General features: G+C 40.7%; 1 protein-coding gene and 1 long non-coding RNA gene across 3 annotated transcripts; one reads left to right on the top strand and one right to left on the bottom strand.

The window, feature by feature from the left end:
- Window positions 1-543: 543 nt before the first annotated feature.
- On the bottom strand, window positions 544-35,486 carry Cwh43 (cell wall biogenesis 43 C-terminal homolog). 2 transcript variants are annotated; one of them, XM_048364420.1, is made up of 16 exons: window positions 35,133-35,486; window positions 33,394-33,585; window positions 28,662-28,782; window positions 28,033-28,187; window positions 23,697-23,898; window positions 22,266-22,354; window positions 18,639-18,896; window positions 15,234-15,359; window positions 14,523-14,602; window positions 12,219-12,324; window positions 9,747-9,882; window positions 8,674-8,823; window positions 6,339-6,483; window positions 3,241-3,302; window positions 2,353-2,508; window positions 544-633 (listed from the first exon to the last, which is right to left on the bottom strand). In XM_048364420.1, exons 1-16 carry the CDS (start codon window positions 35,173-35,175, stop codon window positions 555-557), a joined length of 2,100 nt encoding a protein of 699 aa, XP_048220377.1. In that variant the 5' UTR covers window positions 35,176-35,486; the 3' UTR covers window positions 544-554. The 2 variants fall into 2 exon arrangements, 1 of the variants encoding a protein (XP_048220377.1); XR_007213565.1 differs by lacking the exons at window positions 3,241-3,302; window positions 8,674-8,823; window positions 9,747-9,882; ... (8 more) ...; window positions 33,394-33,585; window positions 35,133-35,486 and adding an exon at window positions 7,853-8,576.
- LOC125364748 lies at window positions 13,495-21,734 on the top strand. The gene is made up of 3 exons (XR_007213566.1): window positions 13,495-14,305; window positions 17,977-17,991; window positions 21,724-21,734. It is a non-coding gene; the product is annotated as an uncharacterized LOC125364748 (long non-coding RNA).
- Window positions 35,487-60,948: the final 25,462 nt, after the last annotated feature.

Raw genomic sequence — 60,948 nt, 5'->3', positions numbered from 1 at the left:
ATCTAGTACTGGTTACTGATTATTGGAGTCCATAGAGGTGGCATGCACAACCGTGGAGTGATATAGGCATGGGAGAAAAGATGGATGAATGTATCACATCAGGGAAGGGAGGGGGTGGTACAGCTACTAATGCTTGAAGTCACTAATAGCTACAGAGTCATGTTATTCTTCTAACAATTAGACTAAGTCTGTAAGTATTTTTGGCCTGCTTTATCCCAAAAAGGATTTAAGGCTGCTTTATTTTTTGAAGTAGCCTTTCAGTTGCTCATAGGTCAATTTCCTGTTTCAAAGAATTTAAAAGATAAGTCATTTTAAAATTATTTTATCTAATAGTAAACTTCTTTTACATGACTGCACATTCTATTTCTTAAGTGATTTGGACAAATGCTTTTGTTAGGCAAGATAGTTTATAAATTGTTGGAGTTTCCTACTGCATAGTATTGTGCTTTTTAAAAACAGGTTGTTTGTGTCTTCCCGCTTTTATTAATCTCTTCTTTTGACTGTATAGAATGTTTTCTTATATTTTCAGTCAATGACGTCTTGTTTTAAATAGTTCATAAAAAATACTTGGGAGTATTCATGTGGAAATGATGATTATTTTCATAATTGTGTCCTTCTTTATAGGATCCAAATCTAAGAAAGAAATGTGACATGTAAAACCATTTCAGAAAGATATCCTCCTATATAAAATTTCAGACATAATTTATTATAATTTTACTTAGCCATATATTATAAAACCCAGATTGATGTAATCAACTTATAAAATCACAAAGAAATAAATGATTCATGCATATGTAAAAGCATACTAAAATCTTAAGATGGTGGAACAAGACTTTCTTGCATTTGTTCCATCACTTGAACAATAATTTGGATAATTATTATGCCAAAATATATCCTCACAAGGTCTAAACAATTCAAATAGTGATTATATCTTCCTGAGTAGCGAGGATTACAGGCATGAGCCATCAGCACCCAACTCTAAGTTGAGTTTTATGTAGAAATTTCTTCTAATCATGCAACCATGGTAGAGAAATGAGTACATATGCCAAATCATGCTTTGCTGCAAATAAATACCGTCTATTAAAAACTAAACAAAATTTAAACTCAATTTATTTTCTACAGTAGCATATCTTCAACTGCAAACAAATTATCTATAGTCCGTAGTTTCAATTCTAACTACACATGAAAAAACACAGAAAAGTTTTTGTGTGTGTGTGTTTTGGTTGTTGTTTTTTTTATTTGCCTTTTTTTTTTTTTTGCTAGTCCTGGGGCTTGGACTTAGGGCCTGAGCACTGCCCCTGGCTTCTTTTTGCTCAAGGCTAGCACTCTACCTCTTGAGCCACAGTACCACTTCCGGCTTTTTCTGTTCATGTGGTGCTGAGGAATTCAACCCAGGGCTTTGTGCATGCTAGGCAAGCACTCTACCACTATGCCACTTTCCCAGCCCACAGAAAAGATTTTTAAAACTTTCAAACCCAGGTTTTACCAAAGGAGATCTTGATGAATACGTTTGGGATGCAGCTCAAGCAATGGTGTGTGTGTGTGTGTGTGTGTGTGTGTGTGTGTGTGTGTGTGTGTGTGTGTGTGTGTATGCATACTAGTCCTGGGGCTTGAATTCAAGGCTGGGGCCAGTCCCTGCACTTCTTTTGCTCAAGGTTAGAACTCTTGAGAACAGCTCTACTTCTGACCTTTTTGGTGATAAGATATTGGAGATAAGAATCCCATAGACTTTCCATGCTGGCTTTGAACCTTGATCCTTAGATCTCAGCCTCCTGATTAGTTAGGATTACAGGCATAAACCACCAGCACCTGACTAAACAAGCTGTCCAAGTGGATCTAACATGGAGCCAAAGCTGAGACTCAGCATGCTGGGCTTCCTACCAAGATGAAACAGTTCTGCCACAAAATCCTGTGGGACTTCACACTCCTCAACCTGAGCTTTTCCAGTAACAAAAGGTGGATGACAAGATTAGCAACCCAGTGAGGGGGACTCAGATAGCATACAAAGAACCTGGATCAGGATACGGGACAGAAAGGCACTTCACTATTGACTATCATCATCTTGGTGGTGTTGGGTAATGCTGCTGCTGCTGCTGCTGCTGCTGCTGCTGCTGCTGCTGGTGATGATAATGACATCACCACCTTTTAACCAGAGGGGCTACATGTGTCTCCATTCCAGAAAGCAGGGACCATAACGTCAACCCAAGCAGAACTTTAAAATCTTTGCCCTCAGGTTCCCTAACCAAGAACAAACCTCTAGAACATATCGCGAAGTCTAGCTCACTTTTGAAGTAATATTTAGATTTCTATAAATAACATGGTAGTTTATACAACATAAAGGAACACACTTACCTGGGATTGAAATGAGTTTTATTAGGAACTTCTCTGTAGTCTATGACCACTTTCTGGTTGTCTCTGTAACTAACCGGGTCATCAGGAATCCTAAATTTGGCCATTTGAATTTCAGAATCACTCAGTTCAGCATGAGAAATTCTCGCATACCCCAACCTGTAGCAAAAGTAAAAATGGTTTATAAAGGTTTTATTACCATATTTTAAAAAATTAATGAGGAGAGGAAGCATCTGGGGTCAATTCCCAGTGTTCCCCCAATCTGGTGAGATATGCAGGTGTGCCAATTTCCTATGTCTCACTTGACTATATCATGACCACAATTAACTTGGTTCATTACACTAAGTGTATATATATATATATATATATATATATACATATATATCTTTTATAATATAGTAAATCCATAAGGAATAGGCACATTGTCTAAATAGATATACTTAGCAACCTTATTTTTCTTTTATAATGAATATTCTTCCTATACAAATTGCTTCCCATGTATTTATGTTTTGAGTTAATAACAGGATTTCTTCAGGATTCTGTGTATGCCTAAATGCTTTCTTACCTTTAAAAACAAAAATACCACATGCATATTTTCAGCCACACTTACAAGGCTTAAATCAAAGATTGTATTTGTCAGGGAAAAAAAATCCATATTCTATTTTGGCTCAGAGCTTTCAGCTCTCCAGGAAATTTGAAACACTTTATAGACATTATCCAAATAGTTCTTATTTTGAAGAGTTCATATGGAAAAAGGAAGAAGCTACAAGCAGCAAAGAGTTTTTGCAGGTGTGCCAATACTGGGGCTTAAACCTAGGGTCTGAGTGCTGTCCCTTAGCTTTTTGCTCAGGGCAGGTGCTCTACCATTTGAGCCACAGCTTACACACTTACCTTATCAGCCCCCGATACATAATGTATTCACACCATCTGTCTCGATCTGTGCTGTCAATATCCTATTGCAGAGCAGAGCAGAGAGTGTTTTAGGTACCCCAAAGCAATGGTTTATCTGAATATTATTTTTAAAAGGTGTGAGCTATAGTGGTAACTATGCCTGTGGGCATGCTATTTTCTCTTCTTGTCTCCTACTGATCTTTTACATTCCAAATTATTTTCTCATTCTATGGCCCTCCATCTTGGAAATAGAAGCCAGGAAGGAACACAGAGATGAAAGTGGGACTAGAGAGGGGAGTCAGACAGCTAAATGGGCTCTTACACTCTAGGCTGCACCCTCCTGCAGCTTTCCAAATTTCATATCCCAAGCAGAACTAAGCACTTCATACCAGTCCCTCCACTCCACACCATAGAGCCACAGTATTTAGTTTCCTATGTCTCTCCTTTCCCTTCTTGAGCACCAAGACTCGAATTCACTTTGGCTGTGTGGTACTTAGCATGAAGCCTGGGGTTCTGCAGGTGCTCGTGCTGTGTTTGTTCAATTCACTCATGGAAATAAATACCTCTGGGGAGTAATCAGAAGCCTTTTTGATGCTGAAAGCTTGAAACCACGGGCATTTCTCATCTAAGCAGGAGAACAGAAACATTTTTTTCTCTACTGTATTGGGAAGATGATAAATATGGAACTTTTTATGCTAATGGGAAAAAATCTCTACTGCCTTCTTTTTAAATATTCTACAAGCAAACATATACCTGACTTTTTTTTACCAGCTCTGATTTTCACCATTAGAATGTAATAAATATACATTTTTGAATCACTAAAATAACATAAAACAACTTATTATTTTTTCTTAGTTTTTTTGGGGGGGAGTGCTGCTCAGTGATAGGTGTATGAGTGCCAATTAATCTTTATTATTTTTATGTCACATGTGCCCTTTTGTATATATGATGGAAGTTAAAAGTCTTAAAAATTTCAGTTAATAATGGCCAAAACATGTTAATGATGAAAAAGGCAAATGTATAAGAGAAGAATTGTTCTGACTTACCTTGGAAAGAGATTTTTTTTTTAATTTAGTCATCCGACTGTATGTATGTACGACAGTTTATTGTTTTATTATATTAGGTTTTTAAGGGATGCTATAAAAATTTTAAGACTGAAGAATTTAAACACTCATTTCTTAAACACAAAAATCTGCTCATCCAAGTACATATGATTAAAATTCCTCTCCACACTAATAAACTCCCTAATAGAGAAAGTACTATCTGAATCCACTGACAATCTTTTTTTTTTTTTTTTGCCAGTCCTGGGCCTTGGACTCAGGGCCTGAGCACTGTCCCTGGCTTCTCTTTGCTCAAGGCTAGCACTCTGCCACTTGAGCCACAGGGCCACTTCTGGCCGTTTTCTATATATGTGGTGCTGGGGAATCAAACCCAGGTCTTCATGTATACGAAGCAAGCACTCTTGCCACTGGGCCATATTCCCAGCCCCTCCACTGACAATCTTAACAGTGCTTTTGAACTGGGTAATAGAAACCAAAAGAGGATTAAGTAAAATTCCAACAAGATTCCTCTTCCCTAATACCATGTACAAACCTCTCTCTCTCTCTCTCACACACACACACATACACACACACACACACACACACACACACACACGAATGCCCTTCCTGTTAAGATGCAATCTTTCCTTAGACTTGACAAAAAAAATTCATCTCCAACAGTCTTTTATACTGTTATCTTGATTCTGTACATAGAACCATACGCACATAATCCAATTGGTCAGGCTAAGGGACTTGGCAGACTTTATCTCATAAGGGATGAAACATCATCCTTTTAATAACCCTAAGGCAATACATACTACTATCTCCACTTCACATGAAGAAACTGAGGCCTAGAAAGGTTGAGTAACTAGCCCCAAGTCATGCAGCTGGTCAATAAGTCACCACCATCTAAGCTAGTATCTATGAGAAACGATGTAGAGACAGAAGTCTAGCACCAAGGTGCCACAGATAGGAATGGAAGCCACACTCCAGTATGCAGCCATAGCAAGAACACCAGCAGATAGTCCAACTGGGCTCCAGTAGAACAGAAAACCACTCAGCCAGACCATAGACTATTAAATATGACTATTTTAAGCCAGTTTTGAGGTTAGTTGTTGCATAATGGTAAATAACTGATATATCCTTGTTTCTGTACAGATTTTTCCTTTGACTCTCTTGAGCTTCCCTCATTTTCTTTCCTGAGATGATCGACCTTCTGTCTCCTTACTACCATCTCCATGATAACAACATTCAGTATGGCTTTATTGGAGTGCTGTGGTGTACATGTCACTGGAGTGCATCCCCCAAAGTGTCATGGGACATTAGCTTGGTCTTCAATGTGGGCCCTTCAAGAGGCCTAATGGAAAGTGATTAGGAGGGAGTGAGTCCCTCTTTCAGAAAGGATTCTTGCTGATCTCACAGAGAGTTACACCTTACTAGAGCACAGTGTTATAAAGGGAAGCTACACCACACCCTTGGCTTGTTTTGTATCTTTTTTTTTTTTTTTTGGCCAGTCCTGGGGCTTGGACTCAGGGCCTGAGCACTGTCCCTGGCTTCTTTTTGCTCAAGGGTAGCACTCTGCCACTTGAGCCACAGCGCCACTTCTGGCCATTTTCTGTATATGTGGTGCTGGGGAATCGAACCCAGGGCCTCATGTATATAAGGCAGGCACTCTTGCCACTAGGCCATATCCCCAGCCCCCCTTGGCTTGTTTTGTATGTGGCTGTTTCCCCTCCTGCTCTTCACCAGGTTGACGCTGTGAGGGGCCTGCCACAGACTGAACAGATAGACCAACTGATCTTAGACTTTTAGCTCCTGGATGTGAGTAAAATAAACTTCTCTTCTTTATAAAGTACCCAGAATCAGATATTCACTATGGCAGACTAATAGAACGGATTCCCTTTGGTCTTCCTTTTGTCCTTCTCTAGCTCTGTATATACTATTATCTATTTCCATGGTCTCAACACTTGCCTATATGCTGGCAACTCCTTGATCCATATTTCTAGTTATGGAAACAGTTTATTTAATCTATTGGAAATCTTATTAAAAGTGTGTTACCTTCACATTACCGTGTTCTGTGAGCTGTATGTAGTCTCTGGAACCAGGTGCTGAAGTGATATAGCCCAGAAATACCACTGGATGGGAACAATTTTTCAGTAGTTTTGAAACAGTGATAGCCTGCAGTTTCCTGTCAAGGTCATCTCTAAAAAAAATGCAAAAATGTACTCTTTGTTATAGTTGTAAGACAAAATTTGTATTAACTCTTAGGTAACTAACTTCCCAAATAATATCTTCAGGGCACACACCCAGAGCAATTCCTATCTGGCCAAATGTCTTAATATTACACAATAAATAAGGCATAGAAAGTTTCATCTGAGTAGGCTGACTACTGACTAAAAACAACATGGTCTTTTGCCACAAATTGGTTGGATTCACGTTCATTTAAATACTATTCTAAATAAAGTGTTTGTCCAACTTTCCATCAGAAGAAATTGAAGCAGTATGATAGTTAAGTAAGTCAGACAAAATAGTTAAGGATACCAGTAAGAAGGAAATTCCTAACATTTACAGAGCACACCAGACTTATATAATCTACACAGCACCTTCAGTTGAGTGTGTATGTGTGCGCATGCGCGTGTGCATGCACACGCACACACAAGCATGCCAGTCCTGGGCCTTAAACTCAGGGCCTGGGCATTGTCCCTGAGCTTTGTGGTACTCAAGGCTAGTTTTCAACCACTTAAGCCCCAATGCTACTTCTTGGCCTTTTTGAGTAGTTTATTGGAGATAAAAGTCTTCAAACTACGACGATCCTCAGATCTCAGCTTCCTAGGTAACTAGGTCTACAGGCGTGAGCCACCAGTGTCCTGCTTGAACATTTTTTTGAAAGCCTCCTTGGCCCTTCTATGTAAACACTGGACATGTTTCTTTTATTACACTAATTACTGTAGACATAAAAAAGATAATTAGGTAGATACATCAAGCTTTTGGGAGACTTACAATCCATTTGGTAGAAAATAGGACATCATATTGGACATGATCCAGCCAAGAAAACTGAAATGCTCCAGATGTTTCCAAGTGAATTCAATATAGGGAATTAGTTACCTAAGTAACTGAAAGCTAAACAGGGATCAGAGAGTCAACCAGAAGCTAGCAACACAAAAATATATATGGACCATCAATAGCACCTGTCTTTTAGCTCACTCTTATTTCTAAAGAGGTAAGCAAGATCTGATAGTGAGTCAGAAATATTTTTTCAGATTTAGATGGGTTTTTGTATGGCTAATGCTCTGTCTTCTTTCAGAACATATGCCTTCACAGGTCAATATTAGTGTGAGAAAAATGGAAGTAACCAAAACAATAAGGTAACAGACACATTGGCTCTGTTTAGGAGACACTTACAGTTAGGCCACTATTGTCTTTCTAATATTCCATAAGTCACTTTGTAGTTCTTTGACCTCTTCTGTCACTAAGGTGGGCAGAGGTTGGGGCTTATTTTGTAGCACATAGAACCTTACGTCTGGTTTAATGTCATAGAATTATAAATTGTATACTTTTAGTTTTGCTTTTACCACATAATAGTGGTATGGTTGCTATTAGTCTGTTTCTGATTATTCTTTGGGATGAAACTTCCTTCATTTCTCCATGTTTCACTGACTTAAAAAACCATCATCAGTCTCTCTTCCCATCCTTTATTACTAGGGAGCAATTTCCTAATTAATTCAGTTGGGAAGAATTAGCTAGACATGGCTTCTCTCAAACCTTTCCCTTTCTCTTTTCCTTGGCATCTATCCATTTCCAAGCAGAGTATTTTCTGTCCCATTCTTTCTACCCACATGAAGATCCTGGCAGGGCAGGTGGGTTTACATGGGCCATGCATTGTTGAGGGATGTGTTAGCATGTCCATAGCATATTGTCCAAATCATTTATGGATTAAAAGTGTTATATTAATTTCTTGATTCCTCAGTAAATAGTGACTCACATCACACAGAGTCACCTAACCACTCTTTGTGACCTTGTGATCAGCTGTAAAATGGGGCTACTGTGGTACTTACTCGTTATAGACTGAAGACTGTATACAGAAATGAATTTGGTGCATCCCCCACACAGAGAAGTACTACACAAGCCGGTAACTATGGGCTCACTCCGCCCCTCACTACCCATCTCTGCCTGCATCTCAAAGACTCCTATGTCTGATTGTTACAACCCAGGAAAAGAGTCATTTGAAGATAAGAAAAGAAGTATATAAGAAGAGTTCTCTCATTAAAAAATGAAGTTATATGTTGATAACATTTCTGAGCATTTATATAATCATTTTAAATTTGCATTATCATCATCATTGTTATTATTATCTTTACGTAGTTGTAATCTTAAGTAAACCAGAATCACCCACTCGTGATTCCCAAAGTGTGTCACAACAAAATCCACCAGTCTGTCTGAGATGTTAACAGTCAGGGTTATGGCTGGTGCGATCTCGCCCTCTGGTGACGGAAGAAGATGATGCTCTGATTTCACAATTGGGTATCTTGACAACACCATAATTCTACAAGGGAATGAGAAGAAACTACATCAACATGGGTCCCACCATGTCCTCCAGCCAGGACAAAGAAAACACATCAGAAACTGTCATGTCACTAAGGCAGAAGTTCCTTAATGGCATCCAAAGTAGCGATGTGGCCAAGACACAGGGCAGTCTGCTCGTCTGCTCATCCGCTCACTGCCCGTCACATTGAGCATGTGTTGCTGCATGGCTCAGCACAGCATCAGGTCTGTTTCAGTAAGTGCTATGGGAGCATAAAAGGGAAGCATTGGGAATATACTGCCAACATCTGCATAACTGGCTCTACTATTCATGGAATAATCACTGTGTGGGAAATTCAACTTTTGCTTTGTGGAATTTCCCCAGATAATTTTTTTTCAGTTATTTTCAATCTGAGGTCAGTTGAATCCAGAATAAATAGTCCATGCATATGGAGGTCAAGTAAGTTTCTGTTTTTTACACTCAGCCCTAAGCTCCCTTAGGACAGCACTAGATAGGCCTGTTTTGTCACCTCAACCAGAAATAACCAGCAACAGGAGACCCACTTTAAAAGTTAAGGTATATGCATGGCCTCAGTGCCTCCCATTTCCCAAGAAGCATGAGTGGACACAGTCCCAGAATGAACATGATCATCTCTACTCTCTATCCCATGCCTGAACCTACTCTTTTTTTTTTTTTTTTTTGACAGTCCTGGGTCTTGGACTAAGGGCCTGAGCACTGTCCCTGGCTTCTTTTTGCTCAAGGCTAGCACTCGGCCACTTGAGCCACAGCCCTACTTCTGGCTTTTTGTGTTTATGTGGTGCTGAGGAATCGAACCCAGGGCTTCATGCATGCTAGGCAAGCACTCTACCAGTAGGCCACATTCCCAGCCCCCTGAGCCTACTCTTTCAAGCCCATGCTCAAGCCTGGTTCCAAGGCATACTCACCCCCAAGTGTGATCCCTTGTGCTCGGGCCAAAGTCTGTATAGAAACCCAGCTTCTCCCCAAGCCACATGGTCAAGTCATTGTTCCCCATGTAGGGCTTAGAAGCATCACTCTCCAAAATGGTTATAAAATCCGCACCTAATTTAAAAGGGGGAAAAGCACACAATTTTTTAAATTTAGAAATCATAACATAAATTACCAAAAAAAAAAAAAGTTGTTGCTGGATTCTGGTGGTTCATGTCTGTAATTCTAGCTACTGAGGAGGCTGAGATCTGAGGATCATGGTTCAAAGCCAGCCCAGACAGCAAAGTCTGTGAGATTCTTATCTCCAATTAATGAGCAGAAAACCAGAAGTGGAGCTATGGCTCAAAGTGATAGAAAACTAGCCTTGAATGAAAGAGCTCAAGGACAGCATCCAGACCCTGAGTCCAAGCCCCATGATAACCAACAAAATAAAATAAAATAAGTGTTGTTGTTTTATTGACATGCTATCTTACTTTGTAGCCCATATGGGTTTCAAACTCATGATCTCCTGCCTCATTTTTCCAAATGCTGGGATTATAGGTATGAATCATCACACCTGGCAAATATTCTTATTTTTTCAATATACTTATTTTTTATTGAATGTGTTAATGTTACTGAGTTTTTGTGCTGCCAAACTATGCCTGACAAATCAAAAAAAGGGATGCTACAATAGACAGTCTCTTTCACCCATCAGTAATCTAGTATAGTAAAACTTATTCATGTGCATTTTGATAATTTTATACTCTTTGAAAGAATTATAACAAGAATTGAAATTTAAACCTGATGTAGTTCTTCAGATTTCCAGTGTAGTATGCCAGTAAATGAACTTTTTCATGTATGTCTTAGTTCATTTCTCAGTCACATAACTCCAAAGAAATAATACTAACATCAGAACCTTAATTAAGTACATAGAATTGAGATATGAAACTGGAAATTTTATTTTATTAACCTTACCTTTTGAACTCAGTTTGAACTCAGGTACTTAGTAGGCAGGTATTTAAGCCATGCCCTCTCTTTATTCTTGTCCTTTTTCCCTTTACTCATAAGCCTCAAACAAAACTCCTTTGTAAGTCACAACAGGGAAGTGGTTCAAATCTGATCTCTAAAGGCAAGTTTCCTGTGTTTAGAATGCAATTAAAACACAGAACACCTTGAGCAAATATTGGGAAGGATTTAAGCATAACTTTTCCACATATTTTAGCATCATCTCTCCAATTTCAAGTAGTATTTCACAAAGACCCAATTTATTCCAAAATTTATTGTTTTTAACAATAGACTGGTGGACAGACAGTAGCATTTTATTCCAAGACAAACAGCTCTTGTAGTGTTGCCATTGGGAGTAAATTGGTTGGCTTCTTTAGACTTTGGCCTGATGTGTTTCAGAGGCTTATAACCAAGATGTAAATAAGGACCAAGGGCCAGAGGAAGCTCTTGTGGCACTGTATTCATAGAAAAACTCAGAAATTTCCCCAAGAACAATGCTCTCACTAAGAACAATGTAGCCCTTATTTATCTTGCTGCAAACTCCATGCAGCAAGAACCAAATTCTCATATATCTGAAAGGATGTTTTACACAAAGAGGAGTATCTTACAGTACAAAACCAAAGTTGGTCCTGGAACTCTTAAAACCAATTTTCTTCACAAATCACCCTTACTTTTGACCATTTTTGGTGGGGAAACATTCAAAATCTATTTTCCAACAGCATCAGCAGGTACAAAAATGAGGCATGCTCAGCTCAATAGTGATTAGCACCTTGGGGTGGTGTGTCCCCTGGAATGATGCCCACTTAACAAGGTTAAGAGGTAAGCCCAGTATTGGGAATACTTACAATTCCAGAAGGAAAGGCACAACTTCACAAGAAACTAAAGTTAGATGAAGTATGGAAGAGATAAAAAGGGAGATGATAGCTTCCATTTATCTCTTTGACCCCCCATGAAGTCTTCTCAGGCCTTACCTGAAAGCCTTAGAGTTGATGTATTGGTGGGACCAGTTAGATCTTTGTGACACCTTTCATTGCTTCATTATATCCTCTTTTGTGCATGGGACAATATTGAATAGATGGAAGGAAGGATGATCTAATGGTTTCATCAGGAAGAAGTACCCAGCCTCTGTGGGAGGGGGGAGTTACCCCCCATTTGAATGAGGACAAAGACTACACCCCATGTAATGTCTGTTCCATACTTTTGTTTAATCCAGACATTTTCTGGTCCTAACAGTAGGACCAGCTACCAGCAGGAGCAGCTCCAACAAGGGCCTGACGTCTCCTGCAGATACCCAGCAGGAAGTGTTCTTCAGAAGTAACTGAATTAATTACTCTCAAAGACAGATGTGGTTCCAGAATCTCAGTCCTGCATCAGCCCACCAATCAAAGCCTCCAAAGTGTATAATCTGCTAATCCTTCCTCTCGTGACTTATGGTCTTGCTTAGAACTAATTCCAGAAAGACTTACCTGTCTCATTGAGCAGCTGAGCTGATCTTTCTAGACTACACCAGCCTTCATTGTCATATCCAAATCTGAAAGGCCAGATAGCCGCAGAGAACTCCTTGCCTGGTGCCTGAGGAATTGTTTTCATGGAAATTTAGGAGAATAGTGAACAATGACCCTTCCAGAGAATTAGCTTTTCTGCCTCTCTACTAAAATTCTTATTTCAGCAAAAGAATTACTTCATCCATTCATCTGCATTTAATTCACTAAAATAATCAATTACTATAGGATCATAATACATTTTCTGTGGATTTTAGAGCTTAAAAAGTACAGAGGAATGTTTGGAAAATGAATATTTATAATAAGTTGTGCTTTTAATACCAAAAAAGTTAGTAACAACCTGGATGTCCATCAACAAGAAAAAAAAAGAATTAACAAAGGATGGCACATACAATAGAATACTACACAACCCTAATAAATGAAATTCATCCACGTGAATAAATCACACAGAGATGATTATAGTAAAAAAAAAAAAAGCAAGTTGCAAAATATATGTTGGATGTCATTTAGAAGAAGTTAAAAATATGGAAACAAAAATATTTTCCAGGGAATCTTACATAGTAACAATGTAAAGGAAAGCATGAAAATTATCATTTTTAAACAAGGCTATACTAAGAATGGTTACCCTTGCAGGGTATATGCAGAGGGACATAGTGAGGCCTTTGCCATATTTACCCAATGTGGCATTACTTACCATACTGGCAAGACCAAGGCCCATAAGCTCACACACCCCCACGCAGCTCATCATTTGGGTCTATAAGCTAGTCAGAGATTGCACTGCCCAATCCTAAACACACTCTCAAAATGAATCTCTACTAATGACTACTCAAAAAACCAACTCAAACTGGACTGTACAGTTTCAGGCTAGGAGAAGGAAATAGTAACATCTTTGCATTAAAAAAAATTCTTCCAGAGTTTTATCATTATACAAGAAGGATTATGGAGTTTAGTCAATGTCATAAACAGAGAATGGAACCATCAGCAGATTGCCAGCGATCCAATTATAGCCATCAAGCTATTCTTTCTCACACAACTATCTATCTGTAATTAATTTGGGATTTTATCACTTTAAATCCTGTTATTCTCTATTTTCCTCGCCATAGGAAGTGGCATCTCCCATACAAGCTAGAAGCATAAATTCCATCCCTTTCCTGACTCAGCAACATCCAACCCACTCATCTGTCCTATTAGCTCTACTTTCACAATAGAGTTTGAACCCTTCCACTTCCTCTCCAACTCCACTGGCTCCACACAGTCAAAACTCACCATCCTCTTCTCCCTTGAGCCACTGAAAATAACAGAATTTCCTTCCTCCACTCCCATTCCCTTTCAGTGTTGCCCTATAAGCCAGTGTTCCTACTGCAGCCAAATGGATCATCATTTTCTCTACTTTCCTATTTGAGACATTTCCCTTTGGCTTCCACTGTAAGTATACGTGAACTGAGAGCTCTTCACTGTGGTCTGTGAGGCCCTGTATGATGCAGCCTTCCTCACTCTCTTCAATTTCATCTTCCACCACTCCACCAGACTCCAACCATGCCAGTCACTCTGATGCATCTCAAACATCAAATGCTTCTCCATTCATTCCTCATTCATGAGTCCTCTGGTTCCTCGCTGTCTGAACTACTGGCCTTGTTCTCTCATTTGAAATATCACCTCCTCAGAGTGGCCTTCACTAACTACCTCATCACCTTCCACCTCATAATCCTATTTTTTACAGTCTTTCTTTATTTGTGCCTCTGAATACTATCTATTGCTACTAGAATACAAACTCCTGGGCAGCAAGGATCTTGTATCTCTGGTATGGACATGTACCAAAAGACATCTGGTAAACATTTGTCACATGAATGAATGAATGAATGAATGAATGAATGAATCAGTGTCACAGTCACTTCAACGCCTTTCTAAAACAGTTCCTGGCTGATATGACATCACTAACTCTCTTCTAATGGACATGATGAAGAAACAGCGAAATACGTACTGAGTCCTGAATACATGCCACACCCTCAATAACTACAGAGATGAACAAGAGGAGCCATTTAACTTTGGTGGTACCATTTCTTATTAAATAGATAATAATAGGCCATCAGTGCATGATCTCTTTCTTGGGCTCTTTAATAGTTGTTATTACAAAATCAGATGGGATCCACGGTCCTAGAAGTCATTCAGTCTAGGTCTAGGATTCAACCAGAAGAGCGAGGTATAAAAATACATCTCTGTGTATGTGTGTGCCATTAAATTCCATTTTCAAATATTTCAATTACTTACCCTTTTGCCTAATTTCTTCTCATAGGCTTCATGCCGAAGTCCTAATCCCAATAACCCCACACCAACAAGCAGCCACAAAACTAAACAGAAAGAAGATAGATGTAAAAGAAAGTAAGTTTGTTTCCCAGAATTATTGAATCTAATGAGTTTGTCTATAAATGTCTAATTGGTAAGTTAATTATCATGGTTCACCTGCATACATACCTCATACTTTAAACTCAGATTTCAAAAAAAAATTCCTTGAACATGTTCTGAGAGCCTTACACTTAAAGTAAAACTAAATTCTAAAACATAAAACAAATCTCCATGATCAAGAAAAAAAGTCTTGTGAATAAAGTGCATAAATTCCACATTTTGGAAATTTAAGAGTCAGAATATAAGGTATGGAACTACAAGATTATAATCCTAGCTACTGAAGATGACAAAGTCACAAGTTTAAAAGTAGTGTGGGCTATATAGTGAGATCCTTTCTAATATTAATTTGGCGTCAGCACTAGGGTTTGAACTCAGGGTCTCAGGCTTGCTTGACAGGCACTCTTACCATGAACCACACCTCTATCCCCTTTTCCAATGGACATTTTTCAGATAAGGCTTTGCTTTCTTCCTGGTCATGTACCTGTGCCATAATCCACCGATTTTAGGCTTCCTGTAGTAGCTAGTAATGAGGTGCGTGCCACACCTAGCTCTTAGTTGAGAAAAGGCTATACTTACAAAGTTTCATGTATTTTTCACTCTTCCTGAAAAGCACTTTAGAACTACTTTTTGTTTGAAGAAGTAAGTCAAGGTTTTTCTTAGGACCAAATATCATACTCAGCCCAATAATTAGCATCATGGTCCCTGTTTAAAAGAGAAAGTGAGAAGGTATTATAGTTTAATCCAAAAATTCTTCCAGTGGTAAATTTCAGGAGTCAGGATTTCTTTTCAGTTGAACACACTGTGGCAATTCAATTGTTGAATTACTCGGCCCCTAAGCAATTACTCTAGTAGTGCTTTGGCGAACAGGGACATACATAAGAAATGAGGGAGGGATCTAGGAGAGACCACTTTAGAAATTCTACCCAGCCTTTTTCTGGTGAGGAATGGCCTCCAATTTCCTATTTCCTGGTTGCTTGGATGCTGATGGCATTTGAGAGAAAGGAACAACAGAGCACAAGAGAAAAGAACCTTCTAGACTGCCATAGAGACTCAACCTTTGCCACTGAAGAGTCCACACATGCACCAAGCTGAGGACCACAATGGTACACAAGTTGTATCGCTATGGCGATGAGGGTACCTTAAGATATAGCTCTCTGGGTACAGGGTCCTAAGCAGAAGATACAGTCCAGAAATGCCCATTGGCCAGCTAAGAAAGTTGAGTTAAATTTGGATTCACTAGAAAGTAGCATGCATATAGTGTGCATATTTTTAAATCATGCATAATAAAATATAAGAAATATGACTGTCAATCAAGTCATAATGTAATCAAATTGAAATGTAAGTCAAAATTGATATATACAGCCCTGTGGTGATAGCTCACACCTGTCAATCCAGCTGCTCAGGATGCTGAGAGCTGAAGATCTTGCATTGAAACTAAACTAGGCATCTTCTATCTTCAATTAACCAGCAAAATGCCAACAGGAGGCATGGTTCAAGTGGTAAAGCACCAGCAGTGAGTGAAAAAGTTGAGCAAAAGTGCAAGGCCCTCAGTTCAAGTCCCAGTATCAGCACTGAAATAAAGTTATGTCCAAGTTTCCAGGAAATAGCAAGCAAAACTTAGAAAATAAATTGTTCTTATCTGCTTATTACTGATTTTTATTTGTTTGCTTATTTTGGTTTTTTTTTTTGCCAGTCCTGGGGCTTGAAGCAGGGCCTGAGCATTGTCCCTGCCTTCTTTTTGCTCAAGACTAGCACTCTACCTCTTAAGCTACAGTGCCTTCTAGCTTTTTCTATATATGTGGTGCTAAGGAATCGAACCCAGGTCTTCATGTACATGAGGCAAGAACTCTACCACTGGGCCATATTCCAAGCCCCAGTACTGATTTTTAATTCAGTTGAATTAACAGCTGCTTTGAATATTACAACATTTTTTGGTCTTTGTGACATCATCAACAGAACATCACTCTAACTGTTTCTATGAAACAGTAAGACTGCATGCTTCCTACAGTTCTGCATGTGGCCAGGAGGAACTCAAAGCTCCTCAGCCCTGGCATTCTAAAGACACAAATTCACACATGGAACAGCTCTTACTTTCATTCATTTTCTTCACCTGGTAGGCCCTTAAGCAAGCTGGAGTAAGAATAAAGCAGGACACAGGACAGGATAGTAGAATAGAACAGAGTACAGCCACCTGAAAGAAAGCAGAGGAAAAGCCAACGTTTGCAAAGCAAGCTATCACAGAGGAAACGCTCACGTTGGACAGGAGCTTAGGCTCTGACCAGAAAGCTTAAATCCTGGGAAGTTGTTTCTAAAATATCACATGTGATTTAAAGATAACATCTTCCAAAGCAGCCTGTCCTGACAGATGTCTAGCTTGTGGGGTATGAGAGAAACAATGAACAGGGTAACTAATGTGTGGTAGGAACCCCAAAGAGGGGTGCAGTGGAGCACTCGTAAGTGCCACACATGCCCTACTAGTCATTCATTCCACAGAAACCTATGGATTATTTCCAAGGGCAGGGCACCAGGACCTGGGCCAGGAATACAGACAATGAATGACCATTTTAAACAAATAAATAAGCAAATGGAATATTTAATGCATAAACAAGGACTGAATGTTCTTTTTAATTTCTTTTTTTTAATTTGACTTTATTGTGAAGGTGATATACAGAGGGTTTACAGTTGTATATGTAATGGAGTGAATACATTTCTTATCAAGCTTGTTACCTTCTCCCTCATGTTATTTTAGCGTGTCATCTCATTTTTTAGGATGCTACTGAGGAAGTATGTGATGAATAGTACTTAAACTTCAAAAGTTATGGACAGCATTTAATTTGCATATACCTGACATACATTTGTAATTCCATTATGGTCAAAAGATTATTTTTTAAATATTAAACTGAGGAAAGTTTATGACATTTTTAATTTTAGTGACTGTATACCCAATGAAGTGAAAAAATGTATATAATTCTTTGATTTGGGAATTTTTTGTTCATGTTAAGATCATATCATAAACTTCATTTGTAAAAATATGGTAAATATAAGTCACTGATGAAATTAACATCCCTTATATGTATTTATTTTTGTGTGTGTGCTGGTCCTGGGCTTGATTTCAGTACCTGGGCATTGTCCCTAAGCTTTCTGCTCAAGGCTAGTCTAGTCTCTAGCACTTGAGCCACAGTTCCTCTTCGAGCCTTTTGTGGTTAACTGGAGATAAGAGTTTCACAGACTATTCTGCCCAGGCTGGCTTTAAACCATAATCCTCAGTTACAAGTTTCCTGAGTAGCTAGGGTGACAGGCATGAGCCACCACCACCCAGCTTTCTTCTCTTTAAGTAGCTGTACAAAGGAATTCCCATTCAACAAGTCAGGTTATAAGTACAGTGTGTCTTTTTTTTTTTTTTTTGGCCAGTCCTGGGCCTTGGACTCAGGGCCTGAGCACTGTCCCTGGCTTCTTCCCGCTCAAGGCTAGCACTCTGCCACTTGAGCCACAGCGCCGCTTCTGGCCGTTTTCTGTATATGTGGTGCTGGGGAATCGAACCTAGGGCCTCGTGTATCCGAGGCAGGCACTCTTGCCACTAGGCTATATCCCCAGCCCCCATACAGTGTGTCTTGATCAACGTCCCCCATTCCAACATTGTCCCCATCCCTATGTGTATTTATGATCCTATATTGAAGAGTCAACACAGGTGTCAAAATCATACCACTTCCTAACATATGTGTTACCCAGTTTATGCTTTATTCCTCATTAACGCTTAAAATTTTTCATAACTAATTCATTTAAAGGCCTTCAGAGTGGCAAACATTACTGTAATGCACTGATGAATTCAATTTGTTTTAAATGATCATTCAGACATCCTTCCAGGTTTTATGTCTTTACCAAGATGACCCTGTTGGTTTCTACTAGTGCTAAATACTGTGGCCATTTCTCAGGAATATTTTTGATCCATTTCTTCAACCCAGACCTTTGAAATGTACTCACCTAGAAGCACGTCAGATCTTTCTCTAGCGTAGACACCTCCTGGGACAAACTTAAAGGCTGTGCACCAGGCACAGAAAAGGGTTTCTAGGCAATACACTAACATGGCAACAGTCATCATTTCCCCAGGGCTTGTCCCTGAGCTAATCAGGTGTCCCAGCACTTGAGGCCACACAGACCCAATGAAGATGGCCAATACACAGCCGGACACCGCTGCTGCCCATGTGCGCAGGTAAAGGAGACCCGCAGCCGAAGCAGCTCCTGTTGATGAGGGGGAAAAAAGAAAGAAAGAATGAATGAATGAATGAATGAGAGAGAGAGGAAAACAGTAGCTCATAGAATGACCAAGGTATAGCCATTTAGAACCAAAAGGGACCTTGGCAGTATCTGATTCAAACTGCAGGTACCTGAGAAAACCAAAGTCTACCTAGGTTAGTGTGATTTGCTCAGCATCACCAGGCCAGTCATGGGCCCAACTGGAAAGCAGAATATAGTAAAACTCAGGCCAATGCTAATTTTACAGGAAGGGAAGGGAGGGAAGGGCACGGGAATGGGGGGGGCGGGGGCAGGGAAGGGAAAAGGGTTTTCAGATGTGCAATGTTACAGTTGCAGCAGCAATTTAAAAAATGGAAATTAATCTGCAATACCAAATGTATATTTATTCAATGTAACCAACCAGATGGTAGCCAGTAGGAAACATGTAGTCAGTGCGACTTCTAGAATGTCCTGTGAAGGCATTTTCTCAAGTAATTTTTGGCCATCTAAATGCTGCATCTTGTCCTGTAATACACACACTGACTCTCCCAACTGTATAGCCCCGAAAGAGAACATGACAGATAGTTCCAGTGGGGACTGGGGATATGGCCTAGTGGCAAGAGTGCTTGTCTTGTATACATGAGGCCCTGGGTTCGATTCCCCAGCACCACCTATACAGAAGACTGCCAGAAGTGGTGCTGTGGCTCAAGTGGCAGAGTGCTAGCCTTGAGCAAAAAGAAGCCAGGGACAGTGCTCAGGCCCTGAGTTCAAGGCCCAGGATTGGCCAAAAAAAAAGCAGATAGCAACTCCGTAGTCAGTTCTTTTCCTTTTGTTTCCTTTGTCCTTCTTTCCTTTTTTTTTGTGTGTGTGTGTGTGTTTTTTTTTGGGGGGGGGGTACTAGTGGTACTAGGTTTGAACTCAAACCCCGAGTTCTGTCCCTTACCTTTTTGCCTAAGAGAGGAGGGGGAACCTCTACCACTTCTCTACCACTTCCGGCTTTTTGCTGGTTGAGTCTCACAAACTTTCCTGCCTGGGCTGGATTCAAACCTCAATCTTCAGATCTCAGCCTCCTGAATAACTAGGATTACAGATGATAGCTACCAATATCTGTTCTTTTTTTTTTTTTTTTTTTTTTTTTTTGCCAGTCCTGGGGCTTGCACTTAGGATCTGAGCACTGTCCCTGGCTTCTTTTCTACTCAAGGCTAGCACTCCTCTACTTGAGCCACAGCACCACTTCTAGTCATTTTCTATATATGTGTGCTGGGGAATTGAACCCAGGGCTTCATGTATATGAGGCAAGTACTCTTGCCACTAGGCAATATCCCCAACCCCCTGTTCATTTCTTAATCAACAGCCTGCTAGGTGTTGGGACGATGCAATCTGCGCCTTTCTTTTTTTTTTTTTTTTTTTTTTTTTTTTGGCCAGTCCTAGAGCTTGGACTCAGGGCCTGAGCACTGTCCCTGGCTTCTTTTTGCTCAAGGCTAGCACTCTGCCACTTGAGCCATAGCACCACTTCTGGCTGTTTTCTATATGTGTGGTGCTGGGGAATCGAACCAAGGGCTTCATGTGTACGAGGCAGTCTTGCCACTAGGCCATATTCCCAGCCCTGCGCCTTTCTTTATCAGTAAATCTCTTCCACATCTTTAGTTACTTACTCAAATGGCTTCAAGTTATTACTTCAAGTTATTACTTTCTTGGAAAGTGAATACAGTCATTTCTATCTCCAGAAAACCTGGGGAAGTGTCCACACCCCTTTTTTTTTTTTGCCAGTCCTGGGGCTTGGATTCAGCCTGAGCACTGTCCCTGGCTTCTTTTTGCTCAAGGCTAGCACTCTGCCACTTGAGCCACAGTGCCACTTCTGGCCATTTTCTGTATATGTGGTGCTGGGGAATTGAACCCAGGGCTTCATATCTACGAGGCAAGCACTCTTGCCACTAGGCCATATTCCCAGCCCATGTGTCCACACCTTTGAAACTGCCAAAATCATTTCTTTCTAAACTTCATTATCAAATCGATGAAATGGCTCTCGCTGATTATTAGTGAAGTTGAATTTTCCAGGCTTAGTGACTTATGATGATTATTTCTTTTAAATAAATGAATTCTAATTTGCTATTCTAATCTCAGACTGCTAAATGGTTTTCTTTGCTTTACTATAAAGAATTAGTGAGGGAAAATAAAACGTCTCATTAAATTTCTCTTGGCTATCATTGCTTTCATTTTTAGACTTAGTTTCTATTTAAAAATAAGTTCCATAATTTTATGCTAAAATTATATTTTAAGCAAGTGATATATTCCAAAGATATCTTTATTTTTGGTTGTGGGGCTTGATCAGGGCTTAGGTTCCTGAGCTTTTTTGATCAAGGCTGTTGTTCTACCCCTTTTGAGCCATACCTTTGCTTCTAGATTTTCAGTGGTTAATTGGAGATAAGCCTCACAGACTTTCCTGCCCAGGCTGGCTTCAAATAAGAATCTTCAGATCTCAGCCTCCTGAGTAGCTAGGAATATAGGTGTGAGTCACCAGTGCCCTGCTCCAAGGATAATATTTTTTAATGTTACAAAAGAGATTTTTCTAACTCTTGCCACTCACTAAGTCTCTTTAGAAAAGGAAAGCTGAGTCTTCCTGAGTCTTCCTGGGGATTTTCTGTGCATACAAAGAAATATACATGCTTATACATTTTTTTCCACTTTTAAAGGGAGAGGGAATTGGGAGCTGGTGACTCACCCTGTAATCTTAACTATTCAGGAGCCTGAGAGCTAAATATCTTGGTTTGAAAACAGCCCACACAGAAATGTCTGTAAGAGTCTTATCTCCAATTGACCAGCAAAAAGCCAGAAATGGAGGTATGGCTCAAGTGGTAGAGCACCAGCTTGAGTGAAAAAGCCATGTAATTGAGACCCTGAGTTCAAGCCCTAGTCCTGACCAAAAATAAAAGGCAAGAGGAAGAAATGGAGGGGCATAATTCTGTCACAGGAAAATAATACCAGGTGTTCTCATGTTTACAAAGACTAATAGAATGGAAAGGGCTAATCTGAAAGATGACTGCCCTCTCCAGCATTTCTAAAGGGTGTAATTGGGAAGAAATGGTTTGAGTCTTCACAAAAACATGGATCCCAGAAATGGATGAGTAGGGAGCAAAATTGTCACATGTAACAGGCAAAGGAAAAATGAAGCATCATAACAAAATTAAAAACAGGACACTTCTTAGAAACAAAGAAGCTAGGAATCTCGAGAAGGGAAAGAATCCTAGCAACTGCTATGTGAGCAGTCTGTGGTTTTTTATAGGTGTATCCCCTTCCAGTGTAGGTGCACGCGCATGCAAATAAACTGGATGGTCAAGCTCAATGATGGCTCATCTGCAGGTGAATGCCACTTACCTGTAATCCACCAGATCAAACTAGCATCATGAAACCATGAACACACCGAAAGTGTCAATCCACCAGCCAAGCACAGCAGAACTGCACCTCTGTAGAAATAAGATAAAATTCAGAAAACATACTGTAGGATACTTGATATGTTACTCTCTCATTATTCCAAATAGTAAATAGAAAGTATATTTCCTACCTCTAGGTATAGCCTAGAGAAAGTCTGAATATAAAATAGCCAATGAGATCATGAAATCCCATGGGAAGCCAATCAATATTATGAAACATTTAACTCATAAAGCTGGCATGGTGGGGTGGGAATACGGCTTAGTGGTAGAGTGCTTTGCTTTGCATGCATGAAGCCCTGGGTTCGATTCCTCAGCACCACATAAACAGAAAAGCCAGAAGTGGTGGTGTGGCTCAAGAGGTAGAGTGTTACCCTTGAGCAAAAATAAAGCCAGGGACAATGCGCAGGCCCTGAGTCCCAAGCCCCAGGACTGGCAAAAAAAAAAAAAAAAAAAAAACTGTCATGACATCTGCAGTCTCTCATGGTCACGGAAAAAGTAACAACTGAATTCTGTCAGATCCTTAAATTTTTTTTTTGCCAGTCCTGGGGCTTGAACTCAGGGCCTGAGCACTATTCCTGGCTTCTTTGTGCTAAAGGCTAGCATTCTGTCACCTGAGCCAAAATCTCAATCAATAGTTTCCATATAGTTTGTCATTTTCTACCTCAGTATTCCTTTGGGTTAGTCTCCTTCTTCCTGAGACCAGTGTCAGTTTGATCAGTAATTGACATTGTGTTTTTTTTAAATACTACAATGTCTTCATTTTGCTATGTTGACATATATTCATAGGAGGAAGGAAAAAGTTTTAACAAAGTTGTAGGAAGCAATCCAGCTACAATAATCCTACAGCAGAGAAATTAATTAAGTAGCTACAATATAAGTTGAGTTAAAAAAAAAACAACAAAACACAGCACATAATATACTAAGTACCAGTTTAAGACTTTTTTTTAACCTGTTTATTCACTTACTCCTCAGGAATCTGCAAAGCAAACGCTACTATTATATGCATTTGGCAGCTTCTCATCATGGCTCTGTGCTCTGCCCACCAAGTGCCTCTAACTATAATGGGAAGGACAGAAGGGATGAGCTCTACCACCAAGTGGGCTCTTCCTGGTGGTAAATCCCATGGCAGCCTTGATAGAGCTTGAGTATCTCCTGTTCACAATCCTTACTTGTCCCTCCCCCTCTACTTTCCCATCATTCATAAACACAAAACAAACAGCATTCTCGCTCCTCTGTTCTGGCGTCCACAATCATTTCTGTGTGTTCTCTGAGGACATCGGGTGGTCAGTATTGAGGAGCACAGGTATAGCAAGGACAAGTTTCTTCCTCTAGCCAAGACTGCTGATTTCTTGATTGCTTCCAAACTCCCACTCACCCAAAGGGATTTGGATCTGGTCCCGGATGGGGATGACCACTCACTGCCCATCGGGACACAAGGGAAACTTCTCCAAAGATCCACTGGGTGAGGAACAAAAGACTCCCAAAGGCAGCACCTGCCAACAGCCGGCAAGGCCTACAGGCCACACGCTTGGACACCTTGCTGTTCTTCCTCTCCTCGGATTTACTGCAGTCACCATCTAGGATCAAAAGGAAGAAGAAGATCAGAGTTCCACAGAAATCTGCCCTTGTGAAAGGCAACTTAAGACTTGCTTTTTTCTGGGCCTATAAATCAAGTAAAAGCAGGACATTCCTCCAACTTTTGTCTCCCACAATCATTTTACAATCACCTTGGGCTCCAAGAAGAACAAGATTCTGGAATAAGCATCTTGCGACAAAAGGCAAATGTCCCTGCAGTCATGCGATGCCTTCTTATATCTTTTTTTTTTTTTTTTTTTTTTGGCCAGTCCTGGGCTTGGACTCAGGGCCTGAGCACTGTCCCTGGCTTCTTTTTGCTCAAGGCTAGCACTCTGCCACTTGAGCCACAGCGCCACTTCTGGCCATTTTCTGTATAAGTGGTGCTGGGGAATTGAGCCCAGGGCCTCATGTATACGAGGCAAGCACTCTTGCCACTAGGCCATATCCCCAGCCCCTTCTTATATCTTGAAGAGAACAGCCAGAAGCTACAGACCACCCACCCACCAGGCCTCTACCCAGCCATGCCTGTGACATGGGGCTGTTTCAACTATACATACTTGTCCAATTCCTATACCCATTTCTCCCTATTTAACTGAGAACGATGTCTGTATTCCTGAAGATGGCTGAAGATGTACCCAAGTACCACTTTCCCATGGATGCCTTGTAATAAATCAGCCCTTCACCATGATGAGTGTGTGTGTGTGTGTGTGTGTGTGTGTGTGTGTGTGTGTGTGTTGTATGCATATGTACCTTACTAGGGTTTGAACTCAGGGCCTGCACACTGCCCCTCAACTTTCTTCCTCAAAGCTGATGCTTGGGCTGGGAATGTGGCCTAGTGGCAAGAGTGCTTGCCTCTTATACATGAGGCCCTGGGTTCGATTCCCCAGCACCACATATACAGAAAATGGCCAGAAGTGGCGCTGTGGCTCAAGTGGCAGAGTGCTAGCCTTGAGCAAAAAAGAAGCCAGGGACAGTGCTCAGGCCCTGAGTTCACGGCCTAGGACTGGCAAAAAAAAAAAAAAAAAAAAAAAAAAAAAAAAAAAAGCTGATGCTTTACCACTTGATCTATACCTCTACTTCCACCTTTTTGGTAGTTAATTGGAGATAAGCATTTCACAGACTTTTCTGCCTGTGTTAGCTTCAAACCATGATCCTCAGATCTCAGCTTCCCGAGTAGCTAGGATTACAGGCATGAACCACTGACACTTAGTCACCATGTCTATTTGGTGTATTTGGGTAAGTGGCTAGACCTAATCTGGAACTTCCAGAGTTTGGGCCTGGGACATAAAAACATTGTTTCATGCTCTCTATTCAGTAGACTTTCCACAAGTAGGAAGGAAATACTACTTGGATTCAAGGAGTTTACTCTAGAAGGAGAGACGTAGTATATGCTACGATAAACAGCTGTTCTATAGGAGAGATTGTTTCTGGAAGGCTAGATAAGGCACAGTTTCAGTGTAAGGTAGAAAGAATATTTTGGAATTTGACAAGTAGAAATACAGAAAGCTACTGTACTTGTGAGAAGTTAAGAGAATAAGCGGAGCAGAAATCTATGCTTTAAAAACAAAGGATGTATTCAGTGAATAAGTATCATCCAGCTTGAGTAGGACATTTCCAGTAAACCAGGCCATGAAAAGAACAAGATTTTTTAGGTTGCCTAGCAAACTAGAGGCCCAAGTTCAAGCCCCAGTAGAGTAAAAACAAAAATGAACTGGAGGATGGTGGATCATGCCTATAATCCTAACAATTTAGGAGGCTGAGATCTGACCATAATGGTACCAAGCCAACTCAGTGAGGAAAGTCCATCTTATCTCCAGTTAACCAGCATAAAACTAGAAGTACACCTATGTCTCAAGTAGTAGAACAACAGCCTTGAGCTGAAAAGCTCAGGGACAGAGCCTAGGCCCTATGTTCACCCCTCAGTACCAACATATACACAAAGGAATAGGGCTCTCACTGAACTATCTGCACACTCCAAAATAACAATAGTGCATCAACTGATGAATTTTCTTCCCATATTAGTCCACTTAATCGTTACAGCACCTTTATGAGAGGCATACTCTTACTAACTCTATTTTACAGATTAGAAAACAGGCCCAGTAAGATCCACTAATTACCCAAGACCACATAGCTAGTAGAAAGAACTAAGAAATTGGGCCTGGAGCATAAGCAGCATGTACCCCACTTGACTGTACCCCATTGGCCTAATTCATAGTTTCATGGAACCAATACACTCTTTCAGCCTGAAAATGATTTCACATACAAACATGTCACCATGGCAGATAATGCCAGAGAATTTCTTCTGTTGAGCATAGAGTGCCTGAGAGGACATAGCCTTGTGATTCTGTGAAGCCCACTTCAGAACAGAAGGAAGCCTTTGGGTGTGCCTGTGGAGCTTGCAGTCTTGTTTCACGAGGAGGAAAAAAATTAAGAATGGAATGAGAGGAAGGAGCAGGGAGGAGATGATAGTGTAGACAAAATGAGATCAGGTGCCTGAAGGCTTTGAACTTACACATGTCTAAGTTCAATTTGCTGTGTAAAATGCAGAAAACTAAGGTAAGTGACTCTATTCACTATAACCCAACAAATAAGGTAAAAAAAAAAAAACATAAAAAAACAAGGGGCTGGGGATATGGCCTAGTGGCAAGAGTGCTTGTCTTGTATACATGAGGCCCTGGGTTCAATTCCCCAGCACCACATATACAGAAAATGGCCAGAAGCGGCGCTGTGGCTCAAGTGGCAGAGTGCTAGCCTTGAGCCAAAAGAAGCCAGGGACAGAGCTCAGGCCCTGAGTCCAAGCCCAGAACTGGCCAAAAAAAAACCAAGCAATAACAATAAGCTGCTCTGTGCTCAGATCCCCTAGGGGAGCAGGTGAAGAGTCTGAATTTTGGAAATGAAGGCACAGGGCAAAAACAAAGCAAGAAAATACCAGCTAGCAAGTAGGTCACATTTATTTTAAACAGAGGTGAAAAAGTCATCCAAAAATGCAAGTATGATCAAAAGTGAGGCTGCAGCTGAGAGACACACCTACCTGGGAGTGATTTATAAAACATAAAAGAAGCCAGGAGCTGGTGGCTGAAACCTGTAATTCTAGCCACTCAAGAGGCTGAGACCTGAGGATCACTGCTCAAAAAAGTTCCTGTGAGACTCTTATCTCCAATTAACCACCAAAAAATCTGTAGTGGAGCTGTGGTTCAAAGAAGTAGAGAACTATCTCTGAGCAAAAGAGCTTGGGGAAAACACCCAAGCTTTGTGTTACAGCCCCATGACTGACAAAAACTATTTTTACCTTTTTAAAAAAGATATAATAGGAGACTAGAAAAATTACTAAATATTCTAATGCTAATGTGACATGACTCCTTTACTGCTAGTTTCCCCCTTTCCTGTTAAGACTCCTTTACTGCTAATTTCATCCTTCTCCTGTTACCTCAGTTTCAAGCCAAAATTGAGGCCAGAGGGGAATTATACAGGCACTTTTTGTTCATACTGAGCCAACACCCTCTAGGCTTCCATTAATATCTGTGTGATTTCTCCTTGTATATACAAGGGAACAGTGACTCACTGAGCTAAACAAAAATCCACAAGCAAGTTAATTAGACTCCAGTCGCACTTCTCTCTTGAAACATCTTAAACTGTATCACAAGCAGGGTTTTGTGTATGTCTCAGAGAAAGTCAGCTTCTGTAAGACGAAGCTAGCTTAGAAAGTGGTATCAATATACAAATATTTCCTTTCTTTTCAAGCTTCAGCTCCCTGGATAAAACCCAGGAAGTTGCCATCATCTAGATTGTGGTAACTTTACAGTCTTACAGATGTACTATGATCAGTGTAGAGGTGGAAGATGGTGACTGTCCTGCTGGAGGCCAGGTTGAGAGAGAACAGGATGAAGACAGCTGAATGAATGAGGCCTGAGTCTAGACTCCCAATGATAGTGGTATACAACACTGGTGGTTTTGTCTGGTGTTGTCTGCTTAGATCATAGTTCAGTCACTATTTCAGAAGGAGGAAAGCTGAAATGAATATATAGTAAAGAAAAGCTATTTTTTACAAATTTTCTTTTCCAAATATGCTATATTTACATCAGAAAGGTAAACTTTGTAAGAGAGAAAGATCCCAAAGAAATTGAACATTTACTTACCTGCACCAATGCGGTCCAGTGTGGCTATGGTAGTCACTGTCATTATTACCCTGTTGGGCATCAGATAACTCCAGATTGGGTTTAGTGAAGTATACCATATGCGGAGAACAAGAAGAAAAATCTGTCCTAAAATAAATCCCCAGATTCTGAGGTACCTGTCAGTACAAAAGTACTGTTAAAGACTCTAATGATTCAAGGTACATTGAGAATTTCAGTCTCATAGTCTCACCTGACCTTAATAAGCATATCATCTCAATTTGTCTTTTTGGCAATTTGAAATAATCCACTTGTCTTAGCCTTCTATCCCCCATTACTTCCTATGCCCTATCACCTACAACTTGAAATAATTCTTTCATTCCTAAAGCATTATTGGGGCTGAGGGTTTTGAGTGAGTGGTGGACTTTGTGTTTAGCATGAGTAAGGGTTCAATCCCTGGAGACAATATGAATATTATTATATTGCAATCTATCTATATTATATGTATAATAGTTGCTATATATGTAAATAGAAACTGTTCAAATTCATTCATGTAGAAGGTCAAAATTATGATTTACAAATCCCACATTGAGTTTCACTTTGGAAACTGACCATACCTGTATGTCCACAAGTATGTAAGATATGAAGCATACCTTTGCAAACCACTTCCTGACCACCAAGTCACACTTTGTACCACCAAGGAGGAAGAAACACCCAATGCAAGGACCACCAGTCGAAGTGTGGCATTTGGAGCCTCGAGGGAAGCAATGCTGCCTACAAATGAAATGAGGAGAACTGAGCACTTGTGAAAATCAGACATTGGTACTTTATGGTCTGCGTTTGCTAAATGCTGGTGATACTATCTTTACACTCAAGAGTATTGAGTTAATATATAACTACATGTATATCTTTTTTAAACTTTTATTGAAGCACAGTTCACACTGTAAAATTTACCATGTCTAGTCATTCATACCTATAATCCTAGCTATACAGAAGACTGAGATCTGATTATCTCAGTTCAAAACCTCCAAGGGGCAGACAAATCTCTGACATTCTTATCTCCAAGTAACCAGCAAAAAGCTGGAAGTGGAGGCATGGCTCAAGTAATAAAGCACTAGCCATGAGTAAAAATGTCAAGGAAGAGTGCAAAGCACTGAATTCAAGCCCCAATACTGGAAAAGAGAAAGAAAAATTCGCTGCACAGGAAAAAAAATAGCCATATCTAAGTATAGAACTCAATGATTTGTATCACTGAGTGTATTTACAAAGTTGGGCAACTATCACCACTAATTCTAGAATGTTCTTATCACCCCAAAGAGAAACCCATATCTATTAGAAGTCACTCCTACCTCTGGTCTCCTCACAGTTGTCAATCTACTTTCTGACTCTAGATTTTTCCTACTTTGGACATTTCACAGAAATTGAATCATACAATATATGTGCCTTTGTGACTGGCTTCTTTCTCTTAGCATAACATTTTCAAGGTTTGTCTGTGTTGTAGCATGTATCAATGGTTGGTTCCTTTTTATGCTTAATTAATATTACATTATGTGGATATATTGCATTTTGTTTATCCATTCATCAGCTGGTAAGCATTTGGCTATTTTCATTTCGTAGCATTTGTAAATAAAGCTGCTTTGAACATTTGTATACACGTTTCTATATTAGCGTATGTTTTTATTATTCTTGGGCATGTATATTAAGGAGTAGGACTGTTGGATCACATAAAAAGATTTAACATCTTGAAAACTCCTAAACAGTCTCCCAAAATATCTGTACCACTGAATATTTCTTATATTTCCATCAGAAATGCATATAGTTTCCAATTTCTCCACATCTATGCAAACACTTGTTATTGTCTCTTTTTTTTTAACCATAATGATCCTAGTGGATCAAAATGTTTATGGTCAGATATTATCTAAATTGGTGACCGTGAATGAATTTCATAGCTAATTGCAGGGTAATTAGCTTCAAGTACCAGAGGTGAGACTGCAGGAAACACTTAGACCTCAAGACTCTTTTTTTTTTTTTTTTGGCCAGTCCTGGGCCTTGGACTCAGGGCCTGAGCACTCTCCCTGGCTTCTTTTTCCTCAAGGCTAGCACTCTGCCACTTGAGCCACAGCGCCACTTCTGGCTGTTTTCTGTATATGTGGTGCTGGGGATTTGAACCCAGGGCCTCATGTATACGAGGCAAGCACTCTTGCCACTAGGCCATATCCCCAGCCCAAGACCTCAAGACTCTTCAAAAGCCCTCAGAACTTTTTTTGCCAGTCCTGGGACTTGGACTCAGGGCCTGAGCACTGGCTTCTTTTTTCTCAAGGCTAGCACTCTGCCACAGCACCATTTCTATATATGTGGTGCTAAGGAATCAAATCCAGGGCTTCATGTATGTGAGGCAAGGACTCTTGCCACTAGGCCATATTCCTAACCCCCCATCAGAACTCTTAAAGAAAAAAAAAAAGCTGCATCCTGTCTTTCAGGATGCAGAATCATTGTGTGTATGTATGTGCCAGTCTTGGGACTTAAACTCCGAGCCTAAATGCTGTCCCTGTGCTTTTTTTGCTCAAGGCTAGCACTCTGCCACTTGAGCCACAACTCTACCTCCAGCTCTTTTGGTTGATTTTGGATTAAGAATCTCATAGATACTGCCAAGGATCTATGCCTTCTGACTAGCTAGAATTGCAGGCCTGAACCACTGACACCTGATCTTAAGAAGCATTTAAAGGGCATTGCAAGGCAGGCCATGGCTAATTGCGACCTCCCAGCATCCTCAACTCAGAGCAATTTCCCTCTGCTTTACGTTCCCACCCAATTCAGTTCTGCTTCTGTGCAGGGTGATGGGGAACAACAGAAGGCATCTCAATCAATCACTATCCCCACCCCTCCAAAACCTACTCTGTCTTATATCCCCTATGGCCACTCCTTACTGGACAGGACTGGACTGAAATAATGAAAACTGTCCCTAGAACTGCTAGTGGTGCCTCTGTAGGTGAGGCTTGCTAGGCAGAAGCCACTGTGATTCATGGATTCTGTGCCTCAAAAGCAGTTGAATCTGCTACTACTATAATACTCAGTTTCCAGGGCAGAAAGCCTCATTTCTATCATTCCTAGGCCTGAAGTTTTCCTGATCATTTTGCCTGTCTTTCTATGTATGTGAATGCCATCTTTGTAAAGGGCAGTTTCCAGGAGTCTTTCCCACCATTCCTTCTGACTTGGAGCCATCTTAAAAACCAGAGCTGTATACCTTCATAGAAACCAGAGATCTCCTAACACCTACTTTGTTCTGCCTCTGCCAGGGGTTGATGCACACACACACACACACACACACACACACACACAAAACACTGCAACTGCCTAGTGATTCCTGGTGCTGCTCCTGAAAAAGTCAAATGGCTACATCCAGGCAGAAGATCTGTGCAGTGACTCATGAACAAATGTCACATGGGAATCTCAGAGAAACAATTACAACAGAAGGACATGATTCATTTTTAGCTACAGATCCAACCCCTGTACAGTCTGGCATTCATTTTGAATCTACTCCCCATAATCTCTTCTTGCTTTTTTACTACTGGTTCATCTCCAAAGACTCTCAATACTTATTAATGTATAAAACCATAATTCATGATAGGAACTACACATCTAAATTTTTATTATCTTTGGCAATGGATCTATTCAAATTCAGAACTCAAAGATACAAAAATGATTGACAAAGTGCCACTTTTCCACTCCAGACTTGTATTTAGGTACCACATTTTCCACCCTAGTAACAATGCTACCATTTTCTAAAATCCTTTAGGAATACTTGTATCCAACCAAATACTAAATATATTCTCATATAAACTTTTTATATAGAGATTAGCATTCTATATGCTCTGTTTAACACAACACATTCCACAAATTGTATTTTAAAAGCATTCCATGTTTCATTGTTAATAATAGCCTCTCTTTTTTTGATAGTTGCATAGTACCCTATATGGTATTTCAATTCCATAACTACTGGTTATTTAACCTATCCCTTAGAGATATTTAGGTTCCTTTCAATATTCCTATAACAGATATCCCCACAATGACTGGGTGATCTTGCACATTTATCATTTACATATGTATATAGGATATATTCCTAGAAGTAAGATTGCTGGTTAGAAGCTATGTACAGACTTTGTAAATACTGCTAAATTACCCTTTATGGAAGTTACCCTAATTTACATGCCTACTAACATTACATTAGTGCCAATTTTCCCACCTTTACCACACAGCACACTCAGGCTTTTCTTTCTGTCAATTCAGTTGTGACCCTAACAGACAAATATGTATGCATAAATCAACAGACTGTATATTTTATTATATCGTTAAGAACCAATTTTATTTCCTTTCCTGCAATTGATTGTTTCTTCCTCCCCTTTTGTCAAGAAACTTGTTAATGTTTTTTTTGTTGTTGTTTGTAGGAACCAATGTGGAAATTATCCCTTCAAGGCAAAGACTTGCAAATAGGTTTCCTAGTGCACTTGTTTGCTTTGTATAGTATTTGTGTGCATAGTTTCATAACTGTCATGAAATATCATTTAAATGATTTTTTTTGGTTTGGTTCCAAGTGTTGTGTCATAGTTGGAAGAAAGAGGGCTGGGGATATAGCCTAGTGGCAAGAGTGCTTGCCTCGGATACACGAGGCCCTAGGTTCGATTCCCCAGCACCACATACACAGAAAACGGCCAGAAGCGGCGCTGTGGCTCAAGTGGCAGAGTGCTAGCCTTGAGCAGGAAGAAGCCAGGGACAGTGCTCAGGCCCTGAGTCCAAGGCCCAGGACTGGCCAAAAAAAAAAAAAAGAAAAGAAAAGAAAGAACACAGTAAATTCAGTAGTTGACTTGTTCTCCAACGTACCTTTTCTGTCCTTATCACAGGGATTTTTAGTCCTTTCCAGTCAGTCTAATGTGAGAAATATCATTCAAATTGACTCTCAGTCTAGTCTTGCGATTTTGCTGAAGGTAAATTTTTCTAAAGTAGTAGTTGGAAAAAGAAACCTTCAAGTTTTGAATCAAGCCTGTCAAGAACAGTTCATTTCACTTTTAATTTCATTCATTTCACTTTTGTATGAAAAAAAAAATCTTAGAGAGCCAGATGCTAGTAGCTCATACCTGTAATACTAGCTACTCAGGAAGCTGAGATCTAAAGATCATGGTTCAAAGCCAGCCTGGGCAGAAAACGCCCCATGAGACTCTAATCTCCAATTAGTCACTCAAACACCAGAAGTGGTGCTGTAGCTCAAGTACTAGAGTGCTAGCCTTGAGCACAAAAAGGCTCAGGGACAGCACTCAGGCCCTGAGTTCTATGCCCCACAACCTGACAAACAATAAAAATAAATCTTAGAGAAACACCTTGAACTCTTACCAGCAGTGATGATGCGAAGCAGAGTTAGTATCCACTTCTTGTTAACCAATTTCCAGAAAGGAGAATTTGTTAGAAGTATGGGAGAAAGAAAGGCTATGCCAAATCCTTCCAGTCCAGTGAGTGTCAGTGTTTGCAGGGGAAAGTAAAAGATCATTGGTGCCAGGCCATGGTAGAGAGACCAGGAAACATACCCTGTAAGAAGTGTTTAGAAGAAAGAGAAAATTGTGCCTTTGGCCTCATTTGACAAACAGCAGCCCTGCCACTCTGTTCCCACCTCCACTTTCCTGCTCTCACCATCATTGGGGGACCTACCCCACAGCCCAGTGGGGAACAGGTTTTTGCTGGTGCAAGTCTCTCACTTTGTTCCCTGAATCGTGCCACATGCCTGCAGCTGTCACCTTAGTACATTTTCTTCATCTGAACTATGTGAGTTGAATCTGGCTTCTTGCCGGGACCTCAACTGATAACTCCCTTATCTAACTTGATCCATAAGTATCATCAACGCTGAAATGAACAGAAGGAATAGGTGTTCCCTCAGCTCCTCTCAAGCACACCCAAAAGCTCTTCAGTTGAGCAACATTTTCTTGTCAAATCCAGCCCTCAGGAGGCAGTATAGAGAAGTGGAATGCCCAGATCTGAAGTCAGCAGCACCTCTGCCAATAACCAACTGTAATCTCAAATGATAATGCTGATTAACAGGAATGAGTACTTAATCAAGTGTTAGGCCCTGCTGAGTGTTAAGGCAGATTGTTTCTCACACTCCTACAACTCCAATGGTCTAGAAGGTGGGTGCTTTCAACTCTCTCATAACAAATGCATGAACAAGCTAAGTAAACAAGGGCAAAACAAAACAGCTGGAAAGTCCTGACACTCCAGAAGTTCAGTCATTGCCTACAGTGCCCAGTAACAAACAGCACTGACAACTTAAACCATCTGCCTACCAAGTAGCTAGCTGTCTAGCTACTTACTCTGTGTGGTAACTTTCTAGCAAGCCACTTAACAATCTCCCTTTGTTAATCAGAGAAAGAGAACTTCTAGCCACCTCCCAGACTTGTCAGGAGGACTGAGCAAGGGCATTGGAGAAACTTAGTATTAGTCATATCTCTCTGCTGAGAACATATATGGTGGGCCAGGAAAATGGAATTGGAGGGCTCCCCTGAAAAGTTGCAGCTCCCAGAAATTAAGTTTGAAAGAGCATCCTTTCCAGAAACTTCCCAAATGTTTATTTGGAAACTGATTTTAATCACACAGCTCCTCCAGAATTACAATAAATGTTAATTCCTTTTTTTTTTTTTTTTTTTGCAAAGCTGCAAAAGTGAGCACGAGATGAGCGTGAGATGCTCATTGCCAGCTTCCCAATTTCCAAGTGCCCCGTGGCCACCCAGTGCTCACATTGGGGACACAGGCGCCCACTTCCTTGCTAATGTTCAGTCGGGTAGAGGTTGGGGACCTGTGGGGACCCGCACCTGCTGTGTGAGTTCAAAGCTAACATCTCTGTAACTCCCACTCCTTGGGTGTAATCCCTGGGCAGGTCCTCTCCCCATAGATCCTCAGCGTCCGAACCCCCACCGAGGTCCCGTCTCCAATTCCCTTTCCTTCCGCAGCCCAACCTCCCAGGGGACGATCACCATCTCTACTCTGAGCACCTTTCCCAGTGAAGCTGGCAGGACGCCGGGCGCCACAGAGGGTTGGGGGTAGCTGGCACCCGCCACCAAGGGGCGAGGGCGATCCGAGCTTACCCAGGAAAGTCTCCACGAGGATTTCCCTCCACAGGAAGGGCATTGTGCCTCTAGAAGCAGCGACCGCGAGGACAGACGCCCCCGACGGCCACGCGCTCCCCGCAGCCAGTCACCGCGTTCGCCCTCGGGTCCCGCGTCCCTGGCGCAGCGTCCACTGCCTGCCAGCACCGCCGGTCTGCCGATCTGTCCGCCGCCGGGCTGATCTGAGGCCGGGTGGGGCCAGGTCTGCCATCCTGTTCTACACCACACCCAGCCCGGCCCAGCCTGCCCCAGCGCAGCCTGCCCCGGGCCAGCCTGCCCCAACCGACGCCTCCCTGCGCCCTGAGCATGGGCACCACTCGGCCCGCAGCTCCCGCAGCCTCTGCCACTCCGACTGCAGGGAACATGGAGATCTGTGCGCTCGAACCCTGCCGGTCTGGCCAAAATCAGTTTGCTTGGTCCCCTGCTCCAGGAGCAGCCTGGAGGGCCAAGCACTGCCAGTGCCTGTGAGGGAGGAAGCAACTTCGAATCAGTGAGCCCTGCTATAAACAAGGCTCCCACCGGGCTACATCGCAAGCAGTCGGAGAGTGAGGATCAGTTGCATTCTATAAGAGAGGTGACATCAATTTGGTATGTTTTTTTTTTTTTTAAGATGTTGCAACATTTGCTCACAAGACAGAAAACTAGTTGCTTTGAAAAAGTACCTTGGCTTCTCCCATTTATCAATATTTGAGTGTGCATTTCTATAAAAGTGGGAGATGTTCTAATTAGTGAAACAAATGAACTAGATCCATTATTTGTCTCTCAAATATTATCATACCCTGGATGTCTTGAAGGTTGGGTGTGTTTTTTTTTTTTTAATCTCCTCAAAGCAATTGGTTCTCATTCACTTTAATCTTTCAAAAGAGCTCACTTCTAGAAAATGGTTATGGTGTGCCTAAGAAATGACAAAATTATTGCTATAAATCCCTAGCCATTTTGAACAAAGAGCTCTAAATCACTTCCCCAATATGCTGAGTCATAAAGAGAGCTGTGTAAATTAGTGAACAAGAATGGAATAGTCCAGAAATCCACCTTCTCACCTAGGATCAAGTGATGTTCACATGCTTGTTAAGACAATTGCTGGGAGAAAGAGTAGTTTTTCAACAAACTGTTCTGAAGCAACAGTCTATATGCAAAAAATAAGAACATGAAAGTCCATGAGACTCTTATCTCCAGTTAACCACCAGAAAACTGGAACTGAAGCTGGGGCTTAAAGGGGTAGAGCCTTAGCCTTGAGTGAAAGAGTAAAGGGACAGTGTTCAAGCCCCAAAACCAACCAACCCCCAAAAAAGAACCCAATTCTGATTATTAGGTTCTACTTTTCCTCAGGTACCTTTCATCAGTGTGTAGGCATCTCACACTGCTCTGTGCTCACGAGCAGCCGTGTGGAGCTCACTCTTCCCCACCGCCTGGCACATACCCTCTGCCATTGCTCTCTTCCCTGCTGCTGTCAGCATTGGCCTCAAAATCCTTCACAACTGTATGAACAAAATGCTGCCTATCCATGCAATGGTTTATCATTAGATCACCCAAAAAGAAATGAAGAACTAAGACATGCTATAACAAAGATGCTTCAGTGGAAAAAAAAAAAACTGTGCTAATAAGATAGACGTGAGGGGCTGGGAATATGGCCTTGTGGTAAAGTGCTTGTCTCGTATACATGAAGCCCTGGGTTTGATTCCTCAGCACCACATATATAGAAAAAGCCAGAAGTGGTGCTATGGCTCAAGTAGTAGAGTGCTAGCCTTGAGCAAAAGGAAGCCAGGGGCAGTGCTCAGGCCCTGGGTTCAAGCCCCTGGATTGGCAAAAAAAAAAAAAAAAATGATGATGATAAACATGAAAGTCACATGTTTATTCTACATGTCCACCTATGTGAAATGTTCAGAATAGGGGAATTCATAGAGACTGAAAACAGCAGCAGTGGTTACCAGGAAAAAAGGGTAGCAGGAGAGGGAAGAGAATAAGAAGTGACTGATTGGTGGGTGATGAAAACATCCTGGAATTAGACTGTGGTGATAATTGTATAACACTACAAATATAGTAAAGCCACTAGACTGTCCACTTTTTTAAATTAAATTTTATTGATAAAGTGATGTACAGAGAGGGTACAGTTACAAAATAAGGTAGTGAGTACATTTCTTATCATATTTGTTACATCCTCCTTCATTTTTCTTTCCATTCCCTAGTTCAGATAAGCATATATACAACATCCAGTGTAGCAGAATCATATACAGTGACCACAGGGGGTACGTCAAAGGAAATTCACCTAGAACATTAAACATAATGACAAGAGTAAAATCCTCCTGTTTCCATCTCTTGGAGTTCATTTTGCTTAGCCTCATCTTATATAATCATATGTGTGTAGCTGTTGAACTATTGTGGTCCTCTGATGGGTCTATCCTAGACCTTTTTATGTTTATTTAGTAATTGTTTGGTTTTAGAGACATGATGTAAAGTTGCTGACCAAAACATGTAGAGATACCATTTGAGAAGAAGTTTGTTATTTTACAGACATGATCTCTACTGTTCTCCCCTCCCCCTCCAACAACCACATATTAGGGAGACCATGTGCCTTTCCACTTTTAGAGTGTGAGTTTAATGATATGCTAATTATATCTCAATCAATCTATCTATATTATTTATATATATTGAAGCTGTGTGCCATGGCCCATAGATGAAATCCTGTAATCCTAGCTACTCAGCAAAAGGCAGAACTACAGGTGTGGTAGAATGCCAACCAAGCAAATAAGCTTCACAAGCTGAAGACCCTGAGTTCAAAACCATACCTTCAAAATAAATGTTTAAAAACATCTAGTATCCAGGTAATATTTTAAAACTATGACAACTTAATAATAAAAAGATAAATAACCCAAGTAAAAGGTAAAGGACTTGAAAAATCCCCCCCCCAATAAAAAGGATATACACCTGGCCAGGAAGCTTAGAAAAAGATGTTAAGCATATTTCAATAGGGAAGTGCACATCAAAACCACAGTATATTTACCAGGAGAGCTACAATCAAAAAGTAAGATATTAACCCTTATTGGCAAGAATATGGAGACATTGCAATCCATATATTGCTGATGGGATGCAAAGTGGAACAGTTGCTATGGATAAGTCTGCATTTCCTCTCACACTTAAATATAGAGTTACAATCGGACCCAGTAATCCCACTCCAAAAGATCTATGCATGAGAAATTAAAACACATATGAACTTGTATACGAACAGTGGCACTGTTTACAGTAGCCAAAATTGGAAATCATCAAACTATGCAATGACTAATTATAGTCGTATACCCACAAATAAAATATCATTCAGAAATGAAAAGGAATGAAATTAACAAAGAAGTTGAAAGAAATAAGTCATCCCCCCCCAATATCTCATATTAAATGAAACCAGGTCACTTGAGGGGATGGGTAGGGTTGGGAAAGATGCAGGGGGGATGATAAAAGGGGTGATATTGGTCAAGGTATATTGTACTCACAAATTGACATGTCCAATTGAAACCCCTTTGTACAACTACTTAAAGGGAAAAATATCACTACTTAAAGGAAAAACATCACATAGACGATTGTATTCATAGAAAATATTCTGAGAAGGCAAAACCAATAGTAACTAAGAGTAAATTAGTGATGGCTTAGGGTTGTAAAGAGAGCAGGAGAAGGGAAAGGGATTAAAAAGGACAGTTTCTTTTAAGAGAAGATGAAATGTTTCACAATTAACTTGACACTGATTACACAACTCTATCAATCTGTTAAAAACACTGCATTGTACTTGAGAAGTATCTGACTCACAGAGGGTGTGAATGATGTCTCAGGAAGGCTGTTTGCAAAAATGCAATAGATATTAGTTATATTTCTTTAACATGTTTGTGACAGGGTGGCAGACATCAAGCACTCCCCAATAGGTGAATGGCTCCCATAGCTAGAAACACGGACCCTCTCTTGCTGTCCATGTATGCTTCATTTTCACATACTCATAAAAAAAATCTACTCCTGCACTTTAGGTGCCTGGAGGTACCTTTCTTAAGCTAAGTGCTAGAAAAACTTTACTGCTACTAAGGGCACAGTGTTTTGTTGTGTTTTTTTTCTACTCAAAGTTCCATTTTAGGCTCTATTTTGGGGTCTCTCTCTCTGTCTCTTTTTCTCTCTCCCTCTCCCTCTTCCTTTCCCCACCCCCAGTCTCTGTCTCTCTCTATCACTTTGAGCCCAGCTAACTCCAGGGGATTCTGGAAAATGCAGTCTAGCCCAGAAAGGGAAGGGAATCAAATTTTGGTGAGCAGTTGTCAATGTCTGCTACATGGGGGTAGGAGCTTTGAGGTTTAAATAGACACTAAGGTGCACAGCACAGAGCCTAGGGAACAGCCCAGTACCCAGGAAGTATGCCATTCCATAATATTTGACCCGGGCACCCAGTAGGCCTTTGAGATGTGTTTCAGAAGTGTGTCGATGCCATCTTCATCCAACAATGGTGTCAATGGCCTTCTCAGGCCTTTTAGAAGACATTCTGGCATTTCTCCAACTGCAGAGACTTGAGAACCTAATGCAGGAGGAATTTCATCAGAGGTTTCCGCCCAGCTACAAGAGGAAAGAATGTTTCCATTGTTTGCAATCATTTTTCTGACTTGCCAGTTTGCCCTTCTTTGGTAGATTGTAGGAAAGTTACAGTTCCTGGTGCTTTCCTATGTCGCTTGTAAGGATAGTTTGATTCTTGTTCTGATAGCACACTCATCATGAAGTGGCTTTTCACCCCCAAGTATCATACGTTAGATAGAATGATTGTAGGCTCTTAACAAACTCTCTCATTCTCCAGTTTCATTGCTACTGAATTAGGGAATAATTCACCTACAAAATGTGAGTTATTCTGTAACTAATGAGGTAACGGCAATATCCAACCTGGACTACCTTGTAAATGCTCCCAATATATGGAAGTTTACTGCTGCTACCTTGATTTTCATACTTACCTGGTTTTAATTTAATTTTAGAGGTCATTGTCTTTCATTTGTGGTGGGATCTCTTCTTTGACCTTAGGCTGCCAGTTACATTATTTTTTTTAACCTGGAAAGAATAAAGTCCATTAGGCTCTGCTCACTTCCTCCTCCTCCTCTCCTAGTTCTTACAGCATGAAAACATTAAGTTCAACCAGAACATATTGAGAACATATTTCTTCATATCAGAAGATTAAGACTCTCCACCAGGAGTATGGAGATTCCTCAGAAGGCTAAACATAGAGCTCCCCTATGACCCAGCAGCCCCAGTTTTGGGCATCTACCCAAAAGACCACAAACAAGAACACACTAAAGCCACCAGCACGACAATGTTCATCACAGCACAATTCATCATAACTAGAATATGGAACCAACCTAAATGTCCCTCAGTAGACGAATGGATCAGGAAAATGTGGTACATATACACAATGGAATTTTATGCCTCTATCAGAAAGAATGGCATTGCCCCATTCATAAGGAAATGGAAGGACCTGGAAAAAAATATACTAAGTGAAGTGAGCCAGACCCAAAGAAACATGGACTCTATGATCTCCCTCATAGGGAATAATTAGCACAGGTTTAGGCTAGTCACAGCAGAGGATCACAAGAGCCTAATGCTATGCCCCCATGAAACAACTGTTATATCACTGTTGTAATCACTTTCAATATGCCATGTGAAACCGTAGCTTCTAATGTTGATGGTCCTCTTGTATCGCCTTCCTGTGGTTGTACCTGCACTATCACTGTATCTCATCTGAGTACACTGGATACTACATATACTGGTATTACAACTAGGGAAGTGGAAGGGAATATCAAAATTGAGAGACAAAGGATAAAAAGACAAGTCCAAAAGCAATACTTGCAAAGCCATTTGGTGTAAACCAACTGAACAACTCCGGGGGGGGGGGGCAGGAAAGGGGGAGGAGGAGGGGGGAATGAGGGAGGAGGTAACAAACAGTACAAGAAATGTACCCAAGGCTTAACGTATGAAACTGTAACCTCTCTGTACATCACTTTGACAATAAATAAGAAAAAAAAAAGAATCTCCACCAGGAGATGACACTTGGACATAATTAAAACCTTTCTAGGCTCAGTGAAAACTTGAAATGTGTTGCTTTAAATAGGCTAAAGTAAAGGGTAATTCCATCATGGAGATTCAGGTTTCCAGTTATGCTTATTAATATTTTAAAGTCACTTAGGGAAAGCTTGGCTCTTATTTTACATTGACAAGGGTCCATATTGTCAAAGGCTAGGTAAGCAGCCCATAGCCCTTGTTGGAAGGTGGCAGGACCTTTAACAGGTGAGGCCCAGTGAAAGGCCGTTTAGTCTTTGGGCATGTATCCTTGAAGAAGAAGATATTGGGGCACCAGCCCCAGCCTCAAGCTCTCTTTCACTCTGACTATCATGAAGGGAGCAGCTTTGCTAGACTTGTATTCCCTACCATAGTGGTTTGCCTAGTCATGGAGCCAAAGGCAAGGCAATGGGGCCAACTGACCATAGACTGAAACCTCCATTAAGTATCCATCAAAACAAACCTTCTTTGTAGGTGGATCCTTCAGTTATTTGTCACAGTAATGGAAAACTGACTGATTCAGGCAGTGTATACAAAAAAAAAGAATTGGGAAGTATTCAAATGACAACCCAATTTATTGCAGTTCTCTTTTCAGGAAAAAAAAATGAATGTACAGTTGTTTTCACTTTAATAATTCCTCATTGATTAGTAGTTTTTTACATGATGTCTTTGATTGTTACAATGTCCCAGACTGAATATTTATTCAGTCAGCATCATAGAGAGAAATTAGTTCAGGTAGTACTCCCATAAAATCCCTCTGAGTTCTCTGTCAGATTTCACCTGAAACTACATGTGAAATAACCAAGTTCATTTGTTTTTTAATCAGAAACATGGAAAACATAGTGCAAGTACTATAAGTGGGCTACTAGAAATAGCCCAACCTATGTCTGGATTCCAGCTCAGAGATAAACATCCAGAAGCAGAAGCTGAATGGACCTGAAGAGACATGTTCCCTGTACTAGCACCTGATGCCATGTTCCATCCCCAGCCCCCTCTGTATTGAGAACCAGCTCTCCTCAAACTTCTGCCACGATTACCAAAGCCATCATGGTCCCCAGACCTGGCCTTTTCAGCTACCATTTCTGTTACCATGACCAGATAGGAGAGGTCACTGTAGGTCCCACAAAAAGCAGATTCCAAAACCAAATCAGAAATAGGAGGTATTTCTGAAGAAAATGCCTTTGAAAGATGAGCATGGGGAGGGCAAGAGAGGCAAAGCCCTCAGCCATGATATGCACCAGATGGAGGAATGGAAGAAAGTTTGGACAAGAAGAGCTGCAGATCTTTGTCACCTCTGATCTCTGCCAAGCAGAAGAGGAGTGTATTACAGTCAAACCCTGATTGAAAACAAACTAAAAGCAAAAGACATGGAATTCTGGGCACAAATACCTCACATCTATAATTCTGGCTCCTCAGAGGGATGAGATCTGAGGATTGTGGTTCAAAACCAGGCAGACAAATCCAAAACACTACTATCTCCAGTTAAACAGAAACAAAGAAAAAACCCACAAGTAGAGGAGTGGCTCAATTAGTAGAGTGTCATCCTTGAGCAAAAAAGCTAAAGGAATGAGATTGGCACCACCTATGCACTGTGAGTAAACATGTCCAATGTGTGAGTGAACATGTCCAATGCCATTTTAACTAATGTAACTACTCATTAACCAGAAAATCCCAGAAAATCCACTAGTAGGCTTTCCTTTCTGAAGCAAAATGCTATTCAGTTCTTAACTAACTTAACTTATTTCCAAAGCAGCTGTATTTCTGAAGAGTACTGAACAAATGTGTATGATTTTCTGTGCCAGACTTTTGACTTTGTTTTCAAGCACTGTAATTGGTATGGATGGTTAGAAACAATAATATATTAGGGTTTATATTTAACCCTTTCAGGACTGAACTGTATCTCCTATTAATTTTCTCCTGTGTCGTGATAAATGTTTGCCAGCCTTTGGTACTATGTTGATCCAGATGTAGGTTTATATGCTCATTTTTAGCTTATTTCTCATACCCTGCAGTATGCTGTACTCATTCAGTCCTTAAGGGGTTTACTTTACAAACTGTGCACCTGTAAGGTTTATTAGCAATAAGATAAAAAATTGAGCAAGTTTATACCATAAAAAAGGTTTATACCAGAAAAAAGGAATCTGCTCAGTTCCATATTTCATATGAAAAACCTGCAATACAGGCAGTTTCTAGGAATAAATAAAAAGGAAATGTAAACCATTGTAAACATTTTCTGTTGGGTGTGCCTGATGCATATATTATCCCCTGATTTCAGAATATTTCATAAAGACAAAATTAAATGAAAAAAAAAGCTAAAGGAAAACACAAGGCCTCAGTTCAAGCCTGGCCCCTAGTTCAAGAGTGAGGCCCTACAATTCACAATAGCCAAAATATGGAAACAACCCAGATGCCCCTCCACAGATGAATGGATCCAAAAAATATGGTACCTATACACAATAATATTACATAGCGATTAGGAATGGTGAAATATTGTTATTCGCAGGGAAATGGTCAGAACTTGAACAAACAATGTTGAGCGAGACAAGCCTAGAACACAGAAAACAAAGAGGCATGATCTCCCTGATATACGACTGTTAAGAAAGGGTGACGGAGAGACAGTAGAGACCAGGTCTGTGAAACCAAAAACTGCTTGTCAAATGGTATTTCCCACAGGATTGGGGCAGCGACCCAACAGTATGTAACTAAAACCAAACAACTTCTCAACATATAAAGGTCAAAAATTGACCTCTCAGTGGAATATAATAGCCCAAAAGCTATGTATGTATGTTCATATAAGACTACTGTCGACATAATGTCTAATATCGACATTACATTTAAAGCCCTAGGCGAATTTTCTTGGGCTTGGCCATGTGGATACTGTATATGTTCTTAATACATTGTGTATTGTGTATATGTCTACCTGACCTAGGGAAGGGAAAGAAAAACAGGGTGTAAGATATCACAAGAAATGTACACACTACCCTACTATGTAACTGTACCCTTTTTGTACAACAACTTGTCAGAGAATTTGTGTTCAATTAATAAATTAAATAAAAAAATAAAAAATAAATTAAAAAAAAAGAGTGAGGCCCTGAGTCAATTCCATAGTAAGATCAAAAAGAAAGCCTGTTGAGAAAAACATTTTCAATTTAGCAGAAGTAGAATAAGTTTGGGAGGTCAATGCCAGTGGCTCCTGCCTGCAATTCTAGCCACTCGGGAGGCTGAGATATAAAGGAGCACAATTTGAAGCCAGGTTGGCCAGAAAAGTCCATGGGACTCCATTTCCAAAATAACCAGCCAAACAGCACAAATTATGGAGTATCAGCAGAGTGAAAAAGCCAAGGGAGCATAAGGCCCTAAATTTGAACCCTGGTTACTAGAAGAAAAACAAGTTTTCAAAAATATCTAATTTACATCCTAATATAAACATTAAGTTTTCACTTAGACCTATATGCAAAAGCACCATCTTAGCACAGGCGTATTTTTAGGCTTAGTTAGGATAATATGTTCCAAAAACCAAAAGAGTACATTGTATACAATTTATCTATTATTAGGCAGTTTCTTTGTTAGATCCATTCATACTCATTTCTCCTAACATTTCCTTGAACATTGTCTGTGTGTGCAGTTGTCATGGTCCCTGAGTTTTGATGGACAAGCACAGCACAGCATTGTACCCACAATCAGGAACTCACAGCTTTGGGGTGGAGTCAAGTGCTCAGGTCATCACAGCCCAACTGTGAGGGCTGCTACAGCTGAGCAGGACCTCTGGGAGCAAGTCTGGGGGAGTTTGCGGGTGGCAAGGACAGAAGCATGGGGTGATGGTCTATTTTCTCATGGTGCAGTATGGGACACGTGGCCTCCCGAAGTCTCCATTTTCCCACTCGTAAAGTGAAACTAATGATAGAATCTGGAAAGCATCACTGCCCTAACCAGTCTGACAGACCAAAGAGGACTTAGGTCATGCTACTAGTCAGCTCCCTCAAAAGACTAGACACAACAAATAAATTTTTGGAGTTACCAAAATACAAGAATCCCATTAGTATTATCAAGTGTTTTGTTCATACTGTATTTATTGGGCAATTATTTCCTGTCCTTCTTAAACTGGGAAACAGGACATGGCAGGCAGGAGAGGATATCAGAAGATATGTAGACTCAGCATGTAAACATCTTCTCTGAGCACTAAGATTAATCAGTATTAATGCCAGGCACTTGTGGCTCACTCTTGTAATCCTAACTATTCAGAGGGTTAAGATCTGAGGATTGTGGTTCAAAGCCAGCCAGGGCAAACAACTCCGAAAAACTCTTATCTCCAATTAACCAATAAAAAAACCAGATGTGGCACAAATGGTAGAATACCAGCCTTAAACAAAAAGGTAAGCAAGAGTTTGAGACTTTGAACCGAAGCCCCAGTACCAGCACACACATGTGTGCACATGCATACACACACATGTGCACGCACACACACACGTACACAAGATTATTCAGTATAACCAATTCACAACACTTTAACATTGCCCCAGGCAGAGTGTGTACTACAGGGACAAGTGCCAAGAGCGCATAAAGTTTTAAGGTACAGCTTTTGAGCTCATAATAGGCTTCTTGGTTATTCTCTTTGCCAGTATTCAAACATTCATTAAAAGTATTTTAAGGGGCTGGGGATATGGCCTAGTGGCAAGAGTGCCTGCCTCGGATACACGAGGCCCTAGGTTCGATTCCCCAGCACCACATATACAGAAAACGGCCAGAAGCGGCGCTGTGGCTCAAGTGGCAGAGTGCTAGCCTTGAACGGGAAGAAGCCAGGGACAGTGCTCAGGCCCTGAGTCCAAGGCCCAGGACTGGCCAAAAAAAAAAAAAAGCATTTTAAGACATACAAAATACAAAGACCTCTAAGGTCTATAATGTATGCAGAAAGAAGCTAGACAAAGGACTAAATCAATAGATGTCTGTATTGGTGTCTTTAAGAGGTGTGAAATTGCTTCTGGGACAGTGAAGTCATTTTATATTCCATGTCTGTTGTGGCAGACTATGGAAAGACAATTCAGGGTCCTGTCAGAGAGAATTTAGGGAAGAAAATAAAATCTGGAAGTTTGCTCATTAAGGAAATAGATTTCAAAACATCAAAGGAAAGATCCTTCTTATAAAGCAAAAGCTCATATGGGCTCAGGTGATGGAGGCAGATAGCTAGAGCAATAAAGATTTCCAAGGGCAGAGGCTAGTGGAATGTGAGTCCAGGTGAAATGCTAACACCTAAAAAAGGAACCATCTCAGAAAAGGGAGAGTTGAATTTGGTGTTTATGGAGTAATCACTCTGTATAAAACAGACGTCCCTGAGCCAGCTGGGTAGCCTCCCAAAGGACTTAGAAGCCAAGAACAAAGCATGTGACAAGGAGAAGGCATCTGACACCTGACACATGTACACATAGAGCTTTCTGGACTCAACAAGCGGCACAAGACCACAGTTCCTGGCAAGTTAAAGCCTATTCTATACCACTGTCTTCCAGGCAGTGTTTTTTATTGGCTTGCACTTTCCCTCCCTCCCTCTCTCCCTTTTATCCCTTCCCTTTAATCTCCTTCACATCTAGTATCTCCTATTCAAATTCAGACAAAACCAAGAACACAATTCCAGCTACACCATAAGCTTTGTTAGTGTAGTTAAAGGTGTGGTGGCACAGCTGGAAAGTGGGAGTAACTCCTGCTGAGTAAAGAAAGAGGTGTAATTGCACACTTTGGGGGTATATGTTATCCTTGTGTATTTCATACCTCTGTTACATCTTAGGAATCAAGACAATGATGTCTTGATTAAATCCCTGTGTCTAGCACCCAGATTTTGAACTAAGAAATATAAAGTAATCAAGCAGATGGAGATTTTTTTAAGCCACTTAGTTACTGGTAGAAGCCAAACAGGAGCATGTGGCTTAGCTATGCAGCAACAATGGTGTCCTGATAATTGAATGCAAGAATGGGGCCATGCACACACACACCAGCTCCGCATCCCTGGAAAGCTGCAGGAACCACAGGTGCAGGCTATGTATTTGTGACTAGTCAGAATAGAGCATTTGCTCTCAGCTGGCTGCTGTCACAGACAGGAATGCCACAGACATGCCAGCAACACCTCTCCAAGCCACCAGCATCTCTTGGGGAAAACTGGAGCCTGACAAGCCAGAAGTGGTACCCTAGCAACTGTGCCTAGGTAGGACACAGAGAATTTCCCCCTGTAACATCATTAGTGACATATTTACTGGTTTGTCTGTATAACAGGCACTTTACTAAAGCCAACTTTAAATAAGAAGTCACTGAGAGAAAACTAGGGGACTGGGGTACCCCAGGTGGCTGGCTGTTGAAAAGTGGTAACAACAGATCTTATCCTAAGTCACTTGATCAGCTTCCCTCAGTTTTGAAATGTATTATCCTGGAAGCACGGAAGGAAGGCAAAATCGCGTAATAGAATACTAGAATGCAAAAACAGGCTTGGTGGAGGTACAGAATGAATTTACCTAAGAAGCCTATTGCCTTCTGGTAGATATTGAAGGAGGTTTAGGGAGAACATTAGGACAACATTTGCTTTGATCTGAAGATCTAAAGGTTCAAAATTGATTGATGACAATATTGTTAATGTAGTCTGAGGGATGGTAACATATAGAGATACAATGCAGGTGACAATAAAAAGATCTTGATCTTTAAATTATCCTTAAAACAATACTTTTTTAAAAAGTGGCACATTTTTTCCAGAAGAAAATAACCATGATAATTATGAGCGATTATAGCAAGTTCTTTTTTTTAAAAAAGTTTTGATGTAATACCTTACAAACAGCCTGTTTGTTCTGGAGGCATCTGCCTGGTGCTTGAGATATGAATGAATTCACCAAGAGGCAGAGTGGCAAGCAAGAAGACAGAGGGTTATCCACTCTGTGGAAAAGACAAGGAAAGGGCAGACACCACAAGCAGTGTTGGCCCTGGGTGGGGGTAAGTGTGGGTTTCCACACAGTTAAGATGTTGAGGAGACGCACTGCTGTAGTTTTAGTTCTGCTAGCTATTCCAGGAAACTGGTGCAGTGGGCAGTTTTTCGGTGTTTCTTGCTGAGGAGTTTGTTTGGCAGCTTGTACAATCCCTTCCAAAAATATGTTCTCAAAACAGGACACAGGTAGTTCTTCTACTTGCGTTTAGAAGAACAATTTGTATAAAATCAAGTCAAGGGGCTGGGAATGTAACTTAGTGGTACAGTGCTTGCTTAGCATGCACGAAGCCCTGAGTTCCATTCCTCAGCATCACATACACAGAAAAAACTGGAAGTGGCCCTGTGGCTCAAGTGGTAGAGTGCTAGCCTTGAGCAAAAGAAGCCAGGGACAGTGCTCAGGCCCTGAGTCCATGCCGTAGGATTAGCAAAAAAAAAAAAAAAAAAAGTCAAACAGCCTTCCTGCCAAGAAAGCATGGCATCCTTTACAAGATGGAGATAGTTAGGCTATCTCATACAGTTCTGTGCATCAATTCATACAGTTTTAGACTTAAAAGGGAGCTTCTAAATTATCTAGTGATTTGATGTGGCAAATATCTGGGTTTTTGTGTGGTAAATATCTGAGTTTTCTTATTTTGTAATAAGAAATTCACTTACCCAAGGTCAAGTTGTTCCAGGGACAAATCTAGGCCAATCTTTTTAGGTCATAACTTATATACTTTTTAAGAGTTACTAATTCTGAATTCTCTATTTTAAACTGACTTTCCACCCATTGTGTCTGCATTAAGACAATTTTTGGCACAGACTAGGTATTTACCAGGTATTTACATAGAATTTTGGAAAGAATATGTTTTAGACATGATTGGCTAGCCACTGGTATCCTTCTACTGACACTTCCTGTCTATCCTCTCACGCCACAGGTTTAAGACTGGCACAAAGCTAAGTTGGGATTCTGGGAAGGATAAATTGACTGTAGAATCATTATTTTATCAGAAATTTAGAAAGGTGTTTTCTTTTTAAGTTTTAGGAAATCAGAGATCATCAGTTGCTTGAGAACAACATCACTTGACATGCATCATTTGATTTCCCATCAGTTATTTACTAAAGACCTAAAAGTAAATTTAGATTTAATAAGTCAAAGGAATGAACTGATTACTATGAAGTATTAAGTCAAAAGAAATTAGTCTAACATTGAGGAACAAATGGCAACCAAAAAATTTCAGATCAAACCAGGCCGATAATAGCTCACACCTGTAGTCTGAACTATTCCAGAGGCTGAGATTGGAGGATCCGTGTTTGAAGCCAGCCTAGGTAGGAGAGTTCTGAGATGCTTATCTCCAACTGACCACAAAAAACAAAACCAGAAATGGAGCTGTGACTCAAGTGGTAGAGTTCTAGAGTTGAGCAAAAAAGCTCAGTGCCTAGGTCCTGTGTTCAAGCTCCAGAACTGACACACACACAAAAGAGTAAATCATCCCAAAGGCAATAATTCATCAAGAACAAAAGATTAATTTCAAGTAGAAGTAATGAGTAGGTTTTTGAATCACTTTGTAATTGCATTAATGATGAGGAATATTAAAATTGAATATGCTGGGAAAATATTTAAATTTCTTGCTAACTCTGCATCAAGTAGTGCCATCTAAAAAGACAACGGAAATCATAGTGTTCTTCTAACAAGGAGAAAACAGACATAAAGTAGCTAATAAGTGCTGTCAGCTCAAACGGTGTTTGAGAGTAGATATTGAACAAGAATACTAGAAAACATCCTGCAATCTTTTAGCACACATATGAAATGATATTTACCTAAATTTGACTACAAAGTGCCAAAAATACATGCTATCAAAAACTGTGAAACTGATGGAAATGTTTTTCAGCTCTCAACGGTAAGCAAATTTAGATTAACCATGATAGTTGAAAATCTCAATTACCATCGTATTCCTGCTATAGAATGATTCCAAAAGCAATGCTTACAAAACCACTTGGTGTAAACCAACTGTACAACTCATGGCTGGGGTGGGGGGCCCAGAGCAGGAAAGGGGGAGGGGTAGGCAGGGGAAAAATGAGGGAGGAGGTAACAAGTTTGAACAAGAAATGTACTCACTGCCTTACATATGAAACTGTAACCCCTCTGTACTTCACTTTGACAATAAAGGGGGGGGGAGAAAATACTGCAATTTTTTATTGAGAGCAAGAGAATGTTGGAGAGCTGTGTGAGACAGCTAACTTATCTCTTTAAAGTTTTTCTATACTTTGTGGTGTTTGTGATAGCTACTGTACTTTTTTTGGGGGGTGGGGGGGGCAGTCTTGGGCCAGGCCCTGAGTCCAGGCCTGAGCACTGTCCCTGGCTTCTTTTTGGTCAAGGCTAGCACTCTGCCACTTGAGCCACAGCACCACTTCTGGCTGTTTTCTATATATGTGGTGCTGGGGAATCAAACTTGGGCTTCATGTATACGAGGCAAATACTCTTGCCACTAGGCCATATTCCCAGCCCGCTACTGTACTTTTAAATACATGGTTTGTGGTAATTTCTTATTCTAACATAGATAGCATCTTCCAAGTCTGATTTTGTATTTTTCATTTTAAAGGTCATTAGAATGTAATAAACCTCATGTCTTAAAAAGCTTGGACCTGCCTCTGGCTGTCAGTCAAAGGGCAGTATGTTTTCTTTATAGGAAGAAATGGGGGTTGGAGGCCTCACTGAAGCTGACCTCAGTGGTCACCTAGGTATAAGTTGTGCTATATCTTGACCAGCAGGTGGCAGTAAGGTACAGTGATTCCAAATAACAGCCTGTGTTTACCATGAAAAATAACAGCAAGATTAAAAGGATTCTTTTGTTTCTTGTTTTTGTTTAATTTGGTGCTGGCCCTGGGGCTTGAATTCAGGGCCTAGGCACTGCTCTAGGTTAGTGTTCTACCACTTGAATCGCAGCTCTGCTTCCAGCTTGGGGGGAGAGGGGGATATTTACTTGGAGATAAGAATCTCATGAACTTTCTTGCCTGGATAGCTTTGAACCTTGATCCTGGGGTCTCAGCCTTTTGAGTAGCTAGGATTAGAGGCATGAGCCACTGGACTGGGAGGGGGGATGGGGAGAGGGAGGATATTTATTTTGTTTTTAATTACTATCAGGTGCCAGACATTTCACTTCAGTACTCTGGAGCATTTAGAGGAAGAATAGGTTTGTGTTGGTTTTGTTTGTTTTTTTCCTCTTCCCACTTCCCAAAGAATGTCTTAAGAAATCTATGAACTGCAAATATAGCTTCCCTACCCAGTTAAAATACTACATACATTTAATAGCAAGCTTCTCCTTGCCCATACTGTAATTAGATGGTTTTTACCATTATAAATGATATACTTCAGACTTTTACTGCACCAAAATCAGTTTCTTTTAAAGAATGTCATCTTCCCCATTAGCCTTCAGGGGAGGCCATGGTGTTCCTCGCTGAGAACAGCTTCTTTTAAACGTAAAAAAAAAAAAAATCCAATACTTAAAATGAAAACAGATAGCATTTCATGCTGTTCATGAGAACAGCCAAAGTAATCATAACAGCAAAGCCTGTTGAACCCCTGTACCTTTCCCAATGCTGGGTCCCAAGATACTTGGAATAACTATTAAGAACAACAACTAATGTGTCTGTAAGCTGGCTATGTGCCAGTCATTACTATTCCAAGTTTTTACATTATTTCATTAACAATCCTACAACTTTATCATTATTGTTACCATCATTCTTCTTAGATGAGAAAACCAAACCATAGATCCATTCAACAAGTTACTGCTACAGATTGGACCTTTACCCTTCCACTAAAAGTTTATGTGGTAAAACTTGGTGATATGAGGAGGTAGTGGAACCTTGGGCTTTAGTGGGAGGAAGTTAGGTCATTGGGCATGAGCCCTTGAATGGAATCAAGGAGCCCCAAGCCCATCCTCCTCCTCTCTCTTGGACTTCCTGGTGATAGGGTGAGCAACATTCTTCTACCATTCCCATCCCATTTCTCCTCTCCTCTTTTCTTCTTTCTCTCCTATCATGCCTCCCACCATAGTCCCCAAAGCAACAGAGCCAATCAACAGTGAGCTTTGCATTTTTTATTTTAGGTTCCTTTTTATTTATCTTTATTTTTCCTAGTTTGCTATTTATTTATTTTTATTTTTGATACTTATTATACAGATGGAAAGAAATCCCATAGCCTAGCAGATGAATCAGACCACTTAAACCACCAAGAGGTTTTACTGTCATCTGCTACAAATCCAGTCTATTTTGATCCCTTCCCAGAAGAATGGTTTGATTAAAAACAAACAGCATACACCAATAATAGCAATATAGGTTTTAAGCAATTAAAAAAAAAAAAGATCAGACTATTAATTCGTATTCTCCCTTCACATTAAAGTGCTCCACTCCCAAAAGAAGAGAGGAAGCCCTATAGTCTTCACAGACCTCCTGTAATGAGGAAGAACTAAAACAAGCAACACCCCGTAGAAGTTCTCTGTGCTCCCTGGCTCCTCCCCTTCTTGTGCTGCTCACTGAAGAATAGACTGCATCCATTCATTCTAACCTGCCCAATCACCGTCCCTGACCCCCCTAGTCCCCAGCCGGCCTTCTGCTTTGTCTGCTCCTGGAAAGCTGATCTCAGGAAGGCCTCAGAAACCTTGCACTGGCTGAATTCATCTCGCCTGGCCTCTTCTCTTGGCTGTGGTTTGGATAATCGATGTCCACCCTCTCCCAAAAAAGGCTCATGTGTTAAAGGCTCAGTTGCCAGCACATAGACTTTGGGAAGTGATTAAACCATAAGAGCTCTGATGCCATCAGTGGATTAATCTGCTGATAGATTCACTTGGTTGCATTATTGGGAGGCAGTGGGAAAACACATATGTATGTAGATATAGATAGATAGATAGATAGACAGACATGTACATATCCATGTGTATATAGTTATATATGAATCTATATCCACACCCATATAGCATAACTAAGTAGTTATACTATAATAAAAAGCCATAGAGGGGCTGGAAATGTGGTTTAGTGGTGGAGTGTTTGCCTTGCATGCATGAAGCCCTGGGATCAACTGGTAGAGTGCTAGCCTTGAGCAAAAAGAAGCCAGGGACAGTGCTCAGGCCCTGAGTTGAAGCCCTAGGACTGGCAAAAAAAAAAAAAAAGCCATAGAGTATCACTATATGGTTATATAACCATATAGTGTAACCATGTCATTAAAACTATATAGTATAACTATGTGGTACGTATAAATTATGCAGGGTACCCTATAATTATATGGTTTTATCTTTATATCTCACAGGCTTTGTTACAGATCCATGACTGAGTAAATACATATTTCAAGGTTATTTCAGCAAATTCCAGTTTCTGCCCAGACAGTGCTTACCTGCCCTTTGCATACCATTTCCCAACAAGGAAGACCTCCAGCACCACTGCCAGAATAAAGACGAGCAACCCGTGGCTAGTCAGCAGGTGCAGACGCCTAAGTGATAGGCTAAAAAAAGACACTTCCTTCTTGTTGTTTTTCTTTTTTTCTTTCTTTAAATAAAATTAGCCTGGAAGAAATGAGGACGAGAGCATGGATCAGAAAGGAGGAAAGAGGTAAAGATGTGCTAGAGGAGATGCACTAAGACCTGGGAGATGGCTGAGTGGGCAAACAAATTATTTTCTATGGGGGGAGGGACAGGGAAGGGAGAATCAGCAACCAGGACTCCAAATACACCTACTTTCCTGGAAAATCAACCATCTTTCTGGAAAGAATACATTGTTACTATGTCTGTAGAATTTAAACTAGTTAATTTGTTTGGTTTTTTTAATGGAGAATATAAGTGATTTTTAAAAATGCTTTCTCAATACTATATGCCGCAGTATGGCTCGAGACAGTCTCAGCAAGTGAAAGAAGTCAGTCGCAGAGGGCCACATGGGGCAGCCAAAGAAGTGGCCAGAAGAGGGAAATCTTTACACTCAAAAGATAAATAGGGCCAGGCGCCTGTAGCTCACACCTAGAATCCTCAGGAGCCTGAAATCAGGATGATGGTTCAAAGCCAGCCCAGGCAAAAAAGTCCCTTTGACACTCTTATCTCCAGTTAACCACTCAAAAACCGGAAGTGGTACTGTGGCTCAAGTAGTAGAGTGCTAGCCTTGAGCACAGAGGCTCAGGGAACACTGCCCAGACCCTGAGTTCAAGCCTTATAGCTGACACACACACACACACACATACACACACACACACACACACACACAGAGGTAAATAGGCAATTATATAGGACACAGGGAGAGAGAAGCAGTGACTTCTAATAGACATGTGCTTTTTTTTAAGATGATGAAAATGTCCTAGAATTAATGCGGATGTTACATCACCCCAGGAATATATTTAGGAATAGCATGGCTGCCTAGCAAACACAGCTTCTATTTCAAATCCAACGACCATAAAATAAATAGATTTTGAGTGGGGGGGGACAAACAAATTACTAAAACCTATCTTTAACTTATTTATTAAATAGCTACTGGTTTACGGAGCACCTACTATGTCTTTTCATAGCTTCATCTTCCATCACTGTCAAAAACATGTCTTAAATCCCAGCACACGGCCTACTCATTCCCGTGTCTGTGCCTCTGTACTACACTATGCCACTCCTCTGGGCTTTAGCACCTTCTACATCCAAACACCTCCATGTGTCAAAACTCCAAGCACGCTTCAACTTAAATATCCTTTCCTCCCTGGAACCAGGGACCAGAATTAGTCTTTCTTCCTAGTCATTGCTATAGTCTTCGGCCATCTTCAGAGCATAAAATGCATCCTAGATACAGGCATGCCTGGCTTCACTCCTTTACAAAATGAGTATGTCTCTGAAAATGATCTTGCTGGACCCACCTCCCCATCCCCATTCAATGACAACCATGGTTGCTTTTATCATTTGGTTATGTTTCTTGGGCTCAGTACACAAACGGTGTCCTAGCAACTGCCCTTCCTACCTTACTCTACCATAGTTCATGTTTTCACAATGCAAGTTCGCCCTAGGTACACAGATTTCTAGGGTCATCACTCATCCAGCTGTAGCTGCATGGGGAAGTTCTTCACCTCAGTCCACTTCCGGGACACTTAGTGATGTTTTTCCATGGAAGCCTAGGTGGATGTTTCAAAAGGCACAGAAAAGAAAAGCACGAGAACAGAGAGATGCAAGAGTGCTGCCTAAATCCTATCTGGGCCAACAAGTCACAACTAGCAATTTATACAAAAGATGCCCAGAGGGAGCATGTCCTGTGAGTCACCCATAGAGCCAGGAAAACAAGGAGAAACATTTCCAGATGCTTGGCCTCCTGGGAAATGCCTCCCTCTTCCTCTCCTACTCAGCAAAAGCGCCAGGAAGGCCTAAGTGCTCCACATACCTAGTCCTTGGGCTTTCAGCCGTGTGAAACTTTCATCCTTCATGTTTTCCCACCCTGATTAAAGCTGTAAACTAATTAAGCCTCAAGAAAATTGTAGGACATTAGTTTGGGAAGTATATCTGATTCATGGTGGGGAAAAAAAATCCAAAAACCTCATGGGAAGAAAAGCAAAAGAAACATAAGCAGAGCTGTCTTAGTGTGTGTGTGTGTGTGTGTGTGTGTGTGTGTGTGTGTGTGTGTTTGTGTGTGTGTAATATATTATATTATATAGCTACAATATATAACATGATATAATGTGTAACATATGCTGTGTGTGTGTGCGTACTTTCTTCTTTTTTTGTTTTGTCAGTCATAGGGCTTGAACTCAGGACCTAGGTGCTGTCTCTGAGCTTTTATGATCAAGGCTAGTGCTCTACCACTTTGAGCCACAGTTCCATTTCCAGATTTTAGGTAGTTAACTGGAGATAAAATGTCTCCAAAGACTTTCCTGCCTGGTTTCCAACCACAGTTCTCAGATTTCAGCCTCTTGAGTAGCTAGGATTACAGGCATGAGCCACCAGGACCTGGCTTATCTTTCTTTCTTGTTCTTTTTTGGAGACATATTGTTATGTAGTTCACACTTGCCTAGAACTTCTCCTATAATTCTCCTATATCAACCTGAGTTCAGGGATTACAGGCTACACTACCATACATGTCCTGCCTCAACATCCCTTCATACTATGGCTAAAATCTCTTTAAAAAGAGTTCCAGCTGGCCAACTGCTAAGTTTTATTTCCTCTTGGAATTCTGTCACCTTGATTGCAACTACTGCCCCCACCTCCAGCAACTTCCAAAATGTGTTTACTCTTCCTTTAAGGACCTGGTTCATGTAGGTTCTTAGTATTATGGTTGAGACAGAATAAATTTTCAAAAAGAATACAAAATGCCCAAAGGCATCAAATATTTAAAAAACAAACATATAGGAAACAAGTTAGTTCAGCTCTCCTAGACCCCAGTCCTGCTAGGGAACTTCTGCCAATGTCTGGAGTCGTTTCTGCTGGCCACCGCCCAGGAGACTGGATGCATTGAGAGCATGCTGCTCCTCCTGCCACAGCACTGATGCTACTAATGGTCTTAACAACACCCAGGACTGGTCCTGCATCACAGAATCATCTCAGCCACAATGTCAGTGGCGATGAACTTGAGAACTCTGCTTACTCAATTTCTCACTCTAAGTGGCCATTTTGTAATGGCCTTCTAGGGTCACTATCCTCTGGCTATAGGGCTGGGACCACTTCTTTCTTGGCTTTGAACTTGTGCCCAGGTCATGTGTCATGTGAGGACCTCTTTCCCCCAACCCTCCTCCCCAAACATCTTCCTATCTGTGGTAAAATCCGAGAGAAAGAAAGCTCCCCAAAATGTTCACCACCTATCTTTCTCCCACTCAGTTCTAGAACCCAGACACATTGCCTACATCGGAGTCACCTCCCCCTCACTCCACACACATAACTCTATAGCCTTTGTAATCTAACAGCATTAACATACATGCTGCAAAACCATTTCCACAGCATCCCACAGAATGCCACTTCTCTATAGATGGCCTCGAGCAAGCATTCAGATGCAAGGAAAACCCAACACAATAATTCTAGCAGCCTGAGGAACTTTGACCTAAGTATTCAAGCAGTCATCGAGTCTTGGTTCAGATGTCTGTGCTAGATGCTGGAATATGTGGAACAAGATAAGCAGGGACAATATAAATGAATCAATAAATGGGCAATTATACTGACCTATGTGCCAGGCACACTGCTATCAGTGTCACATCCATAAACTCAAGTGAATGTAACAATTATCCCAAGAGTTGAGTACTTTAAAATCAAAAACCTAATATTGGCAACATTAGACGACTTTCGCAGTCACTGGTGTGTTAAGTGCAAAAGCAGGATTCAGATGCAAATGGTCCCTCCCTGTAGTGTTAGCCAAAGGGATAACATCAGATCTTCTTCTACCCTTGCATGGTTAGCACAAACTATATCTTTTCTAGGGCAGGGACAGAGAGGAAAGTGAGAGCGGGAGAAAGGGGCTGACTCATGTGTCTCCTTGCTTTTCTACCAACTGCATTCATTCATTTTCATTGGGTACAATTTATTTTTGCAGCTAAGATTGTATCTAGAAGCAGGGAGTGGAGGGCCTTCTCCCTCATCCACCTACATTCTGCTACTAGCAAAGAACATAATGCAGATGCTGCAAGATCAGAAGATAAGAAATGCAAATGTCCTTAAATTATGACCAGAATTAGACAACAGAAGACATTGAAATGTCAAGCAAAAGAGAAAATGAAAGAATATAAAACTGAATCCATTAGCAAAAAAAATTTTGCTATAGGCAGTCCAGGACAGACTTATAAAACTCTATCTTCATAAACACAAAAACAATTCAATAGGATCATCCATAGTACAAAGAACATATTGCCGGGGCTGGGGATATAGCCTAGTGGCAAGAGTGCCTGCCTCGGATACACGAGGCCCTAGGTTCGATTCCCCAGCACCACATATACAGAAAACGGCCAGAAGCGGCGCTGTGGCTCAAGTGGCAGAGTGCTAGCCTTGAGCGGGAAGAAGCCAGGGACGGTGCTCGGGCCCTGAGTCCAAGGCCCAGGACTGGCCAAAAAAAAAAAAAAAAAAAAAAAAGAACATATTGCCCACAGGTCTGAGCCCTGGTCCAAATGTAGTGTGAACATGATAGTAAAGGTGATTATTATATTTAGAGGTGGTTAACCCCAACTCTCAACCCACTAGATGTAGTACAGTTACTCCCTGTGTTGGGCAAAGATCTTTCTGACTCTGGAAAGGATTAGAATTGAATTAGAGGACAGCAGTAGAGAAGTAGAACAGTAGAGAAGCATATCAAGAACAAAGAACTACTCATTTTATTTTCACTGTAGGAATCAGTTTTGTAATGAGAAGAACAATCTGAAGGTTTGATGAAAATATTAGAGAATATAAAATCAAAATATACTATTAGAAATTTTCATAGATTAACCTTAGGACTAATGAGTCCAACAAATTATATACTATACCTTCTTCAGTTTGAAAGATGTAATTAGGCTCTAACTTGTAATTCTAAGTTGGAAAGTATAACAAGTCTTGTTTGAACAAAGATGTAACCAGTACTAAATATCTAAGTGAACAAAAGATAGCTACATTCATAAATTTAATTAATTGAATGGACAAGAGTAATCTGAGTATTTAGAAAGGCTTCCATTATTCGGTCATAAATGTAACTTGTCAAACACTGAAGAGAACTGATTATATCATATGTATAAATGCAATTTCAAATGTCTAACACAATGTGATTAAATTTCTAAGTTGGAGCAATGGTGAAGGGAATCAATCTGTTCAAATTGGATTACTTTAACTGAAAACAACCAAAAGACATTATTCTTGTTTTGTTAGGCTTATATTAAAAAGTAGGATTTCTAAATTTAACATAAAGCCTTAAAAACATCATCATAATTTAAATATAATAACCCCCCATATAATTCTGATAGGAAATAAACATACTCCTTCTTAATCATTTGAAATTTCTACTGGCCCCTCCCATATCTGGGAGTGGTTTTTAGATGCTTCCAAGGCCACTTAGAAAGATGGATGGCAGTTGAAAAGGGCATCACAAGCCCACTGCCATCTGAGAGATTGTCTTTAAAAGTAAATTGTAAAAAAAAATTTTTTTAAAGTAAAAATAAATCATGAGCCAGGTGCTGGGGGCTCACACCTGTAATCCTAGCTACTTAGGAGGCTGACATTTGAGATTCATTTTCAAAGCCAGCCAGGGCAGGAAAGTGAGTGAGACTCTTATCTCCAGTAAACTACTGAAAAAGACAGAAGTGATGCTGTGGCTCAAATGGTAGAGCATTAGCCTAGAGCAAAAGAAGATTAGGGACAGTATCTAGGCCCTGAGTTTAGGCCCTTGAGTTCAAGACGGGGCAGGGGCTAGGGGGAGAAGCGGGAGGAGGAAATTGTACACTCCAATTTTCTCTAATAAGTTTATAATATAAAAAATATTTTCCTAAAAACCTTCCAAGGGACCAAATATGGTAGTACACTGTTGTAATCTCAGATAACAGGTGAAAGTAGGAGGATGGAGTTCTAAAGCTGGCCTCTCCCAGTGTTCATTTTCATCCTTCAGTCCTCCAATGCCTATTCCTACATTATATATTATATTGTAGTAGCCAATGCATTCTGTTTTCCTGGATGGATCCTAACAGACACATAATAGACTCTACCCCCTGTTGCCAGTTCCCTCACCAAGGTCTTGACCCAGCCCTGCCCCAGAAGAAGGAAGAGACTCAGGTTCAGAATGTACATTGCTGGCAGTTAGACTCACTGACTACTATAGTCCCAGTGGGCAGCATGGTGCTCCATTCATTATTTCAATACTTAGATAGGTAGGACTTTCTGTATATCAATGGGGCTGTACTAGAAATTTCTCACTCAAATACCTGCATATTCTACTTGGAAGAATCCCTATGAAAAGTCATCCATAAGTCTGCAACTTGTGTTGTAATATTCTATTATTCTTACCTTATGTTTATACATTATACAAATCCTCCAGAAAGCTTTGGGGAGAGGGGGGAGGGAGGGCACATTACCTCTGCTTACCAAAAAGAACACTCCTCAGTGAGCCTCTCTTTTCTGCCTGTGTTGTTTTCATGGCCTAACTAGGGGCAGAACAAAGCTTCTGTGTTTCTTTTCTGCTCTGCCTCTTGGATGTCCTTTATGTCATAGTTTTGTATTGTTTTGTTTTGTTTTTGTGCAGGTATGAGGGCTTGAAGTGATGGTCTAGGAGCTGTCCTTGAGCTTTGTTGATCAAGGCTGGAGCTCTACTACTTGAGCCACAGCTCCACTTTCAGTTTTTTGGTGGTTAACTGGAGATAAGAGTCTCGTGTACTTTACTCCCCAGACTGGCTTCGAACCATGATCCTCAGATCTCAGCCTCCTGAGTAGTTAGGATTACAGGTGTGAGTGACTGGCACCCAGTCATGCAGTGCTTTTTACATATCAATATTTTTTTCTGCATAACAAATGCCACAAACATGGTGGCTTAAAACAACAGACATAGGCAGGCAAGGTATCACATACCTGTAATCCTAGTACTTGGAGGCTAAGCTCGGCGGATCTTGAGATCAACCTAGACTATATCACAAGACACTGGGGAGAGAACAAAGAAACAAATATCCATTTGTTAGCTCGAAATTCTGAAGGTCAGTTGTTCAGAACAGCTTGGTTGATATCTCTGATCTGAGAATTACAGTACTAGCAAATCTAACACTGAGGAAAATTCATTTCCAATATTTTTCTTGTTATTAGTAGAATACAGTTACATGTAGCTATGTATCTGACATCTCTGCTGCATTGCTACCTGTGAGGCAGGGGC

The sequence above is a fragment of the Perognathus longimembris genome, chromosome 16 (assembly GCF_023159225.1).
Source record: "Perognathus longimembris pacificus isolate PPM17 chromosome 16, ASM2315922v1, whole genome shotgun sequence".
Classification (NCBI taxonomy): domain Eukaryota; kingdom Metazoa; phylum Chordata; class Mammalia; order Rodentia; family Heteromyidae; genus Perognathus; species Perognathus longimembris.
This window is presented reverse-complemented; position numbering and strand designations above follow the sequence as displayed.

Bases quoted from the DNA above. Each gene is read 5' to 3' on its own strand.
- Cwh43 (XM_048364420.1), bottom strand. From the start codon at position 35,175: ATGCCCTTCCTGTGGAGGGAAATCCTCGTGGAGACTTTCCTGG. The intron at 23,899-28,032 runs GTAAGTAAATGT...TTTTGATCCTAG, and splicing joins ACTGGACCGCATTGGTGCAG to ATGGTGACTGCAGTAAATCC. The intron at 634-2,352 runs GTAAGTGTGTTC...TTTCTTTCTTAG, and splicing joins AAAACTCATTTCAATCCCAG to ATTTGGATCCTATAAAGAAG.